Below are 72,089 nucleotides of genomic sequence, written 5' to 3'. Positions count from 1 at the left end.
CATCACCTCAAAACCTATCTTTTTTGTGGGGAGAACATTTGAAATTTATTGTCTTAGCAATTTTGAAATACACAATACTTCATTGTTAACTACAGTCACCATGCTGTGCTGTAGATCTCAACAAAATGTATTCTTCCTGTCTCAACTAAAACATTGTACTCTTTGACAACATTTCCCCATTCCTCTCACCCCCTCCAAAACACCCATTCTTTATGTTGAAGAGAATGGCTAAAAAGTCCCAGCAGGTTTCAACTGACAGCTTCAGTGGTTGTCCCATCACACTTCAATGTTATTAATAGAAAGGAGAGGGGCAATACATAATTCGGACAGGCGGAAAGTACCATTGTAACCACTTTCCTGACTTCACAGAAAAAGTCCTCTTGTTTTCATCTGTAAAATGGGAACTGCGTGAATACCATTCTTCTTTTCTTCAGCCTCCAAAGAAAAAGCAGATGCAAATCCTTTTATCAATTGCAAAACAGTATACAATGTGTGTTATTACTCACAGTTGTCTTACTGTGACCAAACACTTTATAAACCTGTGGCAAGTCAGCCTTACTCTCAGGAAGTGGACAATATTTGGGGAAGGAGAAGCAGCAGGATCTTTCAGGACAGTAGCCTTGGTGGGTCCAAAAATTCCTTGAGCGAAATGGGAGACAAAACTTTCTTCCTGCTTTGGGGTTTATCCTGTTAGTCTTTTCTCTCTTCACTCCTATTTTCTATGGAGAATTTCCTGGTTTTGGAGTTTGGGTGTGTTTTATGGAGAGGAGGCAGAACATCTTTAGCTCCAGCAGAATGAAAGGATACATGCAAAGGAACCTAGCACAGTATGTGGTACCCAGTTCCCCTTTAACTTGGCTTTATTCATTCACTCCTGGTAGGGCATTAATAAGGGATTTAGCCCCCTCCTATTGAAAACGATTAATTCAGGGAAGAGTTCAGGCAGTGTGGACAGATACAGTGTAGGCCAAGCCTGTTTCTAAGGCAGGAGCTGGGTAGGGAGGGTGAGAAGGGCGAGAAGAATAGGGAAATATGTGTCGTCTGTGTTGCTGCTGTTGCAACCACCACAACAAACAAACAAGTGAAAAAAAAAAAATTGTCCATACCGGAAAGTGTGCTGTTTTGGAGGAGGCTGGGGAAAGTGTGGATGGCTCGAGTGGGTCCTGTTGGATTGAAGTCTGACAGTGGTGATTCCCTTCAACAAATGGTCGGGGTGGGAGGGTACACACACACACACACACACACACACACACACACACACACACCCCACATACAGCGCCCAGCCTCCTATTTCAGCGCTGGCAGGAGATAACCATTCTTAGTTCGCCTTTCCAGGGTTATTTTTGGCTGAGGCTGTTCGCTGATGGCAAAAGGTTTCAGCCCCCTCCCAAATCCCTCCCCGTGCTTGTTCTAAAGAGAAACTGGTGCGAGTAGGCTGCACACTCCTAGGGAGACAGGGAGACGGGCCTGGCGCCGGAGAGGAACCTGGACTCTGCCCAATTTCTCACCACCCGCCGGCTGTTTTCTGGCGGAGGGTGTGCCCCGGAGGGCGGCGATCACGCGTGAAGGCTGGGGCCAGGCGCGGGTGCAGGCGTCACCAGGGTTGGGCTAGCAGGCCCTGGAATCAGGCTTTTGGGACACCCCGAAAGTGAGTATAACTTGGGGAGAAACTGAGGGCACCTCGTCCGGTCTGGCAGCAGAGAAGGTGGGAGGGAGAAAACTTTACAGGAAGGCAGAAGCAATCTCCGCCGAGGGAGTCAGCGAGCGGCCGCGCGGAGAGGAGGGGCGGGCGGTCCCCAGGCGGGCGGGCGCAGGGCGCCGACCTGCCGGAGAGGGGGCCTGGGCGTGAGGCGGAGTCCTGGCGCGCGGCCAGGCTGGCGGAGGCCCCCGGCAGGCTGCAGATTCCCTCCGGCCCCGGGAGCCTCAGCAGGACCGGCCAGGAGGCACCACGGAGGGGGGCCCCATCCCGGTGCTGACAGTGCCCACTGCGCCCTACGAGGACCGGTGGCCGGCCGGCGGCGGGGGTCTGTGGCGACCTACCGGCTTCTTCGAGGGCCAGCGCAACTACCTGCCCAACTTCATCCAGAGCGTGCTGTCGTCCATTGACCTGCGCGACCGTCGGGGCTGCACCACGGTGATGGGCAGCGACGGCAGGTACTTTAGCAGGACGGACATCGAGATCGTGGTGCAGATGGCCACGGCCAATGGGGTGAGTGTCCGGATGCCCCTCGCTTCCCACCATGCCGCCGCCATGCCCTCTCCTAGCACTTGTCCCCATGCTGCCTCCGGGCCCAGCTGGGAGGCCCCTGTCCCGGCTTTGCCTCCTCACTCCCGCGTCCTCACCCTCCAGCGCCCCACTCCCGCCGTGCTCGCAGCCTCCCCGGCGCACCCTGGACACTGGGTTCTATTAGTACCCACCACCCCCAAAAGTCTTGAGGGGTGTCCGTCGTTCCTGGAGCCACTCCGGGCGCCCTGGACTCTTCTCCGACTCTGCACACATCCCGCACCTGCTCATTTTTCTTTCGGACATTCTCTTACCCGGCCCTGTAGATTCCAAGACAGCTCCCAGTTTTCCATATTGTTCCCAACGCGTTCACTGCCCACAGTCCCCACACAAACTTCTTTCCCATGCTCACAACATAGTCCCTCTGCCCCGTGCCCTTTTTGCAATAAGCTGCCAGTCCCCTAAGTCTTAGCTCTGCCTATTTAACAGTAGTGGTGTCTCAGAACACACACACACACACACACGATCCCTGACATGTTTGGCAAGAGTAGGCCCTGAAGGTTTTTAATATTTTGGTTCTTTAACCCAGTGGAATTACTGAATGATTTATTTAATTAGGGTAGGGATGGAGTGGATCCATTTGTTTGATGCTAAACAGCCTGAGCTCGCAGTTCCCAGGGGGCATATCTCTAAATGGTCTGAAACGAGATTTGCAGTGGTTTTCTTAATGCAATTCCCAACTTCTCTCCAAATGCCTTTTGACATTTGACAACATTTCATGCCTCTTCCCCTTTCGCTTTTCATCCTTGTTTTCTCTCCCTTCTCCCACGACCTCGGTAGTCTTCTGCAATCCAGATTCTCAGACTTCGGGTTTTTCTCCCTCTGCCCCTTTCCTCTCTGTCCTATAACTAAAAGCACCTTTTGGCATAGACCCGTATCCCAGTTACCTCTTTCCCAGGTCCAGCAGCATCTCAAGGACATCTACAAGAGGGATACCTAACTTCAGGGGTCTCTGAATGATATGTGGGAAACATCGTCTAAAAAAGTAATTTTATCCTTATTCATGCAACCAGACCCACACTCATAGAACTTTTCTTTAAGGGGAGTGTCTTGCAGATGTATAAATGAGTGTTAACATCTTTAAAGGCGAAACTGCACAATTCCCTGGCATTTGAATTCCCTCCTTCCTTCCCAACCCTCTCCTTTTCATTTTCTCATTTATTATTAAAAACATTTTTAAAGGATCTCCATGCTTCATATTTATCTACTATAATTCCTCCTTCTCGGTGTTGCAGGGATGGGGAAAGAGGATTTTTTAAAAAACACAATAAAAAGCAATTGGGAGAAACAGGGCCAGTGGTGTTGGGGTGGGTAGTGGAATTGTGATTTTTGACTCCCGTAGACAATGATGCTGGATATATGGGGTTTGATTTCTCTCTGGCTCCTCACTTGAGATTGATGAAGTTTGGCTAGAATCAGGGAGTTGAAGAGAGGTTGACAAATGGTCTTTCACTCTTCTCTGACAGGCTGTTCCTGTGGAGTGATGGAGAATAATGAGCCTTGGGAGAGCTATGGGAGCTCTCACACTCCTTCCCGAGCCAATTTTTTAGGGAGTGAGAGAAACATGGCCTGTCCAATACTTGTTGTGGGTCAGGATATTTTTGAAGCTACGGTTGTTGATTTGCATGGGAAAATTATTATGTCTTATAATTTCTTATCCCACTTTACCATAAGGGCTCCTCAGCTTCTTACTTCAATGGGTCTTCCATGACAAACACACTTTATTAACTCTAAGAGTGGAATTTATTTTAACAGATAATTAGCATAGGTCAATATATGCTTAAAATAGAGTCAAATTAAACCTACTAGCTGTTATAAAGGACAGATGACAAAATCCACATAGAAGCATCGACTCTTAAATAATCTGAAAGTACTACTTCTAAGAGGGGCGGGCATGGGTGAAGGGAATGGTGGACATGTTTCAGAATTTCAAACGCCAACTTTAACCAATCGTTTCCTCATTTTGTTCACCTTCATGGGGGCTTATGCTAAAGTGAAGTGAATAGCCATAAGGCTGGCTTCAGGAGAAAGGTGGTCTAAAAGAACTGGATAATTATAAGCAAAATTGGTCTCGAATGATTGAAAATTGATGAGAATGTGCTTGTCTCCTGATTTGGCATCCTGAGTTAGACTCAGGAATACTGAACATGGATCCCAAAGGCTTTGGTCTTTTTTGATATCCTATTGGATATTCATAAGCAGGCTAGAAAAATAGGAAACTAGAATTTATTCTCTTTGAACTGACAAATCTGACCAGTGGGCTGCATTCTCTATATCGGAAAAATCTTGGTTTTGATTGAAAAAGTTAATTTTACAAAGCAATTTTCTTTTTTTAAATTAAATTTCATTTTTTTTGAGACAGGGTCTCACTTTGTTGCCCAGGCTGGAGTGCAATGGTACAGTCTTGGCTCACTGTAGCCTTGACCTCCCCAGATTCAGGTGATCTTCCCACCTCAGCCTCCTGAGTAGGTGGGGCTATAGGTGCACAACACTACGCACAGCTGATTTTTGTGTTTTTACTACTCATAGGGTTTCTCTGTGTTGCCCAGTCTACTCTCAAACTCCTGATCTCAAGAGATCTGTCTGCCTTGGCCTCCTAAAGTGTCATGAACCACCATGCCCAGCCTACAAAGCAATGTTCTAGGAAAAACTACAGTTACTCTTTGATTATGTAATTGCTGGAGAAGAAAAGCATGGCATTTCTAAAATGATGAACTATATTACTTATATTTTAATATCTCATAAAGTTTGAAATAGACATTTCAAACATAAACATGTATAAAAATTTTTATAAATTAAAATATAAAATCAAAAACATTTTACAATTATTTTATTATAAAATTATTATAGAATCAAAAACATTATAAATTTAAACAACTTTTTAAAAAATTTATTTTGGGATTTCCCATGGAGTGATGGAGAATAATGAGCCTTGGGAGAGCTATGGCAGCTCTCATACTCCTTCCTGGGCCAACTTTTTAGGAAATGGGAGAAATATACCCAGTTCAATGTTTATTGTGAGTCAGGATATTTTTGAAGCTATAGTTGTTGATTTGCTTCAAACTTTAAAAAAATTATTATAAAATTATGGGATGTAAAAAATTTATTATAAAACTTTGAAATTTTCAAACTTTCAGAAAAGCAGAGAGATGAGATTAATGACACTCACAGGCAAGCATAGAACATAGATTGTAAACATTTTGCTATATTTGTGTCATGACTATTTTTTGCTTGTGTTTGAAAGTATATTAAAGAAAATGATATTTTACCCCTAAATTCTTTAGTACAGATTTCTAAAAAATAAGAACATTTTCCTCTATAGTTACAAAATCATCTTTTCAAACAAAATAAAAAATGGCTTTTTTATATCATTTATTACCCAGTCCACATTCAGATTTCCTCAATTATTATGAAATGTCCTTTTATTTTTTGAGACAAAGTCTTGCTCTTTCACACAACCTGAAGTGCAGTGAAACAATCATAGCTCATTGCAGCCTCAAACTCCTGGGCTCAAGTGATCTTCCTGCCTCAGCTTCCTGAGTAGCTAGGACTATAGGTGCACACCACCATGCCCAGCTAATTTATTGTTTTTGTAGAGATGGAGGTCTTACTACGTTGCCCAGGCTGGTCTCAAACTCCTGGCCTCAAGTGATCCTTCCAGCTTGGTCTCCCTGAAATATCTTTTGTGGCTGGTTTGTTCAAATTAGTTTCTTCTAATCAAGGGACACACATTGCATTTGATTATTTAGCTCAAGACTTTTTTAACCTGGAAAATACCCATACTCTTTGTTTATGTATTTATTTAGGGAAATTGACTTGTTGAAAAACTAGTCAGTTGTCCTGTAGAATATTTCCCCTTCTGGAATTTTCTGGTTGCTTTTTATGGTGTCATTTAACTTTTCAGTCTGTTTTTTCCTGGTTAACTGGAAGTTAGTTCTAAAGGCTTTTAGGCCTGCTATAACAAAATACCAAAAACTGGATGACTTATAAAGAACAGAAATTTATTTCTCACAGTTCTAGAGGCTAGCAAGTTTAAGATCAAGGAGCATGTGGTTTTGATATCTGGTTAGGACCAACTTTCTGGTTCATAGATTGGCCTTCTTGCTGGGCCCTCACATAGTGGGAGAGACTAGCTAGCTCTCTGGGGCCTCTTTTATAAGGGCACTAATTCCAATCATGAAGCCTCTGTCCTTATGATCTAATGACCCCCTAAAGGCCCCACCTTTCAATACCAGCACCTTTGGGGTTAGGATGTCAACATATTAATTTGGGGAAGACATACACGTTCAGCCCATTGCAAGGTTTAGTTAGATTCAGGTTCAACTTCTTTTTTTAAAGACTATTTCATAGGCAATAATGTGTATTCACATCCCATCATTAGTGATGGTGAGATGATCGCAAGGTTAGGGTGATCACTGCCTATCTCCTCTGCTATATTCCCCCTTGGGTCAAGCCAGTAGTCTGTGACGTGAACTTTGTACCATGTGTATATTCAGTTATATTCTGTATCAATAGTTACTTGATTGTTTTAGCATTTATTAATGATCCTTGCTTGAGTTGATTATTTCATTAGGGGTTTCAAAATGGTGAATTTCTAATTCTCTAATTCTATCTACATGTTTTAGCTGGCATTTTTCTATAAGCAGACCATTTTCTTCACAACTGGGTTATTTGGCTACCCTGAAACATAGTTCCTTCCGGGAAGGCAGAACATATGTTTATTTCTGTCTTTTAAAAATTACTGGTGTTTGGAGTGAAGATTAGGTGAGCTAACTACCTCCACAGGTGACAAATGAATTTTGTTTTGTCTCACTTTTGCTTTTTTGAATATCACTGTGGCTGCTTGGATTTTTATATTTAATTTGAATGGATTAGGGAATAAATGAGAAGATAGGTTTTATCTGTTTCTGTAGTTTTTATGTGGCTGTGTGAACTTACTTTTAAAAATTCCCAGAAATATTTTAATTCCCCTTTAAAGATATAAACGATGTCATACTATAAAGCAAAAGAAAAACCAATCATGTGAAGAGTAAATAGTATCGTTTAAATGAATTGTGGTTAAGCTTAGTTTGTAACTAATTAGTTTTTTATTTTCTTTCTACTTTTATCTGCTTCAGAGCCTCTTCAGTGGTTTAGATCTTCTACGTGTCAAATTATTCTAATCTCTTAAAAAGTTTAAGAGCTAAAATACAACACAATGACTACAAGAATGCCTTTGTCCTTTTCTGGGTAGGTACACCTAAGGCAACTTCTTTTTCTCTTCTTTGTTCTCTTCTTCTTTCTTATTCTTAAATCATCTTCAATATTGGACAGATGACAGCACTATGCCTGCCTCAAGATATTTCTGACTTTCTCTTTTTCTTTTTCTTTTTATTTTTTGAGATGGAGTCTTGCTCTGTCACCCAGGCTAGAGTGCAGTGGCACAATCTTGGCTCACTACAACTTCTGCCTCCTGGGTTCCAGTGATTCTCCCAACTCAGCCTCCTGAGTAGCTGGGGTTACAGGCATGCACCACCACGCCTAGCTAATTTTTTGTATTTTTACCAGAGACGGGGTTTCACCATGTCGGCCAGGCTGGTCTTGAACTCCTGACCTCAAGGGATCTGCCTGCCTTGGCCTCCCAAAGTGCTGGGATTACACGTGTGAGCCACTGCGCCTGGCCGTTTCTGACTTTTTCTAAAGTCTTCTTTCTCTGGAGATGACATTATATAATAGCACTGTTCAATAGAAGTTTCTTTGATGATGGAACTGTTCTATAATCTGCATTGTCCCAGCCACTAGCCATATGTGACTACTGTAACACTTGAAATGTGGCTAGAGCAACTGAAGAACTGAATTTTGCATTTTACTGAATTTTAATTAATTAAAATAGAAATGCAAATAACCATAAGTGGTTAGTAGCTACCATACTGGACAGCAAAGATCTATAATTCAGCATTTAAAATCGATTTTGTTTTGTTTTCAAAAATGGAGTCAGACTGTTACAACCCAAAAGAACTGTAGGTTAAATTAAGGTAAATCACCAAATACTACATACACATTTGGGAAATCCAAACCAGATTTTTTCATGTGATAACCACACCCTCTTTTGACTTTAGCCTTGGAGGTAATGGAGTATGGCAGGAAAAACCCTGTATCAGCAGCTGGAAGACTCACCTTCTTTTCCTAGCTCTGCCATATATTGACCAAAAGAGTCAAAGTCCATTCAAATGGTTGAGGGGCCTTGGAATTTTGTTTTTGGTTTTCAAATACAAGTTGGAGGGCAGATCCGTTAGCCTCTTGAAATACCCAGAAATCACTTGTTTCCTCATCTAAAAATCAGGCATGACAGGATCATTTAATTATCCTGGAAATCAGATGAAGCATTGCATATGAAAGCACTTTGTAACGTCGATAGCACTGGGAAATGTAAAGACCTTTTACTGAAATATAAAGGTGTATGGTCAACTGAATATATCTCAGATAGTTATGATTTGACTGTATATATTGAATATAACCTGTAGTGGGCCCTTGGTAAACAGCTTACAGTTTTGTTGCAAGTTTTAGCCAAGAGAATATTTATTTGTTGACTAGTCATGCCCTTTATTGGCCACATGATGAGCAGCCAAGATATTAACACACAGTGCACCTTGCAGAATTCAAGAATGTCTCAGTGTCTTGTGAACTAGGAAGCTGAAATGCAGTGGTATGCAGAAGGCTGGCTCAGTAGGAGCCTTGGGAGTGTCCTCCAGATAGATGTTTGTGCAGGTTGTATTTGATTCCAGTTGGCCATGAAAAGCTGGTTGCTCTAAAGAATGAGAATATACTTGGTTTTGCATTTACTAGAACTATCTGGGGAACAAATCTTGGGGTGGAAGAAAGAAGGGAGGGAGGGAAAGCTGTGCTTCAATACCTAGGGCTTCTTTCCTGGAATGGATCTGAGAATCTGGGATTGGGTGGCTAATAGCTCATCTCTAGAAGGGAGAAAGAACTGGGTGGTGATGGCTTTGTATTTTCTATTGGAGTTCACTAGAGAATAGGTGAATGGAATGGGCTGCTATGATCCAGACATTAGGGAGGACAGGTTTGTGATACATTAGAAAACTTGAATGAGCCCTTCTATGATTCTCTCTTCCCTCTTTCTGCTTCCCGTTCTTAATCACCATCCGCAGGTTGTGGAATTAGCAAATCTATTATGTGAGCAATAGCAAACTTACAGGAGCCCTTGGCTCCATCTATCTCCCTGTTTGTGTCAGTTCCTTCTGGATGCTTTTAGTCTGTGGTCTTCATTCACTCTTTTTCTGGGGAAGGAAAAGGAGTGGGACAGATTATGAGAACAGCTGGGTCCTCCCAGTTGCTGGGGTGGTTATTTTAAGCTTTGTTTAATGTGTCCAGAGACCCAGATGGCATTTTTAACTAAGCTGCTTTATTAAATCTTGTGATAAAGCATAGTGATGTTTATTGAAAAGGCAGACACGCATCAGCAACATTATGCGTGAAACTTGCTCTAAGAATTTTCTATAAAACATCTGTTCTCTTTGAGCCTTTTGTGAACTCTGGAAGTTTGCTAGTTTCTATACAGACTTGAGGACAAGAAGTTGGAACCCACTTTTGGAGATGTCCAAGCATAGGTATTGGAATCATTAATCCTAACCCTCTCAGTTTTAAGGCCCCGGATACCCTTCTGTTAGACAACAGTAACATGAGCAAGCACTGAAATAACATTTAAACAAGACTATTTGGAAACAATGGACAAGAAAAATTAGTATACATTGTTTGGGGATTTTAAAATTAAAGATAAAAAGCTAGGGCTTCAATGACCTGTGCCAGCCTATAGCCTTAAGAGTCAATTTGCAAACACTCAAGATTTGGCCAATATGCCTCTACTACTTCTACTTAACACAGTCAAAGGGAAATTTTTAGAGTCTTTCATCTGATTTGACTCTCTTAGTTACGAATAAGAGGGTATCTAGAATATATATGTGACTTGTTAAAATGAAAATCCACCTTCTCTGAGTCTTCAAATATGTTTCATATCTTACATTTTTAGTCACATCAACTTTTGAAGTCGTGTCCGTAGTTGTATGAAAAGAAAAATTTCAGGAACATTCAACCTCAAAAGTTCTTTTTCTTAGTCTGAAGTCGTAGAAGCATTTGACTTTTACTTTCTCTTTTTAAGTTTGTACTAGTAGGTATTTTGTATAAATATATTTAATTATTGCCTTTGTATTCTTTTTCTCTAGTAAACATCCTGGTATTTAGCTATCAATATGTAGTTTTACATTTAGGGATTTCTAATGGAAAGAGAAAGGAATCTGAAATCAGAGGACGAGAGTTTATTCTACTTGACCAAACACATACACAATACTGGAAGGAGAGTTTTACAACAAATATTTAATATCTATGACATGTAAAACGTTTTTTGAAATCAAGAAAATTCAAACAATTCAATACAAATATCATCAATAATGACACATGAACAGGTGGCCAACCTTATTAATAACCAGAGAAATATAAATTAAAACAATCCATCAACTTGTAAGAAAGATGAAATTACCCAGAGTTGGTGTAGGTGATGGAAAATTGTCATGTTTGTATACTGTTCATAGAAGTTAAATTGACATAACTTTTTGGTCAGGCAATTTGGAAGTATATATCTAAATTAATAGAGTAGTTTTCTAATAACCTGGGAATCTCTTAATCTAAGAATCTTTACTGTAGATTTTTCTAGAACAAATGTACAAACATCTGTGTACAAGGGTACTCACTGCAGCATTTTGCTAAGGAAAAACTCAGAAAAAATCTATATGTTCAACAGAGAACAGGTACATAATTTATGACACAACTGCACAATATACACCACTAAAATAAAGGATATAAATTTATATGTAGTATGAAAAAGATGTGAATGATAGCTTGTTGGTGAAAAACAGCAATGACTGGAATATTGTGTGTAACGTAATCCTGCTTTTCTGTATATAATGTAGGCATAGAAAATAGGATTGAAAGGACATACTCTAGTCAACAGTGTATATAGCTTGGGTGGAGGGGGTGTATAATGGGGAAGGAGAGTCCCTTTTCCTATCTATTCCATATACATCTCTGGATTTAAAAGATCATACATGCATATGCATTACCTTCAAAATTAAAATGATAAAGACAAAAGGAGAAGCTTTGGATTTGAATCATGATACTACTGTTTGCAACTTCTATGACCGTGGGGAAGTCGCCTAGCCTCCTGGGGTTTATTTCCTCATTTATAAAAATAGGGAAAGTAATAATACTTGTCTACGTATCTTCTAGGGTTGTTGGGAGGATTGAATGTGATAATGGGTTACAGCATTATGAATTATTTATTCATATAACACAATTATTATAAAAATAGTTTGCTCTGATTAAAATAAAAGAAGGACGAGATCGTGTGTGTTTTTCAGTCCCAGTAGCTTTACTAACCAGAAAGCGCCTGCTGATGTGGTGATCACAGTTGCTTTGGTACAGCTTCCTCTTGAATTTTGGCATTTCTCCATGCTGCTAGCTAAGGCTGAGGTGGCGACTGTGGAAGGTGTGATCTCCTCCCCCTCCCAGCACACATTTGTGTGCATACTCACACTCACGCACACACAAACACACACATGCACACTCTATCACAGTACATGAGGTGGCAGCAGCTGCTCCGGCATAGACTTTCACACAACATAAAGGGCTTTTTTGGTGTGGTCTGTGCATTATTTCCTGTTAAGCATGAGCTGAGTCAGTGCCATGCTTTTCCATCTGAAACCTTTCTGAGGCTCAGGCTGTGTTAAGAGCAAACCCTCTCCCCTCCATGCCCACCCCATGGCCCTCTACTGAAGCCAGATCATAATCTGCTCATTTCATGAGGATTTTCAAACCGAATGGACTGGGCCATGTGAGAGATCACTGAAAGGAACAGACCAAGCAGAGGCTAAGAGACTCCACGCTAATCTGCTGAGTCATCTGAAGATGCACAGCTGTGGGAGCTCACGGTGCTTTAAATTACTTTGGCAGGATGTTTGTTCAGGGGGCCTGTTCCTGCAGCCCTGCTGAATGTTTGGTTAGGAGGCATAATCATTTTTTGGACAGGATCTCCCAAATGTAAAGTGATAGATGCTAATGTGGAATATGATACAGAAGATCCAGCTTGGATGTCATAAATAACAATAAATTGTTTAATCTTGCTGAGTTGTAAATCTATGATTGCCAGAGGTCTTTAGTTCACTGGAACATAGTATAGGGGCAGGGGCACTTAGCAAATAGGCAGTTATTATTTTCCAACCAGACAGAAACTGGTCTGATGGAATTTATCTAGAAAGGCATACACATGTATTGTAACTAATTGTGACAATTACTCAGAGAAAACACATGGCCCTAAAGAGGCTGAGGGGTTTTTTTGTTCTACCTATAAATGTATATGTATATTCACCTATATTCTACCTATGTATAAGTAAGAGAATGAGATTTTGTTTTGGGGATATATATTTATACGTATCTATACAGATAGATATACACATACTTAATTTCTGTCTACCTATTAAGGTGCAGTGCCAGATGGAAAGTATTTTTAAACATTTAGATAGCTTATTCTATAGCATATGTGTTCATATAGCCCCCCCATAAAGCTTTGTCTCTTTTCTGGATATATTTAACAAGAGGCTAAGACAGAGTCCAAAATGTCAGAAATGGTTGAACATTTCATAGAAATGAAGGAGGTGTTTCCAAATGACCTATGTTTCTATGGCAATAAATAGAACTTGTGTGCGTTGGATGGGTCAGGAGTAAGGAATATAAACAGTGTAAGTATGACTATTCCAGGCAGAAATCTACCATGTAAGAACAGCTTTGTGCAGTGAGCTCAACAACATTGATCAGTTAGCAGTCCGGTTCAGTACAACATTGATCAGGTAGCAAGCCGGTTCGGCAGTGCCAGTCGGAGACACAGATGGGGACAATCAAAGAAGATGCAGGTCAAGACAAGGATGCAGACATGTACCTGTCACTACCATGGACTTCAGCAGCTTCTTAGTGAGCAGGTTTATGATCAAAGAAGAAAGACATCGTTGATATGTAAGCATGTTACAATTAATTTGCTGTTTAGTTATAAGCAAACAACATCCAGTTTTTAGTTTTTAGGTTTTTTTTCTTTTTTCTTTTTTGAAACAGGTTCTTGTTCTGTCATCCAGGCTGGAGTGCAGACGTTATCCAAGCTCACTGCAGCCTTAAACTACTGGGCTCCGTGGATCTTCCCACCACAGCCTCCCAAGAAGCAGGGACTACAGGCGCTTGCCACCATGGCCAGGTAATTTTTCTTATTTTTTTCTGGAGATGAGGTCTTGCTGTATTGCCCAGGCTGCTCTTGAGCTCCTGGCAGTGTAGATATTTCCATGTTTATACAGAAGATGGTGTAGATATTTCCTTGTTTATGTAGATGGCGGTGTAGATATTTCCATGTTTATAGAGATGGCGGTGTATATATTGCCATGTTTATAGAGACAGCAGGGTAGATATCTCCATGTTTATAGAAATAGTGGTGTAGTTATTTCCATGTTTATAGAGAGAGTGGAGTAGATATTTCCATGTTTATACAGATAGCGGTGTAGATATTTCCATGTTTATACAGATTGCAGTGTCGATATTTCCATGTTTATACAGATATCGGCGTAGATATTTGCATGTTTATACAGCTCACGGTGTAGATATTTACGTCTTTATACAGATGGCAGTGTAGATATTTCCATGTTTATACAGATGGCGGTGGAGATATTTCCATGTTTATGGAGATGGCAGTGTAGATATTTTCATGTTTATGGAGAGGGCGGTGTAGATATTTCCATGTCTATAGAGACAGTGGTGTAGATATTTCCATGTCTATAGAGATGGCTGTGTACATATTTCCATGTATACAGATGGCAGTGTAGATATCTCCGTGTTTATACAGATGGTGGTGTAGATATTTCCATGTTTATACAGAAGACTGTGCATGTATTTCCAAGTTTCTACAGATGGCGGTGTAGATATTTCCATGTTTATAGAGATAGCCATGTAGATATTTCCATGTTTATACAGATCGTGGTGTAGTTATTTCCATGTTTATACAGATAGCAGAGTAGATATTTCCACGTTTATACAGGTAGCGGTGTAGATATTTCCATGTTTATACAGATCACGGTGTAGATATTATCATCTTTATACAGATGGCAGTGTAGATATTTCCATGTTTATACAGATAGCGGTGTAGATATTTCCAAGTTTACATTGATGGCGGTGTAGATAGAAAGATGTCTATGGAGATGGCGGTGTAGATATTTTCATGTTTATAGAGACAGCGGTGTAGATATTTCCATGTTTATAGAGATTGCAGTGTAGATATTTCCATGTTATAGAGATAGCGGTGTAGCTATTTCCATGTGTATAGAGATAGCGGTGTACATGTTTCCATGTTTATACTGATGGCTGTGTAGATATTTCCATGTGTATACAGATGACAGTGTAGACATTTCCATGTTTATAGAGATGGTGGTGTAGATATTTCCATGTTTATACACATGAATATGTAGATATTTCCATGTGTATAGAGATGGCGGTGTAGATATTTCCATTTTTACAGAGATAGCGGTGTAGATATTTCCATGTTTACAGAGATAGCGGTGTAGATATTTCCATGATTATCCAGATAGCGGTGCAGATATTTCCAAGTTTATAGAGATAGCGGTGTAGATATTTCCATGTTTATATAGATAGTGGTGTTATATTTATATGTTTATACAGATGACGGTGTAGATATTTCCATGTTTATACGCATGGCGGTGTAGATATTTTCATGTTTATACAGATAGCGGTGTACATATTTCCATGTTTATACAGATAGCGGTGTAGATATTTCCATGTTTATACAAATGACTGTGTAGATATTTCCATGTTTATACAGATGGCAGAGTAGATATTTCCATGCTTATAAAGATGGTGGTGTAGATATTTCCATGTTTATACAGAAGGCTGTGTAGGTATTTCCAAGTTTATACAGATGGCGGTGTAGATATTTCCATGTTTATAGAGATAGCCAAGTAGATATTTCCATGTTTATACAAATAGCAGTGTAGATATTTCCATGTTTATAGAGATAGCGGTGTAGACATTTCCATATTTATACAGATAGCGGTGAAGAGATTTCCATGTTTATACAGATAGTGGTGTCGATATTTCCATGTTTATACAGATAGCGGTGTAGATATTTCCATGTTGATACAGATCGTGGTGTAGATATTTCCATGTTTATACAGATACTGGTGTAGATATTTCCATGTTTATACAGGTAGCGTTGTAGATATTTCCATGTTTATACATGCCGCGGTGTAGATATTTCCATCTTTTTACAGACGGCGGTGTAGATATCTCCATGTTTATACAGATGGCGGTGTAGATATTTCCATGTTTATACAGATAGCGGTGTAGATATTTCCATGTTTATACCCATAGCGGTGCAGATATTTCCATGTTTACAGAGATAGCGGTGTTATATTTATATGATTATACAGATGACGGTGTAGATATTTCCATGTTTATACACATGGCAGTGTGGATATTTCCATGTTTATACTGATAGCGGTGTAGGTATTTCCATGTTTACACAGATAGCGGTGTAGATATTTCCAACTTTGCACAGATTGCGGTGTAGAAATTTCCATCTTTACACAGGTAGCGGTGTAGATATTTCCATGTTTATAGAGATAGCGGTGTAGATATTTCCACATTTGTACAGAAAGCGGTGTGCATATTTCCATGTTTATACAAATGGCGATGCAGATATTTCCAACTTTTTATAGACGGCGGTGTAGATATTTCCATGTTTATACAGATGTCGGTGTAGATATTTCCATGTTTATGCAGATGGCGGTGTAGATATTTCCATGGTTATGTAGATGGCGGTGTAGATATTTCCATGTATATAGAGATGGCGGTGTAGGTATTTCTATATTTATAGAGATAGCGGTGTAGATAATTCCATGTTTATAGAGATGGCCGTGTAGGTACTTCCATGTTTATGGAGATTTTGGTGTAGATATTTCCATGTTTATACAGTTAGCGGTGTAGATATTTCCATGTTTATACAGATAGCTGTGTTGGTATTTCCATGTTTATAGAGATAGCGGTGTAGGTATTTCCATGTTTATACAGCTCAAGGTGTAGATATTTCCATTTTTATACAGATGGCAGTGTAGATATTTCCATGTTTTTCCAGATAGTGGTGCGGATATTTCCATGTTTATAAAGATAGCGGTGTTATATTTATATGTTTATAGAGATGACGGTGTAGATATTTCCAAGTTTATACACATGGCGGTGTAAATATTGCCATGTTTATACAGATAGCGGAGTAGATATTTCCATGTTTATACAGATAGCGGTGTAGATATTTCCATGTTTATACAGATTGCAGTGTAGATATTTCCATGTTTATAAAGATGGTTGTGTAGACATTTCCATGTTTATACAGATAGCGGTGTAGATATTTCCATGTTTATGGAGATAGCAGTGTAGAAATTTCCATGTTGATACAGATCGTGGTGTAGATATTTCCATGTTTATGCAGATGGCGGAGTAGATATTTCCATGTTTATGTAGATGGCGGTGTAGATATTTCCATGTTTATAGAGATGGCGGTGTAGATATTTCTATATTTATAGAGATAGCGGTGTAGATAATTCCATGTTTATAGAGATTGCCGTGTAGGTACTTACATGTTTATGGAGATATTGGTGTAGATATTTCCATGTTTATACAGTTAGCGGTGTAGATATTTCCATGTTTATACAGATAGCTGTGTTGATATTTCCATCTTTATACAGATAGCGGTGTAGGTATTTCCATGTTTATACAGCTCACGGTGTAGATATTTCCATTTTTATACAGATGGCAGTGTAGATATTTCCATGTTTATAGAGATAGCAGTGTAGATATTTCCTTGTTTACGAAGATGGTGGTGTAGATAATTACATCTTTATGGAGATGGAGGTGTAGATATTTTCATGTTTAAAGAGATAGCGGTATAGGTGTTTCCATGTGTATAGAGATAGCGGTGTAGATGTTTCCATGTTTATACTGATGGCTGTGTAAATATTTCCATGTGTATACAGATGGCAGTGTAGACATTTTCATGTTTATAGACATGGTGGTGTAGATACTTCCATGTTTACACAGATAGTAGTGTAGACATTTCCACGTTTATACAGATGACGGTGTGGATATTTCCATGTTTATACCCATGGTGTTGTAGATATTTCCATGTTTATACAGACAGCGGTGTAGATATTTCCATGTTTACACAGATATCGGTGTAGTAATTTCCATCTTTGCACAGATTGCGGTGGAGAAATTTCCATCTTTACACACGTAGCGGTGTAGATATTTCCATGTTTATAGAGATGGCGGTGTATATATTGCCATGTTTATAGAGACAGCAGGGTAGATATTTCCATGTTTATAGAGATAGTGGTGTAGATATTTCCATGTTTATAGAGATAGTGGAGTAGATATTTCCATGTTTATACAGATAGCGGTGTAGATATTTCCATGTTTATACAGATTGCGGTGTCGATATTTCCAGGTTGATACAGATATCGGTGTAGATATTTGCATGTTTATACAGCTTGCTGTGTAGATATTTACATCTTTATACAGGTGGCAGTGTAGATATTTCCATGTTTATACAGATGGCAGTGGAGTTATTTCCATGTTTATAGAGACAGTGTTGTGGATATTTCCATGTCTATAGAGATGGCTGTGAAGATATTTCCATGTATACAGATGGCAGTGTAGATATTTCCGTGTTTATACAGATGGTGGTGTAGATATTTCCATGTTTATACAGATGGCGGTGTAGATATTTCCAGGTTTATAGAGATTGCCATGTAGATATTTCCATGTTTATACAGATCGTGGTGTAGATATTTCCTTGTTTATACAGATACCGGAGTAGATATTTCCATGTTTATACAGGTAGCGGTGTAGATGTTTCCATGTTTATACAGATCACGGTGTGGGTATTTCCATCTTTATACAGATGGCAGTGTAGATATTTCCATGTTTATACAGATAGCGGTGTAGATATTTCCATGTTTACACTGATGGCGGTGTAGATAGTAACATGTTTATGGAGATGGCGGTGCAGATACTTTCATGTTTATAGAGATGGCGGTGTAGATATTTCCATGTTTTTAGAGATGGCAGTGTAGATATTTCCATGTTTGTAGAGATAGCGGTGTAGCTATTTCCATATGTATAGAGATAGCGGTGTAGATGTTTCCATGTTAATACTGATGGCTGTGTAGATATTTCCGTGTGTACAGATGGCAGTGTAGACATTTCCATGTTTATAGAGATGGTGGTGTAGATATTTCCATGTTTATACACATGAATATGTAGATATTTCCATGTTTATAGAGATGGCAGTGTAGATATTTCCATGTTTACAGAGTTAGCGGTGTACATATTTCCATGTTTACAGAGATAGTGGTGTAGATATTTCCACGTTTATCCAGATAGCGGTGCAGATATTTCCATGTTTATAGAGATAGCGGTGTTATATTTATATGTTTATACAGATGACGGTGTATATATTTCCATGTTTATACAGATGGCAGTGTAGATATTTCCATGTTTATAGAGAGGGTGGTGTAGATATTTCCATGTTTACACAGATGTCTGTGTAGATATTTCCATGTTTATACAGATGGCGGTGTAGATATTTCCAAGTATATAGAGATAGTGGTGTAGATATTTCCATGTTTAAACAGATAGCGGTGCAGATATTTCCATGTTTATAGTGATAGCGGTGTAGATATTTCCTTGTTTATAGAGATAGCAGTGTTATATTTCCATGTTTATACAGATAGTGGTGTTATATTTCCATGTTTATACAGATGACGGTGTAGACATTTCCATGTTTCTACACATGGCGGTGTAGATATTTCCATGTTTATAGAGATGGCTGTGTAGATATTTCCATGTTTATACAGAAGATTGTGTAGGTATTTTCAAGTTTATACAGATGGCGGTGTAGGTATTTCCATGTTTATAGAGATAGTCATGTAGATATTTTCATGTTTATAGAGATAGCGGTGTAGACATTTCCATGTTTATAGAGATAGCGGTGTAGACGTTTCCATATTTATACAGATATCTGTGTAGATATTTCCATGTTTATACCGATAGCGGTGTAGATATTTCCGTGTTTATACAGATAGCGGTGCAGACATATCCATGTTGATACAGATCGTGGTGTAGATATTTCCATGTTTATACTGCTACCAGTGTAGATATTTCCATGTTTATGCAGGTCACGTTGTAGATATTTGCATGTTTATACAGATCGCGGGGTAGATATTTCCATCTTTTTACAGATGGCGGTGAAGATATTTCCATTTTTATAGAGATGGCGTTGTAGATATTTCCATGTTTATGCAGATGGCAGTGTAGATATTTCCATTATTATAGAGATGGCGGTGTAGGTATTTCCATGTTTATGGAGATAGCGATGTAGATATTTCCATGTTTATATAGATAGCGGTGTAGATATTTCCAAGTTTATACAGATAGCGGTGTTGGTATTTCCTTGTTTATACAGTTAGCGGTGTAGATATTTCCATGTTTATACAGCTCGCGGTGTAGATATTTACATCTTTATACACATGGCAGTGTAGATATTTCCATATTTATGCAGATAGCGGTGTACATATTTCCAAGTTTAAACAGATGGCGGTGTAGATAGTTCCGTGTTTATGGAGATGGGGGTGTAGATATTTTCATGTTTACAGAGATGACGGTGTAGATATTTCCATGTTTATAGAGACAGCCGTAAAGGTATTTCCATGTGTATAGAGATAGCGGTTTAGATGTTTCCATGTTTATACTGATGGCTGTGTAGATATTTCTAAGTGTATACAGATGGCAGTGTAGATATTTCCATGTTTACACAATTAGCGTTGTAGATATTTCCATGTTTATACAGATAGCGGTGAAGATATTTCCATGATTATACAGATAGCAATGTTGGTATTTCCATGTTTATGCAGATAGCGCTGTAGATATTTCCATGTATATGCAGCTCGTGGTGTAGATATTTCCATCTTTATACAGATGTCAGTGTAGATATTTCCATGTTTATACAGATAGCTGTGTAGATATTTCCATGCTTACACAGATGGCGTTGCAGATAGCTCCATGTTTATGGAGATGGCAGTATAGATATTTTCATGTTTATAGAGTTGTCTGTGTAGATATTTCCATGTTTATAGAGATAGAAGTGTAGGTATTTCCATGTGTATATAGATAGCGTTGTAGAAGTTTCCATGTTTATAGTGATGGCTGTGTAGGTATTTCCATGTGTATACAGATGGCAGTGCAGATATTTTCATGTTTATAGAGATGGTGGAGTAGATATATCCATGTTTATACAGATGTCTGTGTTGATACTTAAATGTTTATACAGATGGCGGTTTAGATATTTCCATGTTTATAGAGATAGCGGTGTAGGTATTTCCATGTTTATACAGATAGCTGTGCAGATATTTCCATGTTTATAGAGATAGCAGTGTAGATATTTCCATGTTAATACAGACAACGATGATATATTTCCATGTTTATACAGATGGCGGTGTAGATATTTCCATGTTTATACAGATAGCGGTGTAGATATTTCCATCTTTATACACATAGCGGTGCAGATATTTCCATGTTTACAGAGATAGCGCTGTAGATATTTCCATGTTTATAGAGATAGTAGTGTATATATTTTCATGTTTATACAGTTGACGGTGTAGATATTTCCATGTTTATACACATGGCAGTGTGGATATTTCCATGTTTATACTGATAGCGGTGTAGATATTTCCATGTTTACACAGATAGCGGTGTAGATATTTCCAACTTTGCACAGATTGCGGTGTAGAAATTTCCATCTTTACACAGATAGCGGTGGAGATATTTCCATATTTATAGAGATAGCGGTGTAGATATTTCCACATTTGTACAGATAGCGGTGTACGTATTTCCATGTTTATACACATGGCGATGCATATATTTCCATCTATTTTTAGACGGCGGTGTAGATATTTCCATGTTTATACAGATGGCGGTATAGATATTTGCCTGTTTATGCAGATGGCGGTGTAGATATTTCCATGTTTATGCAGATTCCGGTGTAGGTATTTCCATGTTTATAGAGATGGCGGTGTAGATATTTCTATATTTATAGAGATAGCGGGGTAGATAATTCCATGTTTATAGAGATGGCCGTGTAGGTACTTCCATGTTTATGGAGATATTGGTGTAGATATTTCCATGTTTATACAGTTAGCGGTGTAGATATTTCCATGTTTATACAGATAGCTGTGTTGGTATTTCCATGTTTAAACAGATAGCGGTGAAGATATTTCCATGTTTATACAGCTCACCGTGTAGATATTTCCATTTTTGTACAGATGGCAGTGTAGATATTTCCATGTTTATGCAGATAGCGGTGTAGATATTTCCATGTTTATACACATAGCGGTGCAGATATTTCCATGTTTACAGAGATAGCGCTGTAGATATTTCCATGTTTATAGAGATAGTAGTGTATATATTTTCATGTTTATACAGTTGACGGTGTAGATATTTCCATGTTTATACACATGGCAGTGTGGATATTTCCATGTTTATACTGATAGTGGTGTAGATATATCCATGTTTACACAGATAGCTGTGTAGGTATTTCCAACTTTGCACAGATTTCGGTGTAGAAATTTCCATCTTTACACAGTTAGCGGTGTAGATATTTCCATGTTTATAGAGATAGCGGTTTAGATATTTCCACATTTGTACAGATAGCGGTGTACATATTTCCATGTTTATACAGATGACGATGCATATATTTCCATCTTTTTATAGACGGCGGTGTAGATAATTCCATGTTTATACAGATGGCCGTGTAGATATTTCCATGTTTATGCAGATGGCGGTGTAGATATTTCCATGTTTATGCAGATGGCGGTGTAGGTATTTCCATGTTTATAGAGATGGCGGTGTAGATATTTCTATATTTATAGAGATAGCGGGCTAGATAATTCCATGTTTGTAGAGATGGCCGTGTAGGTACTTCCATGTTTATGGAGATATCGGTGTCGATATTTCCATGTTTATACAGTTAGCGGTGTAGATATTTCCATGTTTATACAGATAGATGTGTTGGTATTTCCATGTTTATACAGATAGCGGTGTAGGTATTTCCATGTTTATACAGCTCAAGGTGTAGATATTTCCATTTTTGTGCAGATGGCAGTGTACATATTTCCATGTTTATACAGATAGCGGTGTAGATATTTCCATGTTTACAAAGATGGCGGTGTAGATAATTACATCTTTACGGAGATGGAGGTGTAGATATTTTCATGTTTAAAGAGATAGCGTTATAGGTGTTTCCATGTGTATAGAGATAGCGGTGTAGATGTTTCCATGTTTATACTGATGGCTGTGTAAATATTTCCATGTGTATACACATTGCAGTGTAGACGTTTTCATGTTTATAGACATGGTGGTGTAGATACTTCCATGTTTACACAGATAGTAGTGTAGACATTTCCATGTTTATACAGATGACGGTGTAGATATTTCCATGTTTATACCCATGGTGTTGTAGATATTTCCATGTTTATACAGACAGCGGTGTAGATATTTCCATGTTTATACAGACAGCGGTGTAGATATTTCCATGTTTACACAGATATCGGTGTAGTTATTTCCATCTTTGCACAGATTGCGGTGTAGAAATTTCCATCTTTACACACGTAGCGGTGTAGATATTTCCATGTTTATAGAGATGGCGGTGTATATATTGCCATGTTTATAGAGACAGCAGGGTAGATATTTACATGTTTATAGAGATAGTAGTGTAGGTATTTCCATGTTTACAGAGATAGTGGAGTAGATATTTCCATGTTTATACAGATAGCGGTGTAGATATTTCCATGTTTATACTGATAGCGGTGTAGATATATCCATGTTTACACAGATAGCTGTGTAGGTATTTCCAACTTTGCACAGATTTCGGTGTAGAAATTTCCATCTTTACACAGTTAGCGGTGTAGATATTTCCATGTTTATAGAGATAGCGGTGTAGATATTTCCACATTTGTACAGATAGCGGTGTACATATTTCCATGTTTATACAGATGACGATGGATATATTTCCATCTTTTTATAGACGGCGGTGTAGATACTTCCATGTTTATACAGATGGCCGTGTAGATATTTCCATGTTTATGCAGATGGCGGTGTAGATATTTCCATGTTTATGCAGATGGCGGTGTAGGTATTTCCATGTTTATAGAGATGGCGGTGTAGATATTTCTATATTTATAGAGATAGCGGGCTAGATAATTCCATGTTTGTAGAGATGGCCGTGTAGGTACTTCCATGTTTATGGAGATATTGGTGTCGATATTTCCATGTTTATACAGTTAGCGGTGTAGATATTTCCATGTTTATACAGATAGCTGTGTTGGTATTTCCATGTTTATACAGATAGCGGTGTAGGTATTTCCATGTTTATACAGCTCACGGTGTAGATATTTCCATTTTTGTGCAGATGGCAGTGTACATATTTCCATGTTTATACAGATAGCGGTGTAGATATTTCCATGTTTACAAAGATGGCGGTGTAGATAATTACATCTTTACGGAGATGGAGGTGTAGATATTTTCATGTTTAAAGAGATAGCGTTATAGGTGTTTCCATGTGTATAGAGATAGCGGTGTAGATGTTTCCATGTTTATACTGATGGCTGTGTAAATATTTCCATGTGTATACACACTGAAGTGTAGACGTTTTCATGTTTATAGATATGGTGGTGTAGATACTTCCATGTTTACACAGATAGTAGTGTAGACATTTCCATGTTTATACAGATGACGGTGTAGATATTTCCATGTTTATACCCATGGTGGTGTAGATATTTCCATGTTTATACAGACAGCGGTGTAGATATTTCCATGTTTATACAGACAGCGGTGTAGATATTTCCATGTTTACACAGATATCGGTGTAGTTATTTCCATCTTTGCACAGATTGCGGTGTAGAAATTTCCATCTTTACACACGTAGCGGTGTAGATATTTCCATGTTTATAGAGATGGCGGTGTATATATTGCCATGTTTATAGAGACAGCAGGGTAGATATTTACATGTTTATAGAGATAGTGGTGTAGGTATTTCCATGTTTACAGAGATAGTGGAGTAGATATTTCCATGTTTATACAGATAGCGGTGTAGATATTTCCATGTTTATACAGATTGCGGTGTCGATATTTCCAGGTTTATACAGATATTGGTGTAGATACTTGCATGTTTATACAGCTCACGGTGTAGATATTTACATCGTTATACAGATGACAGTGCAGATATTTCCATGTTTATACAGATGGCGGTGGAGATATTTCCATGTTTATGGAGATGGCAGTGTAGATATTTTCATGTTTATGGAGATGGCGGTGTAGATATTTCCATGTTTATAGAGACAGTGTTGTAGATATTTCCATGTCTATAGAGATGGCTGTGTAGATATTTCCATGTATACAGATGGCAGTGTAGATATTTCCGTGTTTATACAGATGGTGGTGTAGATATTTCCATGTTTATACAGAAGACTGTGCAGGTATATCCAAGTTTATACAGATAGCGGTGTAGATATTTCCATGTTTATTCAGATACAGGAGAACATATTTCCATGTTTATACAGGTAGCGGTGTAGATGTTTCCATGTTTATACAGATCACGTTGTAGATATTTCCATCTTTATACAGATGTCAGTGTAGATATTTCCATGTTTATACGGATAGCGGTGTAGATATTTCCATGTTTACACTGATGGCGGTGTAGATAGTAACATGTTTACGGAGATGGCGGTGTAGATACTTTCATGTTTATAGAGATGGCAGTGTAGATATTTCCATGTTTATAGAGATAGCGGTGTAGCTATTTCCATGTGTATAGAGATAGCGGTGTATATGTTTCCATGTTAATACTGATGGCTGTGTAGATATTTCCATGTGTATACAGATGGCAGTGTAGACATTTCAATGTTTATAGAGATGGTGGTGTAGATATTTCCATGTTTATACACATGAATATGTAGATATTTCCATGTTTATAGAGATGGCGGTGTAGATATTTCCATGTTTACAGAGATAGCGGTGTAGATATTTCCATGTTTACAGAGATAGCGGTGTAGATATTTCCATGTTTATCCAGATAGCGGTGAAGATATTTCCATTTTATAGAGATAGCGGTGTTATATTTATATGTTTATACAGATGACGGTGTAGATATTTCCATGTTTATACACATGGCGGTGTAGATATTTCCATGTTTATACAGATAGCGGTGTAGATATTTCCATGTTTATACAGATAGCGGTGTAGATATTTCCATGTTTACTGAGATGGCTGTGTAGATATTTCCATGTTTATACACATGGCAGTGTAGATATATCCATGTTTATAAAGATGGTTGTGTAGATATTTCCATGTTTATACAGATAGCGGTGTAGATATTTCCATGTTTATGGAGATAGTGGTGTAGATATTTCCATGTTGATACAGATCGTGGTGTAGATATTTCCATGTTTATACAGATACCGGTGTAGACATTTCCATGTTTATACAGGTAGCGGTGTAGATATTTCCATGTTTATACAGATCACGGTGTAGATTTTCCATCTTTATACAAATGGCAGTGTAGATATTTCCATGTTTATACAGATAGCGGTGTAGATATTTCCATGTTTACAAAGATGGCGGTGTAGATAATTACATCTTTATGGAGATGGAGGTGTAGATATTTTCATGTTTAAAGAGATAGCGGTATAGGGGTTTCCATGGGTATAGAGATAGGGGTGAAGATGTTTCCATGTTCATACTGATGGCTGTGTAGATATTTCCATGTGTATACAGATGGCAGTGTAGACATTTTCATGTTTATAGACATGGTGGTGTAGATACTTCCATGTTTACACAGATAGTAGTGTAGACATTTCCATGTTTATACAGATGACGGTGTAGATGTTTCCACGTTTATACTCATGGCGGTGTAGATATTTCCATGTTTATACAGATAGCGGTGTAGATATTTCCATGTTTATACAGATAGCGGTGTAGATATTTCCATGTTTACACGGATATCGGTGTAGATATTTCCATGTTTGCACAGATTGCAGTGTAGAAATTTCCATCTTTACACAGATATCGGTGTAGATATTTCCATGTTTACATAGATAGCTGTGAAGTTATTTCCATGTTTACACAGATAGCGTTGTAGATATTTCCATGTTTATACACATAGCCTTGTAGATATTTCCATGTTTATGAAGATAGCAGTGTAGATATTTCCATGTTTATACAGATAGCAGTGTAGATATTTCCATGTTTAAACAGATGGCGGTGGAGATATTTCCATGTTTATTCAGATGGCGGTGGAGATATTTCCATGTTTATAGAGATAGCAGTGTAGATATTTCCAAGTTTATACAGATAGCGGTGTACATATTTCCATGTTTATTCAGATAGCGGTGTAGATATTTCCATGTTTATACAAATGGCTGTGTAGATATTTCCATGTGTATACAGATGCCAGTGTAGATATTTCCATGTTTATACAGATGGAGGCGTAGATATTTCCATGTTTATACAGAAGGCTCTGTAGTTATTTCCATGTTTTTACAGATGGCGGTGTTGATATTTCCATGTGTATACAGATAGCGGTGTGGCTATTTCCATGTTTATGCAGATAGCGATGTAGATATTTCCATGTTTGTAGAGATGACTGTTTAGATATTTCCATGCTTATACAGATGGGGGTGTAGATATTTCCATGTTTATACAGATGGTGGTGTAGATATTTCCAAGTTTATACAGAAGACTGTGCAGGTATTTCCAAGTTTATACTGATGGCGGTGCAGATATTTCCATGTTTATAGACATAGCCATGTAGATATTTCCATGCTTATGCAGATAGCGGTGTAGACATTTCCATGTTTATAGAGATAGCGGTGTAGATATTTCCATGTTTATACAGATACCGATGTAGATATTTCCATGTTTATACAGATGGCAGTGTAGATACTTCCATGTTTATACAGATAGCGGTGCTGATATTTCCATGTTTACACAGATGGTGGTGTAGATAGTTTCATGTTTATGGAGTTGGCGGTGTAGATATTTTCATGTTTATAGAGATGGTGGTGTAGATATTTCCATGTTTATACAGATTGCGGTGCAGATATTTCCATGTTTATAGACATAGCGGTGTCGGTATTTCCATGTGTATAGAGATAGCGGTGTAGATGTTTCCATGTTTATACTGTTGGCTGTGTAGATATTTCCATGTTTATAGAGATAGAGTTGTAGATATTTCCATGGTTGTACAGATAGCGGTGTTATATTTCCATGTTTATACAGATGACGTTGCAGATATTTCCATGATCATACACATGACGGTGTAGATATTTCCATGTTTATACAGATTGCGGTGTAGATATTTCCATGTTTATACAGATAGCAGTGTAAATATTTCAATGTTTATAGAGATGGCTGTGTAGATATTTCCATGTTTATACAGATGGCAGTGTAGATATTTCCAGGTTTGTAAAGATGCTGGTGTAGATATTTCCATGTTTATTCCGAAGATTGTGCAGGTGTTTCCAAGTTTATACAGATGTCGGCGTAGATGTTTCCATGTTTATACAGATAGCCATGTAGATATTTCCATGTTTATACAGAAAGCTGTGTACACATTTCCATGTTTATAGAGATAGCGTTGTAGACATTTCCATATTTATAGAGATAGCGGTGTAGATATTTCCATGTTTAGATAGCGGTGTAGATATTTCCATGTTTATACAGATGACGGTGTAGATATTTCCATGTTTATACACAGGGTGGGGAGGATATTTCCATGTTTATACAGATAGCGGTGTAGATATTTCCATGTTTACACAGATAGCGGTGTAGATATTTCCGTCTTTGCACAGATTGCGGAGTAGAAATTTCCATCTTTACACAGGTTGCGGTGTAGATATTTCCATGTTTATAGGGATGGCGGTGTAGATATTTCCATGTTTATGCAGATGGCAGTGTAGATATTTCCATTATTTTAGAGATGGCGGTGTAGGTATTTCCATTTTATGGAGATAGCGATGTAGATATTTCCATGTTTATATAGATAGCGGTGTAGATATTTCCAAGTTTATACAGATAGCGGTGTTGGTATTTCCTTGTTTATACAGATAGCGGTGTTTATATTTCCATGTTTATTCAGCTCGCGGTGTAGATATTTACATCTTTATACAGATGGCAGTGTAGATATTTCCATATTTATGCAGATAGCAGTGTAGATATTTCCAAGTTTAAACAGATTGCGGTGTAGATAGTTCCATGTTTATGGAGATGGGGGTGTAGATATTTTCATGTTTACAGAGATGACGGTGTAGATATTTCCATGTTTATAGAGACAGCGGTATAGGTATTTCCATGTGTATAGAGACAGCGGTGTAGATGTTTCCATGTTTATACTGATGGCTGTGTAGATATTTCTATGTGTATACAGTTGGCAGTGTAGATATTTCCATGAGTACGCAATTAGCGTTGGAGATATTTCCATGTTTATACAGATAGTGGTGTAGATATTTCCATGTTTATACAGACAGCAGTGTTGGTATTTCCATGTTTATGCAGATAGCGTTGTAGATATTTCCATGTTTATACTGCTCGTGGTGTAGATATTTCCATCTTTATACAGATGTCAGTGTAGATATTTCCATGTTTATACAGATAGCTGTGTAGATATTTCCATGTTTACACAGATGGCGTTGCAGATAGTTCCATGTTTATGGAGATGGCAGTGTAGATATTTTCATGTTTCTAGAAATGTCGGTGTAGATATTTCCATGTTTATAGAGATAGAAGTGTAGGTATTTCCATGTGTATTGAGATAGCGTTGTAGAAGTTTCCATGTTTATACTGATGGCTGTGTAGATAGTTCCTTGTGTATACAGATGACAGTGCAGATATTTTCAAGTTTATAGAGATGGTGGAGTAGATATATCCATGTTTATACAGATGTCTGTGTTGATACTTCCATGTTTTTACAGATGGCGGTTTAGATATTTCCATGTTTATAGAGATAGCGGTGTAGGAATTTCCATGTTTATACAGATAGCTGTGCAGATATTTCCATGTTTATAGAGATAGCAGTGTGGATATTTCCATGTTAATACAGACAGCGATTATATATTTCCATGTTTATACAGATGATGGTGTAGATATTTCCATGTTTATACACATGGGGGTGTAGGTATTTCCATGTTTATACAGATAGCGGTGTAGATATGTCCATGTTTATACAGATAGCGGTGTAGATATGTCCATGTTTATACAGATGGCTGTGTAGATATTTCCAAGTTTATACAGATAGCAGTGTAGATATTTCCATGTTTATACAGATGTTGGTGTAGATATTTCCATTTTTATACAGAAGACTGTGTAGGTATTTCCAATTTTATGCAGATGATGGTGTAGAAATTTCCATGTTTATAGAGATAGCCATGTAGATATTTCCATGTTTATACAGATAGAGGTGTAGACATGACCATGCTTCTGGAGATAGTGGTGTAGATATTTCCATGTTGATACAGATCGTGTTGTAGATATTTCCATGTTTATACAAATACCGGTGTAGATATTTCCATGTTTATACAAATCACGGTGTAGATATTTCCATCTATTTACAAATGGCAGGGTAGATATTTCCATGTTTATACATATGGCTTTGTAGATATTTCCATTTTTATGCAGATGGCGGTGTAGATATTTCCATGTTTATAGAGATGGCGGTGTAGTTATTTCTATATTTATAGAGATAGCGGTGTAGATAATTCCATGTTTATAGAGATGGCGTTGTAGTTATTTCCATGTTTTTGGAGATACTCATGTAGATATTTCCATGTTTATATATATAGCGGTGTAGCTATTTCCAGGTTTATACAGATAGCGGTGTTGGTACTTCCATGATTATACAGATAGCGGTGTAGATATTTCCATATTTATACCGCTTGCGGTGTAGATATTTCCATCTTTTTACAGATGGCAGTGTAGATATTTCCATGTTTATACTGATAGCGGTGTAGATATTTCCACGTTTACACAGATGGAGGTGTAGTTAGTTCCATGTTTATGGAGATGGTGGTGTAGATATTTTCATGTTTATTGAGATGACTTTGTAGATATTTCCATGTTTATAGAGATATCGGTATAGGTATTTCCATGTGTATAGAGATAGCGGTGTAGATGTTTCCATGTTTATACTGATGGTTGTGTACATATTTCCATGTGTACACAGATGGCAGTGTAGATATTTCCATGTTTATAGAGATGGTGTTGTAGATATCCCCATGTTTATACAGATGGCAGTGTAGATATTTCCATGTTATAGAGATGGTGGTGTAGATATTTCCATGTTTATACAGATGACTGTGTAGATATTTCCATGTTTACACAGACGGCGGTGTAGATATTACCATGTTTGTAGAGATAGCGGTGTAGATATTTCCATGTTTATACAGACAGCGGTGCAGATATTTCCATGTTTATAGAGATAGCGCTGTAGATATTTCCATGTTTATACAGATGGCGGTGTAGATATTTCCATGTTTATGCAGATGGCCTTGTAGATATTTCCATGTTTACATAGATGGTTGTGTAGATATTACTGAATTTATAGAGCTTGCAGTGTAGATAATTCCATGTTTATAGAGATGGTGGTGTAGTTATTTCCATGTTTATGGAGACAGTGGTGTAGATATTTCCATGTTTACACAGATAGCCGTGTAGACATTTCCATCGTTGCACAGATTGCGGTGTACAAATTTCCATCTTTGGACAGATAGCGGTGTTGATATTTCCATGTTTATGCCGATAGCGGTGGAAATGTTTCCATTTTTATACAGATAGCTATATGGTATTTCCATGTTTATACAGATATTGGTGTAGATATTTGCATGTTTATACAGCTGACAGTGTAGATATTTCCATGTTTATAAAGATAGCGCTGTAGGTATTTCCATGTTTATAGAGATAGCGGTGTAGATATATCCAAGTTTATACGGATGGCTGACTAGTTATGTCCTTGTGTGTAGATGGCAGAGTAGATATTTCCAAGTTTATACAGATGGTGGTGTAGATACTTCCATGTTTATACAGATGACTTTGTAGATATTTCCATGTTTTTACAGATGGTGGTGTAGATATTTCCATGTTTATAGAGATAGCGGTGTAGATATTTCCAAGTTTACACAGATAGCGGTGTAGATATTTCCATGTCTATACCGATATCGGTGGAGATATTTTCATGTTTATACAGACGGCGGTATAGATATTTCCCTGTTTATACAGATAGCGGCGTAGGTTTTTCCATGTTTATAGAGATAGCGGTGTAGATATTTCCATTTTTATATAGATGTCAGTGTAGATATTTCCTTGTTTATGTAGATGGCGGTGTAGCTATTTCCAGGTTTATAGAGATGGTGTTGTATATACTTCCATGTTTACAGAGATAGCTGTGTAGATATTTCCATGTTTATACAGATAGCGGTGTTTGTATTTCCATGTTTATAGAGATAGCGGAGTAGATATTTCCATGTTTATACAGATAGCGGTGTAGTTATTTCCATGTTTATACAGATTGCGGTGTTGGTATTTCCATGTTTATACAGATAGCGGTATCGATATTTCCATGTTTATACAGCTCGCGGTGTCGATATTTACATCTGTGTACAGATGGCGGTGTAGAAATCTCCATGTTTATACAGATGGCGGTATAGATATTTCCATGTTTACACAGATGGTGGTATAGACACTTCCATGTTTATGGAGATGGCGGTGTAGATATTTGAACGTTTGTAGAGATGGCTTTGTAGATATTTCCATGTTTATAGAGATTGCGATGTAGATATTTCCATGTGTGTAGAGATAGCGGTGTTGGTGTTTCCATGTTTATACTGATGGCTGTGTAGATATTTCCATTTGAATAGAGACAGCGGTGTAGGTGTTTCCATGTTTATACAGATGTCTGTGTAGGTACTTCCATGTGTACACAGATGGCAGTGTAGATATTTCCATGTTTATAGAGATGGTGGTGTAGATATTTCCATGTTTATACAGATGACTGTGTAGATATTTCCATGTTTATACAGATGGCATTGTGGATATTTCCATGTTTATACAGATAGCAATGTAGATATTTCCATGTTTATACAGATAGCGGTGCAGGTATTTCAATGTTTATACAGATAGCGGTGTAGATATTTCCATATTTATATAGATGATGGTGTAGATATTTCCATGTTTATACACATGGCGGTGTAGATATTTCCATGTTTATACAGATAGCGGTGTAAATATTTCCATGTTTACACAGATAGTGGTGTAGATATTTCCATATTTATATAGATGATGGTGTAGATATTTCCATGTTTATACACATGGCGGTGTAGATATTTCCATGTTTACACAGATAGCGGTGTAGAAATTTCCATCTTTGCACAGATTGCAGTGTAGAAATTTCCATCTTTACACAGGTAGCAATGTAGATATTTCCATGTTTATAGAGATTGCGGTGTAGATATTTCCACATTCATACAGATAGCGGTGTCGATATTTCCATATTTTTACAGACGGCTATGTAGATATTTCCATGTTTATACAGATGTCGGTGTAGATATTTCCATGTTTATACAGATAGTGGTATAAATATTTCAACGTTTATACAGATGGCGGTGTAGATATTTCCATGTTTACAGAGATAGCAGTGTAGATAACTGCATCTTTGCACAGATTGCACAGTAGATATTTCCATCTTTACACAGATAGCGGTGTAGATATTTCCATGTTTATACAGATAGCTGTGTAGATATTTCCATGTTTATACAGATGGCGGTGTAGATATTTCTTTGTTTATGTAGATGTCGGTGTAGATATTTCCATTTTTATAGAGATAGCGGTGTAGATATTTCCCTGTTTATACAGACAGCGGTGTAGATATTTCCATGTTTATACAGCTCGCTTTATAGATATTTCCATCTTTATACAGATGACGGTGTAGATATTTCCATGTTTATACAGATTGCGTTGTAGTTATTTCTATGTTTATACAGTTAGCGATGAAGATATTTCCATGTTCATAGAGATAGCCGTGTAGTTATTTCCATATTTCTACTTATAGCGGTGTAGAAAGTTCCATGTTTATACAGATAGGGTGTAGATATATCCATGTTTATACAGATAGCGGTGTAGATAATTCCATGTTTATACAGATAGCGGTGGACATATTTCCATGTTTATACAGGTATAGTTGTAGATATTTCCATGTTTATACTGTTAGCGGTGTAGATATTTCCATGATTATAGAGATAGCAATGTAGGTATTTCCATGTTTATAGAGACAGCAGAGTAGATATTTCCATGTTTATACAGCTCGCAATGTAGATATTTTCATCTTTATACAGATGGCAGTGCAGGTATTTCCATGTTTTTACAGATGGCAGTGTAGATAGTTCCATGCTTATGGAGATGGCAGTGTTGATATTTACATGTTTATAGAGATGGCGGTGTAGATATTTCCATGTTTATAGAGATAGTGGTGTAGATATTTCCATGTTTATAGAGATAGCAGAGTAGGTAATTCCATGTTTATAGAGATAGCGGTGTAGTTATTTCCATGTTGATACAGATGGCTGTGTAGGTATTTCCATGTATATACAGATGGCAGTGTAGGTATTTCCATGTGTACAGAGATGGCAGTGTAGATACTTCCAAGTTTATACAGATGGTTGTGTAGATATTTCTATGTTTATACTGATTGTGGTGGAGATATTTCCATGTTTATACAGATGTCGGTGTAGATAATTCCATGTTTATAGAGATAGCGGTGGAGATATCTCCATGTTAGTACAGATAGTGATGTAGATATTTCCATGTTCATCCTGATAGCGGTGGAGATATTTCCATGTTTATACAGATAGCGGTGGAGATATGTCGATGTTTATACAGATAGCGTTGGAGATATTTCCATGTTTGTAGAGATGGCGGTGTAGATATTTCCATATTTATACAGATAGCCGTGTAGATATTTCGATGTTTATTCAGATGGTGGTGTAGATATTTCCATGATTATACAGATAGCGGTGTGGCTACTTCCATGTTTGTACAGATGGCAGTATAGATATTTCCAGGTTTATACAGATAGCGATGAAAACTTTTCCATGTTTATAGAGATTGCGGTGTAGATATTTCCATGTTTAAACAGATGTAGCTGTAGGTATTTCCATGTTTATACAGATAACGATGTAGATATTTCCATGTTTATACAGATAGCGGTGGAGATATTTCCATGCTTATTCAGATGTCGGTGTAGATATTTCCATGTTTATACAGATAGCAGTGTTGCTGTTTCCATGTTTATATAGATGGCAGTGTGGATATTTCTATGTTTATACAGACAGAGGTTTAGATATTTCCATGTTTATAAAGATAGCAGTGTACATATTTCCATGTTTATAGAGATAGCGGTGGAGATATTTCCATGTTTATACAGATAGCGTTCGAGATAATTCCATGTTTACACAGATAACGATGCAGATATTTCTATGTTTATACAGACAGTGGAGTAGAGATTTCCATGTTTATAGAGATGGCTGTGTAGGTATTTCCATGTTTATGCAGATGGCAGTGTAGATACTTCCATGTTTATACAGATATTGGTGAAGGTATTTCCATGATTATACAGATGACTGTGTAGGTATTTCCGTGTTTATGGAGATGGCGGTGTTGATATTTCCATGTTTATAGAGATAGCCATGTAGATATTTCCATGTTTAAACAGATAGCGGTGTAGACATTTCTATGTTTATTGAGATAGCAGTGTAGGTATTTCCATATTTATACAGATGGCGTTGTAGATATTTCCATGTCTATACAGATATCGGTGTAGATATTTCCATGTATGTACAGATAGCGGTGTAGATATTTTCATGTTTACACAGATAACGGTGTAGTTATTTCCATCTTTGCCCAGATTGTGTTGTAGATATTTCCATCTTTACACAGATAGCGGTGTAGATATTTCAGTGGTTACACAGATAGCTCTGTAGGTATTTCCCTGTTTACACAGATAGCGTTGTAGATATTTCCATGTTTATAGAGATAGCGGTGTAGATATTTCCATGTGTATAGAGATGGCGGTGTAGGTATTTCCATGTTTATAGAGAGAGTGGTGTAGGTATTTCCATCTTTATACAGATGGCTGTGTGGATATTTCCATGTGTATACAGATGGCAGTGTAGATATTTCCATGTTTTCACAGATGGAGGTGTAGATATTTCCATGTTTATACAGATGACGGTGTAGATATTTGCAAATTTATACAGATTGCGGTATAGTTATTTCCATGTTTAAAGAGATAACGGCGTAGATATTCCCATGTTTATAAAGATAGAGGTGTAGATATTTCAATGTTTATAGAGACAGTGGTGTAGATATTTCCATATTTTACAGAGAAGCGGTGTAAATATTTCCATGTTTATACAGATGGCGGTGTAGATATTTCCATGTTTATATAGATGATGGTGTAGATATTTCCATGTTTATACTGATAGCGGTGTAGATATTTCCATGTTTATAGAGATAGCGCTGTAGTTATTTCCATGTTTATAAAGATAGCGGGGGAGATATTTCTTTGTTTATACAGATCGTGGTGTAGATATTCCCATGTTTATACAGATAGCCGTGTAGATATTTCCATGTTTATACAGGTAGCGGTGTAGATATTTCCATGTTTATGCAGATTGTGCTGTAGGTATTTCCATTTTTCACAGATGGCAGTGTAGATATTCCCATGTTTATACAGATTGCGGTGTAGATATTTCCATATTTATACAGATAGCGGTGTAGATTTTTCCAGGTTTCAACAGACGGCGGTGTAGATATTTCCATGTTTATGTGGATAGCGGTGTAGATATTTCCATGTATATACAGATAGCGGTGTAGATATTTCCATGTTTACACAGATAGCGGTGTAGATATTTCCGTCTTGCCCAAATTGCGTTTTAGATATTTCCATCTTTACACAGAAAGCGGTGTAGATATTTCCATGGTTACACAGATAGCTATGTAGATATTTCCATGTTTACACGCATAGCGATGTAGATATTTCCATGTTTATAGAGATAGCGGTGTAGATATTTCCATGTGTATAGAGATGGCGGTGTAGGTATTTCCATGTTTATAGAGAGAGTGGTGTAGATATTTCCATCTTTAGATAGAGAGCGCTGTAGATATTTAAATGTTTACAGATAGTGGTGTTGGTTTTTCCATGTTTTCACAGATAGCGGTGTGAATACTTCCATGTTTATACAGCTCGCAGTGTATATATTTCCACCTTTACAGAGATTGCAGTGTAGATGTTTCAATGTTTATACAGATAACTGTGTAGATAATTCCATGTTTATACAGATGGCGGTGAAGATATTTCCATGTTTATGGAGATGGCGGTATAGATATTTTCATGTTGATAGATATGGCGGTGTAGATATTTCCATGTTTATAGAGATTGCAGTGTTGATATTTCCATGTTTACAGAGATAGTGGTGTAGTTATTTCCATGTTTATAGAGATGGTGGTATAGATATTCCCATGTTTATACAGATGGCTATGTAGATATTTCCATGTATATACAGATGGCAGAGTAGATATTTCCATGTTTAAAATGTTGGTGGTGTGGATATTACCATGTTTATACAGATGACTGTGTAGATATTTCCATATTTATACAGATAGCGGTGTAGATATTTCCATGTTTATAGAGATAGCGGTGTAGATATTTCCATGTTGATACCGATAGCGGTGTAGATATTTCCATGTTTATAGAGATAGTAGTGTAGATATTTCCATATGTATACAGATAGAGGTGTAGATATTTCCATATTTATACAGATTGCCATGTAGATATTTCCATTTTATAGAGATGGCGGTGTGGATTTTTCCATGTTTATAAAGATAGCTGTGTAGATATTTCCATGTTTATACAGATAGCGGTGTAGATATTTCCAGGTTAACACAGATAGCAGTGTAGATATTTCCATCTTTGCATAGTTTGCAGTGTAGATTTTCCATGTTTATTCTGATAGCGGTGTAGATATTTCTATGTTTTGAAAGATGGCGGTGTAGATATTTCCATGTTTACGCAGATAGCATTGTAGATATTTCCATGTTTAAAGAGAGAGTGGTTTAGGTATTTCCATGTTTATACAGATGGCTGTGTAGACATTTCCATGTTTATACAGAGGACTGTGTAGATATTTCCATTATAATACTGTTGGCAGTGTAGATATAATAATGTTTATAAAGATAGCGGTGTAGATATTTCCATGTTCACACAGATAGCAGTGTAGATATTTCCATGTTTATAGAGATAGCGGTGTAGATATTTCCAAATTTATACAGATAGCGGTGGAGTTATTTCCATGTTTTTACAGATGTCGGAGTAGATATTTCCATGTTTATACAGATGGCGCTGTAGATATTTCCATGTTTATACAGATAGCGGTGTAGATATTTCCATGTTCATACAGATAGCGGTGAAGTTATTTCCATGTATATACAGATGGCACTATAGATATTTCCATGTTTACAGAGATGGTTGTGTAGATATTTCTATGTTTATAGAGATGACTGTGTAGATATTTGCATGTTTATACACATGGCGGTGTAGATATTTCCATGTTTATACAGATAGCGGTGGAGATATTTCCATGTTTATACAGATAGCGGTGTAGATATTTCCATGTTTATACAGATAGCGGTGGAGATATTTCCATGTTTATACAAATAATGGTGTAGATAGTTCCATGTTTATACAGATGGCGGTGTAGATATTTCCAAGTTTATACAGAGATCGGTTTAGATATTTCCATGTGTATAGAGATGGCGGAGTAGGTATTTCCATCATTATACAGATAGTGGTGTAGGTATTTCCATGTTTACACAGATAGCGGTGTAGGTATTTCCATGTTTATACAGATAGTGGTGTTGGTAATTACATGTTTTTGCAGACAGCGGTGTAGATATTTCCATGTTTCTACACATGAATTTGTAGTTATTTCCATGTTTCTACCGATGGTGGTGTAAATATTTCCATGTCTATAGAGATAGCCGTGTAGTTATTTCCATGTTTATACAGATACAGGTGTAGATATTTCCATGTTTATAGAGATAGCAGTGTAGATATTTCCATATTTATACATATAGCGGTGTAGATATTTCCATATTTATACAGATGTCGGTGTAGATATTTCCATGTTTACAGAGATAGCGGTGTAGATATTTCCATCTTTGCACAGATTGCGGTGTAGATATTTCCATCTTTACACAGATAGCAGTGTATATATTTCCAAGTTTACACAGATAGCTTTGTAGATATTTCCATGTTTACACAGAGAGCCTTGAATTTATTTCCATGTTTATACAGATAGCGGTGTTGATATTTCCATGTTTATACAGATAGCGATGTAGATATTTCCATGTTTATACTGATAGCAGTGTAGATATTTCCATGTTTATACTGATAGCGATGCAGATATTTCCAAGTTTATAGAGATGGCGGTGTAGATATTTCCACGTTTATAGAGATTGTGGTGTAGAAATTTCCACGTTTATAGGGATAGCACTGTAGTTATTTCCATGTTTATAGAGATAGAGGGTAGATATTTCCATGTTTATACAGATGGCTGTGTAGGAATTTCCATGGGTATACAGATAGCGGTGGAGTTATTTCCTTTTTTATACAGATCGCAGTGTATATATTTCCATGTTTATACAGATAGCGGTGTAGATATTTCTATGTTTATAAAGGTAGCCGTGTAGATATTTCCATGTTTATACAGATAGCGGTGGAGACATTTCCTTGTTTATACAGATCGTGGTCTATATTTTTCATGTTTATACATATAGTCGTGTAGATATTTCCATGTTTATACAGGTAGCGGTGTAAATATTTCCATGTTTATGCAGATTGTGGTGTAGGTATTTCCATTTTCCACAGAAGGCAGTGTAGATATTTCCATGTTTATGCAGATGGCGGTGTAGATATTTCCACATTTATACAGATAGCAGTGTAGATTTTTCCAGGTTTCTACAGATGGCGGTGTAGATATTTCCATGTTTGTACAGATAGCGGTGTAGATAATTCCAGGTTTGTAGATATAGCGGTGTAGATATTTCCATGTTTATGCAGATGGCGGTGTAGGTCTTTCCATATTTATACAGATAGCGGTGGAGATATTTCCATGTTTATACAGATAGCGATGTAGATATTTCCATGTTTATAGAGATAGCGGTGTAGATATTTCCAAGTTTGTATAGATAGCAGTGTAGATATTTCCATGTTTATACAGATGTCTGTGTAGATAACTCTATGTGTATACAGAAGGCAAGATCGATATTTCCATGTTTATAGAGATGGTGGTGTAGATATTTCCATGTTTATACAGATGACTGTGTAGATATTTGCATGTTTATACAGATGGCGGTGAAGGTATTTCCATCATTATACAGACAGCGGTGGAGATATTTCCACGTTTATACAGATGGCGATGTAGATATTTCCAAGTTTATACTGATAGCGGTGTAGATATTTCCATTTTTGTACAGATAGCGGTGTAGGCATTTCCATGTTTAGAGAGATAGCGGTGTAGACATTTCCATGTTTATAGAGATAGCGTTGTAGATATTTCCAAATTAACACAGGTACCAGTGCGGATATTTCCAAGTTTATACAGATATCGGTGTAGATAATTCCATGTTTATAGAGATGGCGGTGTAGGTATTTCCAGGTTTATACAGATAGCGGTGAAGATATTTCCATTTTTATACACATCGTGGTGTTGGAATTTCCATGTTTATACAGATTGCGGTGTACACATTTAAATGTACATACAGCTCGCGGTGTAGATATTTCCATCCTTATACAGATGGCAGTGTATATATTTCCAACTTTATACAGAAAGCGGTGTAGATTTTTCCATTTTTACACAGATTGCAGTGTAGATAATTCCATGTTTATGGAGATGGCAGTGTAGATATTTCCATGTTTATAGAGATAGCAGTGTAGATATTTCCATGTGTATAGAGATGGCAGTGTAGGTATTTCCATGTTTATAGAGAGATTGGTGTAGATATTTCCATCTTTATACAGACAGCGGTGAAGATATTTCCATGTTTATACAGATAGCGGTGTTGGTTATTCCATGTTTATACAGATAGCGGTGTAGATATTTCCATGTTCATAGACATAGCGGTGTAGGTATTTCCACGTTTATACAGATAGCGGTGTAGATATTTCTACATTTATACATATAGCGGTGCAGACCTTTCCATGTTCATAGAAATGGCGTTGTGGGTATTTCCATGTTTAAAGAGATAGTGATGTAGATATTTCTGTATTTATACAGATACCGGTGTAGAAATTTCCATGTTTATACAGATAGCGGTGTTGGTATTTCCATGTTTATACAGATAGTGGTGTAGATATTTCCATGTTTATACAGCTCGTGGTGTAGACATTTCCATCCTTATACAGATGACAGAGTAGATATTTACATGTTTACACAGATAGTGGTGTAGATATTTCCATGTTTATACAGATAGCGGTGTAGATATTTCCATGTTTATACAGATAGCGGTTAAGTTATTACCATGTTTATTCAGATAGCAGTGATTTTATTTCCATGTTGATAGGATTAATGGTGTCGGTAATTCCATGTTTATACAGATAGCGGTGCAGTTATTTCCATGTTTATACAGATAGCGGTGTAGATATTTCCATGTTTATACAGATGGCAGTGAAGATATTTCCATGTTTACAGATGGCAGTGTAGATTTCCATGTTTATACAGATGGTGGTGTAGATATTTCCATCCATATACAGATGGCAGTGTAGATATTTCCATGTTCATAGAGATAGCGCTGCAGCTATTTCCATGTTTATACAGATAGCGGTGTATTAATTTGCATGTTTATACATGTGGCGGTGTAGATAATTCCATATTTATACAGATGTCGGTGTAGATATTTCCATTTTTATAGAGAGTGTGGTGTAGATATTTCAGTGTTTATACAGATGGCGTTGTAGTTATTTCCATGTTTATACAGATGGCGGTGTATTAATTTGCATGTTTATACAAATGGCGGTTTAGATAATTCCATCTTTATACAGATAGCAGTGTAGATATTTCCATGTTTGTACAGATGGCGGTGTAGATATTTCCATGTTTGTATAGATGACGGTGTAGATATTTCCATGTTTATAGAGATGGCAGTGTAGTTATTTCTATGTTTATACAGATGTCAGTGTAGATATTTCAATGTTTATACAGATAGACATGTAGATATTTCCACGTTCATACAAATGACGGTGAAGATATTTCCATTTTTATAGAGATTGCGGTGTAGATATTTCCAAGTTTATACAGATGGCATTGAAGATATTTCCATGTTTATACAGATGGCGTTGTAGGTATTTACATGTTTATGCAGATGGCGGTGTAGATATTTCCATGTTTATACAGATTGCGGTGTAGATATTTCCATCATTACACAGATAGCGGTGCAGATATTTCCATGTTTATACAGATGGCGGTGTAGGTATTTCCATGTTTATAGAAATAGCCGTGTAGTTATTTTCATGTTTATACAGATAGCGGTGTTCAAATTTTCATGTTTATGGTGACAGCGGTGTAAATATTTTCATGTTTATATAGATAGTGGTGTAGTTAATTCCAAGATTATACAGATAGCGTTGTAGGTATTTGCATGTTGATACAGGTGGCTGTGCAGATATTTCCATGTTTATACAGTTGGCAGTGTAGATATTTCCATGTTTATAAAGATGGTGCTGTAGATATTTCCATGTTTATACAGATGACTGTGTAGAGATTTTCCATGTTTATACAGATGGCGGTGTAGCTACTTCCATATTTATACCGAAGGCGGTGAAGATATTTCCATGTTTATACAGATAGTGATGCAGATATTTCCATGTTTATACAGATGATGGTGTAGATATTTATATTTTTATAGAGATTGCGATGTAGATATTTCCATGTTTATAGAGATAGCGGTGTAGATATTTCCATGTTTAAACAGATGGCGCTGTCGTTATTTCCATCTTTATACAGATGGCGGTGAGCTTAATTCCATGTTTATACAGATGGTCATGTAGATATTTCCATGTTTATAGAGATGGCGGTGTAGATATTTCCATGTTTATACAGATGGCGGTGTAGATATTTCTATGTTTATAAAGATAGCTGTGTAGATATTTCCATGTTTCTACAGATGGCTGTGTAGATATTTCCATGGGTATAGAGATGGCAGTGTAGGTCGTTCCATGTTTATACAGATGGAGGTATAGTTATTTTCATCTTTATACAGATGACTGTGTAGATATTTCCATGTTTTTACAGATGGCGGTGTAGTTATTTCCATGCTTATAAAGATAGCGGTGGGGCTATTTCCATATTTATACAGATAGCAGTGTAGATATTTCCATGTTTATAGAGATGGCTGTGTAGATATTTCCATGTGTATACAGATAGCGTTGTAGATATTTCCATGTTTACAAAGATAGCGGTGTAAATATTTCCATGTTTATACAGATAGCGGTGGGGATATTTCCATGTTTATACAGAGAGCGGTGGAGATATTTCCATGTTTATACAAATGGCGGTGTATGTATTTCCAGGTTTATACAGATAGTGGTGTAGATATTTCCATGTTTATACAGATAGAGGTGTAGATATTTCCATGTTTATACACATTGCGGTGTAGTTATTTCCATGTTTATAGAGATAGCGGTGTATATATTTCCATGTTTACAGATGGTGGTGTGGATATTTCCATGTTTATACAGATAGCGGTGTGGCTATTTCCATGTTTATACAGATAGCAGTGTAGATATTTCCATGTTTATAGAGATGACTGTGTGGATATTTCCATGTTTAAACAGTGGGCTCTGTACATATTTCCATGTGTATGCAGATGGCAGTGTAGATATTTCCACGTTTATACAGATGGAGGTGTAGATATTTCCACGTTTATACAGATGGCTCTGTAGATATTTCCATGTTTTTACAGATAGCAGTGTATAGATTACCATGTTTACACAGATAGCGGTGAAGTTATTTCAATCTTTGCACAGATGGTGGTGAAGGTATTTCCATCTTTACACAGATAGTGGTGTAGATATTTCCATCTTTGCACAGCTTGCGGTGTAGATATTTCCATCTTTACACAGATAGCGGTGCAGATATTTCCATGTTTACACATATAGCGGTGTAGATATGTCCATGTTTAAACAGATAGCGTTGTATATATTTGCATGTTTATACAGATTACTCTGTAGATATTTTCATATTTTTACAGATGGTGTTGTAGATATTTCCATGTTTCTGCAGATAGCGGTGTGACTCTTTCCATGTTTATACCGATAGCGGTGTAGATATTTCCACGTTTATAGAGATGACTGTGTAGATATTTCCATGTTTATACAGATGGCCGTGTAGATATTTCCATGTTTATAGAGATAGCCATGTAGATATTTCCATGTTTATACAGATACTGGTGTAGGTATTTCTATGTTAATACAGATGACCGTGTAGGTATTTCCATGTTTATTGAGATGGCGGTGTAGATATTTCCATGTTCATAGAGATAGCCATGTAGATATTTCCACGTTTATACAGATATCGGTGTAGATATTTCCATGTTTATACAGATAGCGGGGAAAATACTTCCATGTTTATAGAGATAGCGGTGTAGATATTTCCATGTTTATACAGATAGCGATGGGGATATTTCCATGTTCATACAGATAGCGGTGGAGATATTTCCATGTATATACAGATGGCGGTGTAGATATTTCCACGTTTATACAGATAGTGGTGTAGATATTTCCATGTTTATACAGATAGCGGTGTAGATATTTCCATGTTTCTACAGATGGCTGTGTAGATATTTCCATGGGTATACAGGTGGCTGTGTAGATATTTCCATGTGTATACAGATGGGATTGTAGATATTTCCATGTTTATACAGATGGAGGTGTAGGTATTTCCATGTTTACACAGATAGCGGAGTAGATATTTCCATGTTTAAACAGATAGCGGTGTAGATAATTCCATGTTTATACAGATGGCGGCGTAGATATTTCCATGTTTACACAGATAGCGGTGTAAATATTTCCATGTTTATAAAGATAGTGGCGTAGATATCTCCATATTTATACTGATGACATTGTAGGTGCTTCCATGTTTATACAGATTGCAGTGTAGGTATTTTCATGTTTATAGGGATAGCCATGTTGATATTTCCATGTTTATACAGATAGTGGTGTAGACATTTCCATGTTTATAGAGATGGCGGTGTAGATATTTCCTATTTATACAGATAGCCGTGTAGATATTTCCATGTTTATACAGATATCGGTGTAGATATTTCCATGTTTACAGAGATGGCGGTGGAGATGTTTCCATGTTTATACAGATAGCAGTGTAGATATTTCCATGATTATAGGGATGACTGTGTAGATATTTCCATGTTTTTACAGATGGCGGTGTAGATATTTCCATGTTTATAGAGATATCTGTGTAGATATTTCCATGTTTATAGAATTGGCTTAGTAGATATTTCCAAGTTTACACAGATGGCAGTGAAAATATTTCCATGTTTATACACATAGTGGTGTAGTTATTTCCATGTTTATACAGATGACTGTTTAGATATTTCCATTTTTATGCAGATGGCGGTGTAGGTATTTCCATGTTTATAGAGATAGCGATGTAGATATTTCCAAGTTTATACAGATAGTGGTGTAGATATTTCCATGTTTGTACAGATAGCTGTGTAAATATTTCCATGTTTATGCAGATTGCGGTGTAGGTATATCCATGTTTACAAGGATAGCGGTGTAGATATTTCCAAGTTTATACAGATGGCTGTGTAGATATTTCCATGTGTATACATATGGCAGTGTAGATATTTCCATGTTTATACAGATGGAGGTGTAGATATTTCCATGTTTATACAGATTACTCTGTAGATATTTTCATATTTTTACAGATGGCGGTGTAGATATTTCCATGTTTCTACAGATAGCGGTGTGGCTATTTCCATGTTTATAACGATACCGGTGTAGATATTTCCACGTTTATAGAGATGAGTGTGTAGATATTTCTATGTTTATTCAGATATTGGTGTAGATATTTCCTTGTTTATACAGATGACTCTGTAGATATTTCAATGTTTATACAGAGGGCCGTGTAGATATTTCCATGTTTATAGAGATAGCCCTGTAGATATTTCCATGTTTATACAGATAGTGATGTTGGCATTTCCCAGTTTATAGAGATAGTTGTGTAGATATATCCATTTTTACACAGACAGCGGTGTAGATATTTCCTTGTTTTTACAGATAGCAGTGTAGATATTTCCATATTTGCACTGATTGATGTGTAGATGTATCCATCTTTACACAGATAGCGGTGTACATATTTCTAACTTTACACAGTTAGGTGTTTAGATATTTCCACGTTTACACTGACAGTGTGGTAGATATTTCCATATTTATACAGATAGCGGTGTAGATATTTCCATGTTTATAAAGATAGCGTTGTTGATATTTCCATGTTTATACAAATGGCGGTGGAGCTATTTCCATGTTTATACAGACAGCGATGTAGATATTTTCATGTTTATACACACAGTGGTGTAGATATTTCCATGTTTAAAGAGATAGTGGTGTAGATATTTCCATGTTTATACAGATAGCAGTGTAGTCATTTCCATGTTTTTGCAGATAGCGGTGTAGACATTTCCAAGTTTACAGAGATATCGGTGTAGATATTTCCATGTTTATACATATACCGGTGTAGATATTTCCATGTTTATACATACGGCGGTGTAGATATTTCCATGTTTAAAGAAATGGCGGTGTAGGTATTTCCATGTTTATAGAGATAGTGGTGGAGATATTTCCATGTATATACAGAGAGCAATGTAGATATTCCCATGTTTATACAGATAGCGGTGTTGGTATTTCCATGTTTATACAGATAGCGGTGTAGATATTTCCATGTTTATACAGCTTACGGTGTAGATATTTCCAACTTTATTCAGATGGCAGTGTAGATAATTCCATGTTTATACAGAGAGTGGTTTAGATATTTCTGTGTTTATACAGATGACGGTGTAGATAGTTCCATGTTTCTGGAGATGACGTTGTAGATATTTTCATGTTTATAGAGATGCCGGTGTAGATATTTCCATGTTTATAGAGATTGCGGTTAAGTTATTTCCATGTTTATAGACATAGAAGTGTAGGTGTTTCCATGTTTATAGAGATAGCGGTGTAGATATTTCCATGTTTATACAGATGGCTGTGTGGATATTTCCATGTGTATACAGATCGCAGTGAGGATATTTCCATGTATAAAGAGATGGTGGTGTAGATATTACCATGTTTATACAAATGACTGTGTAGATATTTGCATGTTTATACAGATGGCGGTGTAGATATTTCCATGTTTATGCAGATGGCGGTGTAGATATTTCCAAGTTTATAGAACGGCGGTGTAGATATTTCCATGTTTATAGAGATAGCGGTGTAGATATTTCCATGTTCATAGAGATAGCGGTGTAGGTATTTCCATGTTTATAGTGATAACGGTGTAGATATTTCCATGTTTATACAGATAGTGGGGTAGATATTTCCATGTTTATACAGATGACCTTGTAGGTATTTCCCTGTTTATACAGATGGTGGTGTAGGTATTTCCATGTGTGTAGAGATAGCCATGTAGATATTTCCATGTTTATAGAGATAGCGGTGTAGTTATTTCCATGTTTATACAGATGGCTGTGTAGGTATTTCCATGTTTATACAGATGGAAGTGTAGATATTTCCATGTTTAAACAGATGGAGGTGTAAGTATTTCCAAGATTATACAGATGACTCTGTAGATATTTTCATGTTTTCACAGATGGTGGTGTAGATATTTCCATGTTTATACAGATAGCGGTGTGATTATTTCCATGTTTATACAGCTAGCAGTGTAGATATTTCCATGTTTATAAAAATGGCTGTGTAGATATTTCCATGTTTATACAGATTGCAGTGTAGATATTTCCATGTTTATTCAGATATTGATGTAGCTATTTCCATGTTTATACAGATGACTGTGTAGGTATTTCCATGTTTTTACAGATGGCGGTGTAGATATTTCCATGTTTATACAGATAGCAGTGTAGATATTACCATGTTTACACATATAGCGGTTTAGATATTTCCATCATTGCACAGATTGTGGTGTAGATATTTCCATCTTTAGACAGATAGAGGTGTAGGTATTTCCATCTTTGCATAGATTGCGGTGTAGATATTTCCATCTTTACACAGATAGTGGTGCAGATATTTCCATGTTTACACAGATAGCGGTGAAGATATTTCCATGTTTACACAGATAGCATTGTAGATATTTGCATGTTTGTAGAGATAGCGGTGTAGATATTTCCATGTTTATACAGATAGCGGAGTAGATGTTTCCATGTTTAAAGAGATAGCAGCGTAGATATTTCCATGTTTATGCCGATAGCATTGAAGATATTTCCATGTTTATACAGATCGTGGTGTAGATATTTCCATGTGTATAGAGATAGCTGTGTAGATATTTCCATATTCATACAGACAGCGGTGTAGATATTTTCATGTTTGTACAGATAGCGGTGTAGATATTGCCATGTTTATACAGATCGTGGTGTAGATATTTCCATGTTTATGCAGATAGCAGTGTAGATATTTCCATGTTTATACAGACAGCGGTGTAAATATTTCCATGTTTACAGAGTTAGCTGTGTAGGTATTTCCATATTTTCACTGATTGCGGTGTAGATATATCCATCTTTATACAGATAGCGGTGTACATATTTCCAGCTTCACACAGATAGCTGTTTAGATATTTCCACGTTTACACTGACAGTGTTGTAGATATTCCCATATTTATACAGATAGCGGTGTAGACATTTCCATGTTTATAAAGATAGCGGTGTTGTTATTTCCATATTTATACAAATGGCGGTGGAGCTATTTCCATGTTTATACAGACAGCGATGTAGATATTTTCATGTTTATACACACAGCGGTGTAGGTATTTCCATGTTTAAAGAGATGGCGGTGTAGATATTTCCATGTTTATACAGATAGCTGTGCAGTTATTTCCATGTTTATACAGATATCGGTGAAGATATTACCATGTTTATACAGAATGCGGTGCAGTTATTTCCATGTTTTTACAGATAGCGGTGTAGATATTTCCATGTTTATACAGATTGTGGTGTACGTATTTCCATGTTTATAGAGATAGCTGTGTAGATATTTCCATGTTTATGCAGTTGGCTGTGTGGATATTTCCATGTTTATACAGATGGCAGTGTAGATATTTCCATGTATATACAGATGGAGGTGTAGATATTTCCATGTATATACATATGACTGTGTAGATATTTCCAAGTTTTTACAAATGGCGGTGTAGATATTTCCATGTTTATACAGATAGCGGTGTAGATATTTCCATGTTTATACAGATGGAGGTTTAGATATTTCCATGTTTATAGAGATGTCTGTGTAGATATTTCTATGTTTATACAGGTGGCAATGTAGTTATTTCCATGTTTATACAGATAGTAGTGTAGATATTTCCATGTTTATACAGATGTGTGTGTAGGTATTTCCATGTTTATACAGATGGCGGTGTAGATATTTCCATGTTTATAGAGATAGCCCTGTAGATATTTCCATGTTTATTCAGATAGCGATGTAGTCATTTCCCAGTTTATAGAGATAGCTGTGTAGATATTTCCATATTTATACAGACAGCGGTGCAGATATTTCCATGTTTATACAGATAGCAGTGTAGATATTTCCATATTTGCACTGATTGGGGTGTAGTTGTATCCATCTTTACACAGATAGCGGTGTACATATTTCCAACTTTACACAGATAGCTCTTTAGATATTTCCACGTTTACACAGACAGTTTTGTAGATATTTCCATATTTATAAAGAGAGCGGTGTAGATATTTCCATGTTTACAAAGATAGCGGTGTAGATATTTCCATTTTTATACAAATGGCGGTGGAGATATTTCCATGTTTATACAGACAGCAATGTAGATATTTCCATGTTTATACAGACAGCGGTGTGGATATTTCCATGTTCATACAGATAGCGGTGTATATATTTCCATGTTCATACAGATAGCGGTGTAGATATTTCCATGTTTATACAGATAGCCGTGTAGATATTTTCATGTTTATACCGATAGCAGAGGAGATATTTCCATGTTTATACAGATAGCGGTGTAGATATTTAAATGTTTATACAGATGGTGGTGTAGATATTTCCAAGTTTATACAGATTGCGGTGCACATATATCCATGTATATACAGAGAGCGGTGTAGATATTTCCATGTTTATACAGATGGCTGTGTAGACATTTCCATTTTTATAGAGATAGCGGTGTAGATATTTCCATATTTATACAGGTAGTGGTGTAGATATTTCCATGTTTATAAAGATACCGGTGTAGATATTTCCATGTTTATATAGATAGCGTTGGAGATATTTCCTTGTTTATACAGATAGCTTTGTAGATATTCCCTTGTTTATACAGATAGCGATGTAGCAATTTCCATGTTTATACAGATAGCGGTGTAGATATTTCCATGTTTATACAGATAGCGGTGTAGACATTTCCATGTTTAAAGAGATGGCGGTGGAGATATTTCCATGTTTATACAGGTAGCGGTGGAGATATTTCCATGTTTATACAGATGGCCATGGAGATATTTCCAAGTTTATACAGATAGCGGTGTAGATATTTCCATGTTTATAGAGATAGCGGTGTAGATATTTCCATGTTTATACAGATAGCGGTGTAGATATTTCCACGTTTGTAAGAGATAGCGGTGTAGATATTTCCATATTTATACAGATAGCGGTGTAGATATTTCCATGTTTATGCAGATGGCGGTGTAGGTATTTCAATGTTTATACAGATGGCGGTGTAGATATTTCCGTGTTTATACAGGTGGCAGTGTAGATATTTCCATGTTTATAGGGATAGCAGTGTAGATATTTAGATGTTTACATAGATACCGGTGTAGATATTTCCATCTTTGCGTAGATTGCGGTTTAGCTATTGCCATCTTTACACAGATAGCGGTGCAGATATTTCCAAGTTTACACAGATAGCAGTGTAGATATTTCCATGTTTACACAGATACCATTGTAGGTATTTCCATGTTTCTACCGGTAGCGGCGTAGATATTTCCTTGTTGATACAGATAACGGTGTAGATATTTCCAGGTTTATACAGATCGCGGTGGAGATATTTCCACGGCTATAAAGATTGTGATATAGGTATTTCCACGTTTATACAGATAGCGTTGAAGATGTTTCCACTTTTATACAGATAGCGGAGTAGATATTTCCGTGTTTATACAGATAGCGGTGTAGATATTTCCACGTTTTACAGATAGCGGTGTAGATATTTCCATGTTTATACAGATGGCGGTGTAGATAATTCCATGTTGATACAGATGGTGTTGTAGATATATCGTTGTTTATACAGATAGCGGTGTAGATATTTCCATGTTTATACAGATAGCGGTGTAGATATTTCCATGTTTAAAGAGATGGCCGTGGAGATATTTGCATGTTTATACAGGTAGCTGTGGTGATATTTCCATGTTTATACAGATGGCCGTGGAGATATTTCCAAGTTTATACAGATAGCGTTTGAGATATTTCCATGTTTATATGGATAGCGGTGTAGATATTTCCATGTTTATACAGATAGCGGTGTAGGTATTTCCATGTTTATACGGATAGCGTTATAGATATTTCCAAGTTTATACAGATAGCGGTGTAGATATTTCCATGTTTATAGAGATGGCTGTGTAGATATATTCATGTTTATACCGATAGCAGTGTAGATATTTCCATATTTGCACTGATTGGGGTGTAGATGTATCCATCTTTACAAAGATAGCGGTGTAAATATTTCCAAGTTTACACAGATAGCTGTTTAGATATTTCCACGTTTACACAGACAGTTTTGTAGATATTTCCATATTTATACAGAGAGCGCTGTAGATATTTCCATGTTTATAAAGAGAGCGGTGTTGATATTTCTATGTTTATACAAATGGCGGTGGAGCTATTTCCATGTTTATACAGACAGCGATGTAGATATTTCCATGTTTATTCAGACAGCGGAGTGGATATTTCCATTTTCATACAGATAGCGGTGTATATATTTCCATGTTCATACAGATAGCGGTGTAGGTAATTCCATGTTTATACAGATAGCCGGGTAGATATTTTCATGTTTATACCGATAGCAGTGGAGATATTTCCATGTTTATACAGATAACGGTGTAGATATTTAAATGTTTATACAGATGGTGGTGTAGATATTTCCAAGTTTATACAGATAGATTTGCACATATATCCATGTATATACAGATAGCGGTGTAGATATTTCCATGTTTATACAGATGGCTGTGTAGATATTTCCATGTTTATACAGATGGCTGTGTAGATATTTCCATGTTTATACAGATGGCAGAGTGGATATTTCCATGTTTACAGATAGTGGTGTAGATATTTCCATGTTTATACTGATGGCTGTGTAAGTATTTCCATGTTTATATGAATGGCGTTGTTGATATTTCCATGTTTATAGAGATAGCCATGTAGACATTTCCTTGTTTATACAGATAGCGGTGTAGACATTTCCATGTTTATACAGATAGCGGTGTAGGTATTTCCATATTTATACAGGTAGTGGTGCAGATATTTCCATGTTTATGAAGATACCAGTGTAGATATTTCCATGTTTATATAGATAGCGGTGGAGATATTTCCTAGTTTATACAGATAGCGATGTAGATGTTTCCATGTTTATACAGATAGCGATGTAGATATTTCCATGTTTATTCAGATAGCGGTGTAGATATTTCCATGTTTATACAGATAGCGGCGTAGATATTTCCATGTTTAAAGAGATTGTTGTGGAGATATATCCATATTTATACAGGTAGCGGTGGAGATATTTCCATGTTTATACAGATCGCCGTGGAGATATTTCCAAGTTTATACAGGTAGCGGTGTAGATATTTCCATGTTTATACAGATAGCGGTGTAGCTATTTTCATGTTTATACAGATTGCGGTGTAGGTATTTCCATGTTTACAGAGATAGCGATGTGATTATTTCCATGTTCATACAGATGGCTGTGTAGTTACTTCCATGTGTATGCAGATGGCAGTGTAGATATTTCCATGTTTATAGAGATGGAGGTGTAGATATTTCCATCTTTATACCGATGACTGTGTAGATAAATCCAAGTTTTTACAGATTGCGATATAGATATTTCCATGTTTATACAGATAGCAGTGTATATGTTACCATGTTTACACAGATTGCAGTGTAGATATTTCCAACTTTACACAGATAGAGGTGTAGATATTTCCATCTTTGCACAGACTGCGGTGTAGATATTTCCATCTCCACACAGATAGCGGTGCAGATATTTCTATTTTTACACAGATAGCGGTGCAGATATTTCCATGTTTACACAGATATCGTTGTAGGTATTTGCATGTTTATACAGATAGTGGTGTAGATATTTCCATGTTTATACAGATATCGGTGTAGATGTTTCAATGTTTAAACAGATAGCTGAGTATATATTTCCACGTTTATACAGATAGCGGTGTAGATATTTCCATGTTTATGCAGATAGCGTTGGAGTTATTTCCATGTTTATATGGATAGCGGTGTAGATATTTCCATGTTTATGCAGATAGCATTGGAGTTATTTCCATGTTTATACAGATTGAGGTGTAGATATTTCCATGTTTACACAGATTACTCTGTAGGTATTTTCATATTTTTACAGATGGCGGTGTAGATATTTCCATGTGTATACAGATGTAAGTGTAGATATTTCCATGTTTATAAAGATGGAGGTGTAGATATTTCCATGTTTATACAGATAGCGTTTTAGATATTTCCACGATTATACAGATAGCGGTGTAGATATTTCCACATTTATACAGATAGCGTTGTATATATTTCCATGTTTATGCAGATAGCGGTGTAGATATTTCCATGTTTATACAGATAGCGGTGTAGGTATTTCCATGTTTATACAGATAGCATTATAGGTATTTCCAAGTTTATACAGATAGCGGTGTAGATATTTCCATGTTTATAGAGATAGCGGTGGGGATATTTCCATGTTCATACAGATAGCAGTGGAGACATTTCCATGTTTACACAGATGGTGTTGTAGATATTTCCAGGTTTATACAGATAGTGGTGTAGATAATTACATGTTTATACAGATAGCGTTGATGGTATTTCCATGTTTATGCAGATTGCGGTGCAGGTATTTCCATGTTTATAGAGATAGCGGTGTAGTTATTTCCATGTTCCTACAGATGGCTGTGTAGATATTTCCATGGGTATAGAGATGGCAGTGTAGATATTTCCATGTTAACACAGATGGAGGTGTAGATATTTTCATCTTTATACAGATGACTGTGTAGATATTTCCAACTTTTTACAGATGGCGGTGAAGGTATTTCCATGCTTATACAGATAGCGGTGGGGCTATTTCCATATTTATACAGATAGCAGTGTAGATATTTCCATGTTTATACAGATGGCTGTGTAGATATTTCGTGTTTACACAGATGGCAGTGTAGATATTTCCCTGTTTATACAGATAGTGGTGTAGATATTTCCATGTTTATACAGATGACGCTGTAGGTACTTCCATGTTTATACAGATGGCTGTGTAGATATTTCCATGTTTATAGAGATAGCGGTGTAGATATTTCCAAGTTTATAGAGATAGCGGTGTAGATATTTCCATGTTTATACAGATGGCTGTGTAGATATTTGCATGTTTATACCAATGGCAGTGTAGATATTTCCATGTTTATACAGATAGGAGTGTAGATATTTCCATGTTTTTATAGATGACTGTGTAGTTATCTCCATGTTTATACAAATGGCGGTGTAGATATTTCCATGTTTATAGGATAGCCCTGCAGATATTTCCATGTTTATACAGATAACGGTGTAGACATCTAAATGTTTATGGAGATAGCGGTATAGATATTTCCATATTTATACAGATAGCAGTGTAGATATTTCCATGTTTATTCAGATAGCGGTGTAGATATTTCCATGTATATACAGATCGTGCTGTAGATATTTCCATGTTTACACAGATAGCGGTGTAGATATTCCCGTGTTTATATAGATAGTGGTGTAGATATTTCCATGTTTACAAAGATAGTGGTGTAGATATTTCCATATTTGCAAAGACTGCTGTGTAGATATATCCATCTTTACACAGATAGCGGTGTACATATTTCCAACTTTACACAGATACCTGTGTTGATATTTCCATGTTTACACAGACAGTGTTGTAGATATTTCCATGTTTACAGATAGCGGTGTAGATATTTCCATGTTTATAAAGATAGCGGTGTATATATTTCCATGTTTATACAGATAGCGGTGGTGATATTTCCATGTTTATACAGATAGCGATGGAGATATTTCCATGTTTATACCGATAGCTCTGTTGATATTTCCATGTTTATACCGATAGTGGTGTAGATATGTCCATGTTTATACAGATAGCAGTGTAGATATTTCCATGTTTATACAGATGGAGGTGTAGATATTTCCATGTATATACATATGACTGTGTAGATATTTCCATGTTTTCACAGATGGCAGTGTAGATTTTTCCATGTTTATACAGATACCGGTGTAGATATTTCCATGTTTATAAAGATTGTGTTGTAGATATTTCCATTTTTATACAGATTTTGGTGTTGGTATTTCCATGTTTATATTGATAGCGGTGTAGATATTTCCTAGTTTATACAGCTTGCGGTGAAGATATTTCCATGTTTATAGAGATAGCGATGTAGATATTTCCATGTATATAAATATACTCGTGTAGATATTTCCATGTTAATAGAGATCACGGTGAAGATATTTCCATGTTTATACAGATTGCGGTATAGATATTTCCATGTTTATACAGATAGCCATGTACTTATTTCAATGTTTATACAAATAGCGGTTTAGATATTTCCATATATATACAGATAGGGGTGGAGATATTTCCATGTTTATTCAGATGGCTGTGTAGATATATCCAAGTTTATACAGATAGCGGTGCAGATATTTCTGTGTTTATTGAGATAGCGGTGTAGATATTTCCATGTTTATACAGATGGCTGTGTAGATATTTCCATGTTTTTACAGATGGCGGTGTAGATATTTCCATGTGTATACAGACGGCAGGGTAGATATTGCCATGTTTATACGGATGGAGGTGTAGATATTTCCATGTTTATACAGATGACTGTGTAGATATTTCCATGTTTTTCCTGATGGCGGTGTAGATATTTCCATTTTTATACAGAGAGCGGTGTGGCTATATCCATGTTTATACAGATAGCTGTGAAGATGTTTCCATGTTCATAGAGAGGGCTGTGTAGATATTTTCATGTGTATACTGATGGCTTGACAGATCGTGGTGTAGTTATTTCCATGTTTATACAGATAGCTTTGTAGATATTTCTATGCTTATTTGGATAGCGGTGTAGATATTTCCATGTTTACAGAGATAGCGGTGTAGATATTTCCATATTTGCACAGATTGCGGTGCAGATATTTCCATCTCTACACAGATATCGGTGTACATATTTCCAAGTTTACACAGATAGCTGTGTAGATATTTCCATGTTTACACAGATAGTGTTGTTGATATTTCCACCTTTATACAGATGGCAGTGTAGATATTTCCATGTTTATACAGATAGAGGTGTAGATATTTCCATGTTTCTACAGATGGCTGTGTAGATATTTCCATGTGTATAGAGATGGCAGTGTAGATATTTCCATGTTTATACAGATGGAGGTGTAGTTATTTTCATCTTTATACAGATGACTGTGTAGACATTTCCAAGTTTTTACAGATGGCGGTGTAGTTATTTCCACGCTTATACTGATAGCGGTAGGGCTATTTCCATATTTATAGAGATAGCAGTGTAGATATTTCCATGTTTATATAGATGGCTGTGTAAATATTTCGTGTTTACACACATGGCCGTGTAGATATTTCCTTGTTTATACAGATAGTGGTGTAGGTATATCCATGTTTACACGGATAGCGGTGTAGATATTTCCAAGTTTATACAGATGGCTGTGTAGAGATTTCCATTTGTATACAGATGGCAGTGTAGATATTTCCATGTTTATACAGATGGAGGTGTAGATATTTCCATGTTTATACTGATTACACTGTAGATATTTTCATATTTTTACAGATGGCGGTGTAGATATTTCCATGTTTCCACAGATAGCGGTGTGGCTATTTCCATGTTTATTCCGATAGCGGTGTAGATATTTCCACGTTTATAGAGATGACTGTGTAGATATTTCCATGTTTATACACATGGCAGTGTAGATATTTCTATGTCTATTCAGATATTGGTGTAGATATTTCCATGTTTATACAGATGACTCTGCAGATATTTCCATGTTTATACAGATGGCCGTGTAGATATTTCCATATTTATAGAGATAGCCATGTAGATATTTCCATGTTTATACAGATAGTGGTGTAGATATTTCTATGTTTATACAGATGACCGAGTAGGTATTTCCATGTTTATTGAGATGGCGGTGTAGATATTTCCATGTTCATAGAGATAGCTATGTAGATATTTCCATGTTTATACAGATATTGTTGTTGATATTTCCATGTTTATGCAGATAGCGGTGTAAATATTTCCATGTTTATAAAGATAGTGGTGTAGATATTTCCATGCTTATACAGATAGCGGTGGAGATATTTCCATGTTTATACAGACAGCGATGTAGATATTTCCATATTTATACAGACAGTGGTGAAGTTCTTTCCATGTTTATACAGATAGCGTTGTAGTTATTTCCATGCTTACACAGATAGCGGTGTAGATATTTCCATGTTTATACAGATAGGGGTGTAGATGTTTCCATGTTTATAAAGATTGCGGTGTAGATATTTCCATGTTTACAGAGATAGCGGTGTAGATATTGCCAACTTTATACAGATGGCTGTGTAGATATTTCCATGTGTATACAGATGGAAGCGTAGATATTTCCATGTTTACAGAGATGGAGGTGTAGATATTACCATGTTTATACACATAGCGGTGGAGATATTTCCATGTTTACACAGATAGTGTTGTAGATATTTCCATGTTTATACAGATAGCGCTGTAGTTATTTCCATGTTTATACAGATAGCGGTGTAGATATTTCCATGTTTATAGAGATAGCGGTGGAGCTATTTCCTTGTTTATACAAATAACGATGTAGATAATTTCATGTTTATACAGATTGCGATGTAGGTATTTCCATGTTTATACAGATAGCGGTGTAGATATTTCCATGTTTACACAGATAGCGGTGTAGATATTTCCATGTTTAATCAGATAGCGGTGTAGATATTTCCAAGTTTATACAGAGAGCAGTGTAGATATTTCCATGTTTATAAAGATAACGGTGTAGATATTTCTGGGTTTATAGAGATATCAGTGGAGGTATTTTAATGTCTATTCAGATAGCGATGTAGATATTTCCATGTTTACACAGATGGCGGTGTAGATATTTCCAAGTTTATACAGATAGCGGTGTAGGTATTTCCATGTTCACAGATAAAGGTGAAGTTATTTCCGTGTGTATACAGATAGCGGTGTAGGTATTTCCAGGTTTATAGAGATAGCATTGTAGATATTTCCTTGTTTATAGCGATGTAGATATTTCCATGTTTACACAGATGAATGTGTAGATATTTCCATGTTTTTACAGATGGCAGTGTAGATATTTCCATGTTAATACAGATAGCAGTGTAGATATTACCCTGATAACACAGATATCGGTGTAGATATCTCCATCTTTGCACAGATTGCGGTGTATTTATTTCCTTCTTTACACAGATTGCGGTGTAGATATTTCCATGTTTACACAGATAGCGTTGTAGATATTTGCATGTTTATAAAGATAGCGATGTAGATATTTCCATGTTTATACAGATAGCGGTGTAGATGTTTCCATGTTTAAACAGATATCCGTGTAGATATTTCCATGTTTATACAGATAGCGATGTAGATATTTCCATTGTTAAAGAGATGGCTGTGTAGATACTTCCATGTTTATACAGATGGTTGTGTAGACATTTCCATGTTTATACAGATGGCAGTGTAGATATTTCCATGTTTATACACATAGCGGTGTAGATATTTCCATGTTTATACACATAGCGGTGTAGATATTTCCATGTTTATACAGATCTTGGTGTAGATTTTTCCATGTTTATACTGATAGCGGTGTAGATATTTCCATATTTATAAAGATAGCGGTATAGATATTTCCATGTTTACAGAGTCAGCGGTGTATGTATTTCCGTATTTGCACAGATTTCTGTGTAGATATTTCCATCATTACACAGATAGCGGTGTACATATTTCTATGTTTACAGAGATAGCTGTGTAGATATTTCCATGTTTACACAGATAGTGCTGTAGATATGTCCATGTTTATACAGATAGCGTTGGAGATATTTCCTTGTTTATACAGATAGCGGTGTAGGTATTTCCATGTTTATAGAGAGAGCGGTGTAGGTATTTCCATGTTTATACAGACAGCTGTGGAGATATTTCCATGTTTATACACATGGCGGTGTAGATATTTCCAGATTTATACAGATAGTGGTGTAGATTTTCCATGTTTATACAGATAGCGGTGTAGATATTTCCATGTTTATACAGATTGCGGTGTAGGTATTTCCATGTTTATACAGATAGCGGTGTAGATATTTCCATGTTTCTACAGATGGCTGTGTAGATATTTCCATGGGTATACAGATGGCTGTGTAGATATTTACATGTGTATACAGATGGGAGTGTAGGTATTTCCATGTTTATACAGATGGCGGTATAGATATTTCCATGATTATACAGATAGTGATGAAAATATATCCATGTTTAAACAGATAGCGGTGTAGATATTAACATGTTGATACAGATTGCGGTGTAGCTATTTCCATGTTTATAGACATAGCGGTGTAGATATTTCCATGTATCTACAGATGGCTGTGTAGATATTTCCATGAATAAACAGATGGCAGTGTAGATATTTCCATGTTTATAAGCATGGTGGTGTAGGTATTACCCTGTTTATAGAGATGACTGTGTATATATTTCCATGTTTTTACAGATGGCGGTCTAGATATTTCCATGTTTATACAGATAGCAGTGTAGATATTTACATGTTTATAGAAATTGCTGTGTTGATATTTCCAAGTTTCTACAGATTGCAGTGAAGATATTTCCCTGTTTATACACATAGTGGTGTCATATTTTCATGTTTATACAGATGACTGTTGAGATATTTCCATTTTTATGCAGATGGCGGTGTAGATATTTCCATGTTTATAGAGATAGCGGTGTAGATATTTCCAAGTTTATACAGATAGTGGAGTAGATATTTCCATGTTTGTACAGATAGCTGTGTAGATATTTCCTTGTTTATGCAGATTGTGGTGCAGGTATTTCCATGTTTACAGAGATAGCGGTGTAGGTATTTCCAGGTTTAAACAGATGGCTGTGTAGATATTTCCATGTGTATACAGGTGGCAGTGTAGATATTTCCATGTTCATACAGATGGCGGTGTAGATATTTCCATGTTAATACAGACGGGGGAGTAGATATTTCCTTGTTTATACAGATAGCGGTGTAGGTATTTCCATGTTTATACATATAGCGGTGTAAATATTTCCATGTTTATACAAGTCACGGTGTAGATATTTCCTTGTTTATACAAATAGCGGTGTAGTTATTTCCATGTTTATACAGGTAGTGGTGTAGATATTTCCATGTATATACAGATGGCTGTGTACATATTTCCATGTTTATACAGATGGCTTTGTAGATATTTCCATGTTTATATAGATGACATTATAGGTATTTCCATGTTTATACAGATGGTGGTGTAGATATTTCCAAGTTTATAGAGATAGCTGTGTAGATATTTCCATGTTTATACAGATCACGGTGTAGATACTACCATGTTTACACAGATTGTGGTGTAGATATTTCCGTGTTTATACACATGGCGGAGTAGATACTTCCATCTTTATGGAGATGGCAGTGTAGATATTTTCATGTTTATAGAGATAGCGGTGTAGATATTTCCATATTTATAGAGATAGCAGTGTAGATATTTCCATCTTTCTACAGATGTCTGTGTAGATATTTCCATGTGTATACAGATGGTATTGTAGGTATATCCATGTTTATACAGATGGTGTTGTAGATATTTCCATGTTTATTCAGATGACTGTGTAGATATTTCCAAGTTTTGACAGATGACATTGTAGATATTTCAATGTTTATAGAGATGGCGCTATAGATATTTCCATGTTTATACAGATAACGGTGGAGATATTTCCATGTTTATACAGAGAGCAGTGGAGACATTTCCATGTTTATACACATAGCGGTGTACATATTTCCATGTTTATAGAGACAGCGGTGTAGGTATTTCCATGTTTATACAGATAGCGGTGCAGATATTTCCATGTTTATACAGATGCCTATGCAGATATTTCCATGTTTATACAGATGGCAGAGTAGATATTTCAATGTTTATACAGATGTCAGTGTAGATATTTAAATGTTCCTACACATGACTGTGTAGGTATTTCCATGTTTATACAGATGACTTTGAAGATATTTCCATGTTTATAGAGATAGTGGTGCAGATATTTCCATGTTTACACAGAGAGCGGTGCATATATTTCCATGTTTATACAGATCGTGGTGTAGATATTTCCATGTTTATACAGATACCGGTGTAGATATTTCCATGTTTATACAGACCGCAGTGTAGATATTTCCATGTTTATAGAGATAGCACTGTAGATATTTCCATGTTTGTACAGAAGGCGGTGTTGATGTTTCCATCTATGCACAGATTGCCGAGTAGGTATTTCCATGTGTATACAGATGGCATTGTAGATATTTCCATGTTTATACAGATGGTGGTGTAGATATTTCCATGTTTACACAGATGACTGTATAGGTATTTCCATGTTTATACAGATGGCGGTGTAGGAATTTCCATCTTTATAGAGATAGTGGTGAAGATATTTCCATATTTATACAGATAACGGTGTAGAAATTTCCATGTTTATACAGATAGCGGTGTAAATATTTCCATGTTTATACAGATCACGGTGTAGATATTGCCATGTTTATAGAGATAGTGGTGTAGATATTTCCATGTTTATACAGACCGCGGTGTAGATATTTCCATGTTTATACAGATAGCGGTGCAGATATTTCCATGTTTGTACAGATGGTGGTGTTGATATTTCCATCTATACACAGATGACCGTGTCGATATTTCCATGTTTATACAGATGGCGGCGCAGATATTTCCATGGATATGTAGATGGCGGTGTAGATATTTCCATGTTTATACAGATAGCGGTGTAGTAATTTCCATGTTTATATAGATAACGGTGTAGATATTTCCATGTATATACACATGGTTGTATAGATATTTCCATATTTATACAGATGGCGGTGTAGATATTTCCATGTTTATACAGATAACTTTGTAAGTATTTCCATGTTTATAGAGATGGCGGTGTAGATATTTCGATGTTTATAGAGATAGCAGTGGAGATCTTTCCATGTTAATACAGATGGCGGTGTAGATATTTCCATGTTTATACAGATAGAATTGAAGATATTTCCATGTTTATACAGATAGCAGTGTAGATATTTCCACTTATATAGTGATAGCGGTTTAGATATTTCATATTTATACAGATAGCGGTGTAGATATTTCCATGTTTATACAGATTGCGGTGTATATATTTCCATGTTTATACAGATGCCTAAGCAGATATCTCCATATTTGTACAGAGGGCTGTGTAGATATTTCTATGTGTATACAGATGGCAGTGTAGATATTTCCATGTTCCTACACATGACTGTGTAGGTATTTCCATGTTTATACAGATGTCTTTGTAGATATTTCCATGTCTATAGAGATAGCGGTGCAGATATTTCCATGTTTATAGAGATAGCGGTGTATATATTTCCATGTTTATACAGATCGTGGTGTAGATATTTCCATGTTTATAGAGATAGCGGTGTAGATATTTCCATATTTATACAGATAACGGTGTAGAAATTTCCATGTTTATACAGATAGCGGTGTAGATATTTCCATGTTTATACAAGTCACGGTGTAGATATTTCCTTGTTCATACAAATAGCGGTGTAATTATTTCCATGTTTATACAGTTAGTGGTGTAGATATTTCCATGTATATACAGATGGCTGTGTAGATATTTCCATGTTTATACAGATGGCTTTGTAGATATTTCCAAGTTTATACAGATGACTTTGTAGGTATTTCCATGTTTATACAGATGGCGGTGTAGATATTTCCATGTTTATAGAGATAGCTTTGTAGATATTTCCATGTTTATACAGATCGCGGTGTAGATATTTCCATGTTTATACAGATAGCGGTGTAGATATTTCCATGTTTATACACATGGCTTTGTAGATATTTCCATGTTTATACAGATGACATTGTGGGTACTTCCATGTTTATACAGATGGTGGTGTAGATATTTCCATGTTTGTAGAGATAGCTTTGTAGATATTTCCATGTTTATACAGATCGCGGTGTTCATATTTCCATGTTTATACAGATAGCGGTGTAGATGATTCCATGTTTATACAGATAGCGGTGTAGATATTTCCTTGTTTATAGAGATAGCGGTGTAGTTATTTCCATGTTTATAGACATAGCGGTGTAGATATTTCCATGTTTATATATATGGCATTGTAGATATTTCTATGTTTGTACTGCTAGCGGTGTTGGTATTTCCACTTTTATACAGATAGCGATGTAGATATTTCCATGATTATACAGCTCGCGGTGCAGATATTTATATCTTTATACAGATGGCATTGTAGATATTTCCTTATTCACACAGATGGCGGTGTAGATTTTTCCATGTTTATAGAGATGGCGGAGTAGTTAGTTCCATGTTTCTGGAGATGGCAGTGTAGATATTTTCATGTTTATAGAGATGGCGGTGGAGACATTTCCATGTTTATAGAGATAGCTATGTAGATATTTCCATGTTTATACAGATCGCGGTGTAGATATTTCCATGATTATACAGATAGCGGTGTAGATATTTCCATGTTTATACAGACCGCAGTGTAGATATTCCCATGTTTATAGAGATAGCAGTGTAGATATTGACATGTTTATACAGTTGGCTGTGTAGATATTTCCATGTGTATACAGATGGCATTGTAGATATTTCTATGTTTATACAGATGACTGTATAGGTATTTCCATGTTTTTACAGATGGCAGTGCAGATATTTCCATGTTTATAGAGATAGCGGTGTAGATATTTCCATGTTTGTACAGATGGCGGTGCTGATTTTCCATCTATACACAGATGGCCGTGTAGATATTTCCATGTTTATACAGATGGTGGCGTAGATATTTCCATGGACATGCAGAAGGCGGTGTAGATATTTCCATGTTTATACAGATAGCGGTGTAGGTATTTCCATGTTTACACAGATGGTGGTGTAGATATTTCCGTGTTTATACATATGGCGGAGTAGATACTTCCATCTTTATGGAGATGGCAGTGTAGATATTTTCATGTTTTTAGTGATGGCGGTGTAGATATTTCCATATTTATAGAGATAGCGGTGTAGATATTTCCATCTTTCCATAGATGGCAGTGAAGATATTTCCATATTCATACAGATGTCTGTGTAGAAATTTCCGTATTTATACAGATATCTGTGTAGATATTTCCAGGTGTATACAGATGGTATTGTAGTTTTTTCCATGTTTATACAGATGGTGGTGCAGATAATTCCATGTTTATTCAGATGATTGTGTGGATATTTCCATGTTTTTACAGATGGCAGTGTGGATATGTCAATGTTTATAGAGATGGCGCTGTAGATATTTCCATGTTTATACAGATAACGGTGGAGATATTTCCAAGTTTATACAGAGAGCAGTGGAGATATTTCCATGTTTATACACATAGCGGTGTACATACTTCCATGTTTATAGAGACAGCGGAGTAGGTATTTCCATGTTAATACAGATAGCTGTATAGATATTTCCATGTTTATACACATGCCTATGCAGATATCTCCATATTTATACAGAGGACTGTGTAGATATTTCTATGTTTATACAGATGGCAGTGTAGATATTTCCATGTTCCTACACATGACTGTGAAGATATTTCCATGTTTATACAGATGGCTTTGCAGATATTTCCATGTCTATAGAGATAGCGGTGCAGATATTACCATGTTTATACAGATAGCGGTGTATATATTTCCATGTTTGTACAGATCGTGGTGTAGATATTTCCATGTTTATACAGATACCGGTGTAGATATTTCCATGTTTATAGAGACCGCAGTGTATATATTTCCATGTTTATAGAGATAGCAGTGTAGATATTTCCAAGATTGTACAGATGGCGTTGTTGATGTTTCCATCTATACACAGATTGCCGTGTAGGTAATTCCATGTGTATACAGATGGCATTGTAGATATTTCCATGTTTATACAGATGGTGGTGTAGATATTTCCATGTTTACACAGATGACTGTATAGGTTTTTCCATGTTTATACAGATGGCGGTGTAGATATTTCCATGTTTATAGACATAGCGGTGTAGATATTTCCATATTTATACAGATAACGGTGTAGAAATTTCCATGTTTATACAGATAGCGGTGTAAATATTTCCATGTTTATAGAGATAGCTGTGTAGTTATTTCCATGTTTATAGACATAGCGGTGTTGATATTTCCATGTTTACATAGATGGCGTTGTAGATATTTCTATGTTTATACCGATAGCGGTGTTGGTATTTCCACGTTTATACAGATAGCGATGTAGATATTTCCATGTTTTTACAGCTCGCGGTGCAGATATTTATTTCTTTATACAGATGGCATTGTAGATATTTCCTTATTCACACAGACGGCGGTGTAGAGGTTTCCATGTTTATACAGATGGCGGAGTAGTTAGTTCCATGTTTATGGAGATGGCAGTGTAGATATTTTCATGTTTATAGAGATGGCGGTGTAGATATTTCCATGTTTATAGACATAGCAGTGTAGATATTTACATGTGTATACAGATGGCTGTGTAGATATTTCCACGTGTATACAGATGGCATTGTAGATATTTCCATGTTTATACAGATGACTGTATAGGTATTTCCATGTTTTTACAGATGGCAGTGCAGATATTTCCATGTTTATAGAGATAGCGGTGTAGATATTTCCATGTTTGTACAGATGGCGGTGCTGATTTTCCATCTATACACAGATGGCCGTGTAGATATTTCCATGTTTATACAGATGGTGGCGTAGATATTTCCAAGGACATGCAGATGGCGGTGTAGATATTTCCATGTTTATACAGATAGCGGTGTAGATATTTCCATGTTTACACAGATGGTGGTGTAGATATTTCCGTGTTTATACACATGGCGGAGTAGATACTTCCATCTTTATGGAGATGGCAGTGTAGATATTTTCATGCTTATAGAGATGGCGGTGTAGATATTTCCATATTTATAGAGATAGCGGTGTAGATATTTCCATCTTTCTACAGATGGCAGTGTAGATATTTCCATGTTTATACAGATGGTGGTGTAGATATTTCCATATTTATACAGATGTCTGTGTAGATATTTCCATGTGTATACAGATGGTATTGTAGGTATATCCATGTTTATACAGATGGTGTTGTAGATATTTCCATGTTTATTCAGATGACTGTGTAGATATTTCCATGTTTTGACAGATGATAGTGTAGATATTTCAATGTTTATAGAGATGGCGCTATAGATATTTCCATGTTTATACAGATAACGGTGGAGATATTTCCACGTTTATACACATAGCGGTGTACATATTTCCATGTTTATAGAGACAGCGGTGTAGGTATTTCCATGTTTATACAGAGAGCGGTGCAGATATCTCCAAGTTTATACAGATGCCTATGCAGATATTTCCATATTTATACAGATCGCAGTGTAGATATTTCCATGTTTATTACAGATGGCTGTGTAGATATTTCCATGTTTATAGAGATAGCGGTGTAGATATTTCCATATTTATACAGATAACGGTGTAGAAATTTCCATGTTTATACATATAACGGTGTAAATATTTCCATATTTATACAGATAATGGTGTAGAAATTTCCATGTTTATACATATACCGGTGTAAATATTTCCATGTTTATACAAGTCACGGTGTAGATATTTCCTTGTTTATACAAATAGCGGTGTAGTTATTTCCATGTTTATACAGATAGTGGTGTAGATATTTCCATGTATAAACAGATGGCTTTGTAGATATTTCCATGTTTACACAGATGGCTTTGCAGTTATTTCCATGTTTATAGAGATGGCTGTGCCGATATTTCCATGTTTATACAGAGTTCTCTGTAGATATTTCCATGTTTATATAGAACCAGGGAAGATATTTCCAGGTTTATACAGATGACTGTGTAGATATTTCCATGTTAATACAGATGGCGGTGTAGGTATTTCCATGTTTATACAGATCACATTGTAGATATTTCCATGTTTATACAGATCTCGGTGTAGATATTTCCATGTTTATACAGATAGCGGTGTAGATATTTCCATGTTTATACAGATGGCGGTGTAGATATTTCAATGTTTATTGAGATAGCGGTGTAAATATTTCCATATTAATACAGATAGTGGTTTAGATATTTCCATGTTATTACAGATAGCGGTGTAGATATTTCCATCTTTATTCAGAGGGTGCTGTACATATTTCCATGTTTATACAGATCACTGTGTAGATATTTCCATGTTTATACAGATAACGGTGTAGAAATTTCCATGTTTATACAAACGTTGGTGTAGATATTTCCATGTTCCTACACATGACTGTGTAGTTATTTCCATGTTTATACAGATGGCGGTGTAGATATTTCCATATTTATAGAGATAGCAGTGTAGATATTTCCAGGTTTATACAGGTAGTGGTGTAAATATTTCCATGTTTATACAGATCGCGGTGTAGATATTTCCATGTTTATACAGATACCGGTGTAGATATTTCCATGTTTATACAGACTGCAGTTTAGGTATTTCTATGTTTATACAGATAGCGGTGTAGATATTTCCATGTTTGTACAGATGGCGGTGTTGATATTTCCATCTGTACACAGATTGCCGTGTAGATATTTCCATCTTTATACAGATGGCATTGTAGATATTTCCATGGATATGCAGATAGCGGTGTGGATATTTCCATGTTTATAGAGATAGCGGTGTAGGTATTTCCATGTTTACAGACATATCGGTGTAGATATTTCCATGTTTATATAGATGGCATTGTAGATATTTCCATGTTTATACCGATAGCGGTGTTGGTATTTCCATGTTTATACAGATGGCGATGTAGATATTTCCATTTTTACACAGCTCGCGGTGCAGATATTTATATCTTTATACAGATGGCATTGTAGATATCTCCTTATTCACACAGATGGCGGTGTAGATGTTTCCATGTTTATACAGATGTCGGAGTAGTTAGTTCCACGTTTATGGAGATGGCAGTGTAGATATTTTCATGTTTATAGAGATGGCGGTGTAGATATTACCATGCTTATAGAGATAGCAGTGTAGATATTTACATGTTTATACTGATGGCTGTGTAGATATTTCCATGTGTATACAGAAGGCATTGTAGATATTTCCATGTTTATACAGATGACTGTATAGGTATTTCCATGTTTTTACAGATGACAGTGCAGATATTTCCATGTTTATAGAGATAGCGGTGTAGATATTTCCATGTTTAAACAGATGGTGGTGTAGATATTTCCTTGTTTATACAAATAGTGATGTATTTATTTCCATGTTTATACAGATAGCGGTGTAGATATTTCCATGTATATACAGACGGCTGTGTAGATATTTCCATGTTTATACAGATTGCGGTGTAGATATTTCCATGTTTATAATGATAGCTGTGTAGATATTTCCATGTTTATACAGATAGCGGTGTAAATATTTCCATGTTATACAGATCACGGTGTAGATATTTCCATGTTCCTACACATGACTGTGTTGGTATTTCCATGTTTATACAGATGGCTGTGTAGATATTTCCATGTATATACAGATAGCATTGTAGATATTTCCATGTTTATACAGATGACTGTATAGGTATTTCCATGTTTTTACAGATGGCAGTGCAGTTATTTCCATGTTTATAGAGATAGCGGTGTAGATATTTCCATGTTTGTACAGATAGCGGTGTTGATATTTCCATCTATACACAGATGGCCGTGTACATATTTCCATGTTTATACAGATGGCGGCGTAGATATTTCCATGGACATGCAGATGGCATTGTAGATATTTCCATGTTTATACAGATAGCGGTGTAGATATTTCCATGTTTTCACAGATGGTGGTGTAGATATTTCCGTGTTTATACACTGGCGGAGTAGATACTTCCATCTTTATGGAGATGGCAGTGTAGATATTTTCATGTTTATAGAGATGTCGGTGTAGATATTTCCATACTTATAGAGATAGCGGTGAACATATTTCCATCTTTCTACAGATGGCAGTGTAGATATTTCCGTGTTTATACAGATGGTGGTGTAGATATTACCATGTTTATGCAGATGGCGGTGTAGATATTTCCAAGTTTATACAGATCATGGTGAAGACATTTCCATGTTTATACAGATCGCGGTGTAGATATTTCCATGTTTATACAGATAGCAGTGTAGATATTTCCATGTTTATAGTGATAGCGGTGAAGGTATTTCCATGTTTATAGACATAGCGGTGTAGATATTTCCACGTTTATATAGATGGCGTTGTAGATATTTCCATATTTATACCGATAGCGGTGTTGGTATTTCCACGTTTATACAGATAGCGATGTAGATATTTCCATGATTATAGAGCTCGCGGTGCAGATATTTATATCTTTATACAGATGGCATTGTAGATATTTCCTTATTCAAACAGAAGGCGGTGTAGATGTTTCCATGTTTATACAGATGGCGGAGTAGTTAGTTCCATGTTTATGGAGATGGCAGTGTAGATATTTTCATGTTTATAGAGATGGCGGTGTAGATATTTCCATGTTTATAGAGATAGCAGTGTAGATATTTACATGTTTATACGGATGGCTGTGTAGATATTTCCATGTGTATACAGATGGCATTTTAGATATTTCCATGTTTATACAGATGACTGTATAGGTATTTCCATGTTTTTACAGATGGCAGTGCAGATATTTCCATGTTTATAGAGATAGCGGTGTAGATATTTCCATGTTTGTACAGAGGGCGGTGTTGATATTTCCATCTATACCCAGATGGCCGTGGAGATATTTCCATGTTTATGCAGATGGCGGCATAGATATTTCCATGGACATGCAGATGTTGGTGTAGATATTTCCATGTTTATACAGATAGCGGTGAAGATATTTCCATGTTTATTCAGATGACTGTGTAGATATTTCCATGTTTTTACTGATGGCAGTGTAGATATTTCAATGTTTATAGAGATGGCACTGTAGATATTTCCATGTTTATACAGATCGCGGTGTAGATATTTCCATGTTTACACAGATGGTGGTGTAGATATTTCCTTGTTTATACACATGGCGGAGTAGATATTTCCATCTTTATGGAGATGGCAGTGTGGATATTTTCATGTTTATAGAGATGGTGGTGTAGATATTTCCATATTTATAGAGATAGCGGTGTAGATATTTCCATCTTTCTGCAGATGGCAGTGTAGATATTTCCATGTTTATACAGATGGCAGTGTACCTTTTTCCATGTTTATACAGATGGCGGTGTAGATATTTCCATATTTATACAGATGTCTGTGTAGATATTTCCATGTGTATACAGATGGTATTGTAGGTATTTCCATGTTTATACAGATGGTGATGTAGATATTTCCATGTTTATGCAGATGACTGTGTAGATATTTCCATATTTTTACAGATGACAGTGTAGATATTTCAATGTTTATAGAGAAGGCGCTGTAGATATTTCCATGTTTATACAGATAGCGGTGTAGATATTTCCTTGTTTTTACAGATATTGGTGTAGATATTTCCATGTTTACCCAGATTGCGGTGTAGATATTTCCAACTTTCTACAGATGGCATTGTATATATTTCCATGTTTATACAGATGGCGGTGTAGATATTTCCATGTTTATATAGATGGTGGTGTAGATATTACCATGTTTATACAGATAGCGGTGTAGATATTTCCGTGTTTATACAGATTGTGGTGAAGATATTTCCATGTTTATACAGATTGCGGTGTAGATATTTCCATGTTTGTACAGATCGCGGTGTAGATATTTCCATGTTTATACCGATAGCGATGTAGATATTTCCATGTTTATACAGATAGCGGTGTAGTTATTTCCATGTTTATAGAGATAGCGGTGTAAGTATTTCCATGTTTATAGACATAGCGGTGTAGATAATTCCAAGTTTATATAGATGGTGTTGTAGATATTTCCATGTTTATACCGATAGTGGTGTTGCTATTTCCACGTTTATACAGATAGCGATGTAGATATTTCCTTGTTTATGCAGCTCGCGGTGCAGATTTTTATATCTTTATAAAGATGGCATTGTAGATATTTCCTTATTCACACAGATGGCGGTGTAGATTTTTCCATCTATACACAGATGTCCGTGTAGATATTTCCATGTTTATACAGAGGGCGGCATATATATTTCCATATTTATACAGATGTCTGTGTAGACATTTCCATGTGTATACAGATGGTATTGTAGGTGTTTCCATGTTTATACAGATGGTGGTGTAGATATTTCAATGTTTATTCAGATGACTGTGTAGATATTTCCATGTTTTTACAGATGGCATTGTAGATATTTCAATGTTTATAGAGATGGCGCTGTAGATATTTCCATGTTTATACAGATAACGGTGGAGATATTTCCATGTTTATACAGACAGCAGTGGAGATATTTCCATGTTTATACACATAGCCGTGTACATATTTCCATGTTTATAGAGACAGCGGTGTCAGTATTTCCATGTATATGCAGATGGCGGTGCAGATATTTCCATGTTTATACAGATGCCTTTGCAGATATCTCGATATTTATACAGTGGGCTGTGTAGATATTTCTTTGTTTATACAGATGGTAGTGTAGATATTTCCATGTTCCTACACATGACTGTGTAGGTATTTCCATGTTTATACAGATGTCTTTGTAGATATTTCCATGTCTATAGAGATAGCGGTGCAGATATTTCCATGTTTATACAGAGAGCAGTGTATATATTTCCATGTTTATACAGATCGTGGT

The sequence above is a fragment of the Pan paniscus genome, chromosome 8 (assembly GCF_029289425.2).
Source record: "Pan paniscus chromosome 8, NHGRI_mPanPan1-v2.0_pri, whole genome shotgun sequence".
Classification (NCBI taxonomy): domain Eukaryota; kingdom Metazoa; phylum Chordata; class Mammalia; order Primates; family Hominidae; genus Pan; species Pan paniscus.
Note: the sequence above shows the minus strand (reverse complement) of the source record.